Source organism: Rhinolophus sinicus, linkage group LG02, assembly GCF_036562045.2.
Source record: "Rhinolophus sinicus isolate RSC01 linkage group LG02, ASM3656204v1, whole genome shotgun sequence".
Lineage (NCBI taxonomy): Eukaryota > Metazoa > Chordata > Mammalia > Chiroptera > Rhinolophidae > Rhinolophus > Rhinolophus sinicus.
Window position 1 is genome coordinate 83,341,939 of NC_133752.1, and position 68,715 is coordinate 83,410,653.

The 68,715-nt window shown below is 35.7% G+C and overlaps 1 protein-coding gene and 1 long non-coding RNA gene across 3 annotated transcripts; one reads left to right on the forward strand and one right to left on the reverse strand.

Moving 5' to 3' along the window:
• Nucleotides 1-11,445: 11,445 nt before the first annotated feature.
• Nucleotides 11,446-13,778, reverse strand: LOC109452640 (uncharacterized). The gene is made up of 2 exons (XR_012493747.1): nucleotides 13,136-13,778; nucleotides 11,446-11,764 (listed from the first exon to the last, which is right to left on the reverse strand). It is a non-coding gene; the product is annotated as an uncharacterized LOC109452640 (long non-coding RNA).
• ITGB1 (integrin subunit beta 1) lies at nucleotides 12,620-57,115 on the forward strand. Of its 2 annotated transcripts, XM_019741739.2 has the most exons (17): nucleotides 12,620-12,753; nucleotides 30,189-30,255; nucleotides 32,452-32,537; nucleotides 35,215-35,437; nucleotides 37,238-37,408; nucleotides 38,282-38,520; nucleotides 41,306-41,461; nucleotides 42,223-42,318; nucleotides 43,176-43,265; nucleotides 44,738-44,878; nucleotides 45,023-45,222; nucleotides 46,615-46,853; nucleotides 47,072-47,294; nucleotides 47,941-48,173; nucleotides 49,978-50,144; nucleotides 51,092-51,172; nucleotides 55,892-57,115. In XM_019741739.2, the coding sequence occupies exons 2-16, from the start codon at nucleotides 30,189-30,191 to the stop codon at nucleotides 51,164-51,166; spliced, it is 2,406 nt and encodes an 801-aa protein (XP_019597298.1). In that variant the 5' UTR covers nucleotides 12,620-12,753; the 3' UTR covers nucleotides 51,167-51,172; nucleotides 55,892-57,115. The 2 variants fall into 2 exon arrangements, with proteins under 2 accessions (XP_019597298.1, XP_019597299.1); XM_019741740.2 differs by lacking the exon at nucleotides 51,092-51,172.
• Nucleotides 57,116-68,715: the final 11,600 nt, after the last annotated feature.

Below are 68,715 nucleotides of genomic sequence, written 5' to 3' on the forward strand. Positions count from 1 at the left end.
ATTGCATTGAATCTATAGATGGCTTTTGGTAGTGCGGACATTTCATCAAAATTAATTCTTCCAACCCATGAACATGGAATACCTTTTCATTTATTTATGTCTTCTTCAATTTCTTTCAGTGTCTTGTGGGTTTCATCATACAGATCTTTCACCTCCTTAGTTAAATTTATTCCTAAGTATTTTATTATTTTTGATGTTATCGTAAAGGGGATCCTTTTTTTTTCCAGAAAATTCATTGTTAGTATACAGAAATGCTAATTTTCGAATGTTAATTATGTATCTTACAACATTACTGAATTCATTGATTAGATCTAACAGTTTTTTGGTTGAGTCTTTAGGATTTTCTATATAAAATCATGTCATCTATAGAGATAACTTAACTTCTTTCTTTTCAATTCTGATACTATTTATTTCCTTTTCTTGCCTGATTGTTCTAGCTAGAATTTTGGGGTATTCTGTTGAATAGGAGTGGTGAGAGTTGGCATCCTTTTCTTGTTCTTTATCTTAGAAGAAAAGTTTTCAACCTTTCACCATTGAGTATGATATTAACTGTGGCCTTGTCATATATGGTCTTTATTATGTTGAGATGTGTGCCTTCTATGACTAATTTGTTAAGTTTCTTTTATCATGAATGAATTTTCTGCATCTATTGAGATGATCATATGATCCTTTTCTTTTATTCTATTAATGTGACATTGACTGATTTGTGTATGTTGAGCCATCCTTTCATCCCAGGGATAAATCCCACTTGATCATAGTGAATGATCATTTTAATGTGTGCTGAATTTGGTTTGCCACCTCTAATAGTGACCAAAGAGGATTTTCTTTGTTTCTTTTTTAAACATTATTGTTTTTACATTTTTACCCATTTATGCTTTTTCATTCTTAGAAAGAATGAAATCACAAATTTTTATAAATGCAGTGTATTTGAATCAATCGCAGTCATTTTTCCTCTTTGACACTCAAATTTTCCCATATTGGACAGTTGGAAGAGTTTTTCAAGCTGGATCCTGTGTCTTTTTGATATAACTGAATTAATCCTTGATAGTTTCCTTGGTTTTTGGCACATGTACATGCATGCACACACACATACACACACACATAATCTCAATATATCTTATATATTTCCTATTTCAGGTTCGGAATTAATCATTTTCCAAGCACCTAATTAATGAGGAATTTCCAGTAGGACACAAGAGGTCTAAGGTTGAACACTAGGGATGTTATTGCTGTTAGGTTACTAATTGTTTCTAAGTTTTTTCATTGTATAGAAGGAAGAACTATACATTTTCTTTTAAATTGTGGTAAAATAAACAAAAAATTTACCATCTTAGCCATTTTTAAGTGTACAGATTAGCAGTATTCAGTACATTTACATTGTTGTACAACCAATCTCCAGAACACTCTTTATAATGCAAAAGTGAAACTATATGCCCATTTGTTATTACAAGTCCCCATTTTCACAGCCCCCTAGCTCCTGGGAAACACACCTCTACTTTCTGTCACTATGAATTTAACTATTCTAGGTACCTCATATAAGTGGAATCATTTGTCATTTTTGTGACTGGCTTATTTCAGTTAGCAAAATGTCCTCAGGTTCTTCCATGTGGTATGTAACACATGTCAGAATATATATATATATATATATATATATATATATATATATACATACACATGCATATGCAGTGGGAATATATTCAGTCTTAGAAAGGAAGAAAATATATATAATTTGTTTATCCATTCATCCGTCAATGGACACTTGGATTGCTTCCACCATTTGGTTATGAATAATGCTGCTATGAGCATAGTTACACAAATATCTTTAGAGACTCTGCTTTCAATACTTTTAGGTCTATAATCAGAAGTAGAATTACTGGATTATATGGTAATTCTATCATAAATTTTTTGAGGGACCATCATAATTTTTCTATGCAAATGGCTGTACTATTTTACATTCCTACCAATACTCACAAAGTATCCAGTTTTTCTACATCCTCTCCAATACTTGTGGGTATAAGGTGATATCCCACTGTGAGTTTGATTTGCATTTCCCTAATAACTAGTGATATTGAGCATCTTTTCATATGCTTGTTGACCATTTATATATATCTTATTGGAGAAATGTCTATTAAAATCTTTGCCCATTTTTTAAAAATTGGGTTGTTTTTTGTTGTTGAGTTGTTGAAGTTCTTTATATAGTCTGGCTATTACCCCCTTATAAGATATATGATTTGCAAATATTTCTCCCCAATCCATAGGTTGGTTTTTCATTCTATTGGCTGTGTCCTTTGGTATACAGAAGTTCATATTTTTGATGTGGTCCAATTTGCCTATTTTTACTTTTGTTGTTTGTGCTTTTGTTGTCATATCCTTAAAAACCATTGCAAATCCAATGTCATAAAAAATTTCCCCTATGTTTCTAAGAGTTTTATAGTTTGGGGTCTTATGCTTAGTTCCTTGATGCATATTGAGTTAATTTTTATATGTTATAAGGAAGGATTCAACTTCATTCTTTTGCTTATGGATATCCAGTTTTCCCGATACTATTTGTTGAAGAAACTATTCTTTCACTATTGAATAGTCTTGGCATTTTTGTCAAAAATCCTTTGACCATATATGTAAGGATTTATGGGCTCTCTATTCTATTCCATTGCTCTATATGTCTGTCGTTATGCTAGTAATACACTATTTTTATGACCACAAATATGCAATAAGTTTTAAAGGCAGGAAGTGTGAGACCTCTAATTTTAGTCTTCTTTTTTCAAGATTGCTTTTTCTAGTCCATGTCCCTTGAGATTCAATATGATTTTTGGATGAAGTTTCCTATTTCTGCAAAAAAAAAAAAAAAAAGCCATTGGGTTTTGATATGGATTGCATTGAATCTGTATTTCATTGCAGGTAACTACAGTTACCAATTTTGGGTAACATTAACATCTTAACAATATAAGTTTTCCAACATAAAGTCTTCCAGTTTATGAAGTTGTGATGGTTTTCCATTTATTTGTGTCTTTTTAAATTTCTTTGTAGTTTGTAGGGCAATACTTTGTAGTTTTCAGTGTACAATTATTTCACCTCCTTAAGTTTATATCTAAATATTTTATTCTTCAAGATGAGATTATAAATGGAATTGATTTCTTAATTTCCTTTTTGGATTGTTCATTATTATTGTATATAAACACAACAAATTTTTGTCTATTGATTTTAGTATCCTACTAATAGCTTAATTTGTTTATTGGTCCTAACATTTCTTTCATGTGTGTGTGTGTGTGAAATCTTTAGGGTTTTTTAAAAATAAGATTGTGTCCTCTACAAACAGACATAATTTTACTACTTCCTTTCTAATTTGGATGCCTTTGATTTCTTTATCTTGATTAATTGCTCTGGCAGGGACTTCCAGTACTCCATTGTATAGAAGTGGTGAAAATGGCATCCTTGTTTTATTTGTGATCTTAGAGGAAAAGTTTTCAGTCTTTCACCATTGAGTATGATGTTAGCTGTGGGAGTTTTGTACATAGCTTTTATTATCTTGAAGTAGTTTTCTTCTATCCCTAATTTATTGAGTGTTTTTATCATGAGTTAAATGGAATATTTTTAAGGGCAAAATTAAGAATAAAAGCTACACTAAACAATTGTTTTCTAAGATCTTATTTTAATGTTACTTTGTAATCTTCACAAGATTTTGAAATAACCATCATACCTGCTGTTAAATATAAGGCCTGAAAATTAAGTATGGAAACTCCTCCTAGAAAAAGTGCTACATACCTCATTGCTGAATATCACTACAGTCACCTTCGAAGTGCTCCCTTGGGAAGCTATGTACCAATGCCAGAGCCTAGTCCACCCTTCAAAGCAATTTTGGAATGGCCATCAGAGTTGTTATTGTATTACCCTTCATGTCTTGAATGTCATTAAAATGTCTTCCTTTCAATATTTCCCCTATCTTTGTATAAAGAAAGAAATCATTGGGGGCCAGATCAGGTGAGTAGGGAGGGTGTTCCAATACAGTTATTTGTTTACTGGCTAAAAACTCCCTCACAGACAGTGCCGTGTGAGCGGGTGCATTGTGATGTAAGAGCCATGAATTATTGGCAAAATATTCAGGTAGTTTTCGCCTAACTTTTTCACTTCACCTTTTCAGCACTTCCAAATCGTAAACTTGGTTAACTGTTGTCCAGTTGGTACAGATTCATAATGAATAATCCCTCAGATATCAAAAAAGGTTAGCAACATGATTGCAACAATTTTGCAAACTTGTCAGACCTCGTAAGTAATAAGTACGTATTAATTCATTCAATAACTATTTCTCTGCTCTTTACCTGTGCCAGGAACTTCTGGGAGCTGGGCTAGGCAAACAAAGTAGCTGCTCCCAGGGAGTTTGCATTTTTGTGGAGGAAGAAAGTAATCATAGAAAAAATAAACAGAAAAATCAGATAGTCACTAGTGCCATGCAGAGAATTAAAATATGGCAAATGTGATACAGAGTGTCTGGGGAGGGAGGACATTCTAAATTTGGGGATAGGGAAGACCTTCTAAAGAGGTGATAGTTAAGCTGAGATCTGATTGACAAGAAGGAGATATGTGAAGAGCATTTCAGGCAGAGGAAACCACAAGGACAAAACGTCCAAGATAGGAACATGCTTGATAAAGTTATGGAACAGAAAGAAGGTCAATGTGGCTAAAGTATTGTGGGTAAAGGGAACATGGTTTAAGATGATGTCAAAGAAGAGGGGTGGTGATTTTATTTTAAATGTAAAGTGAAGCAATATAATTGTATATGTAAAGCATTGTTAGACATACAAACACGTATGATATGGTCACTATTCTTAAGAAACATAGACTCTTATAAGGTCTCTAATAAAATTAGGTAACAGACCAACTTTGGAATGATTTGACTGAACAACCATAGCATGCCTGTAGGCTTGTTCACATTGATATGTAACAATGATAATCTCATGTCATCCTTTCCTTTTACATATACATATATACATAAAATACATACAGGTGGTGCTAAAAATGTATACACATATAAAAAAAGGAAAATACTGTATTAAAATTACGCTGATGGTAACCACTTTGAGCACCTCTCGTAATTGCAGAAGTCAAACATGACTTGTATTCGTCTTTTGTTATCAGTATATTTGAGTATTACAATTTTGAGATCATTTTTTCCTTTCTTGTGTATACTTTATATATAGATATAGATATAGATATAGATATATATAGATATAGATATATAGATATGAAAATGCTGGTATTGGAGAACATGACATATCTGCAAAACAATTGACTTTTCATTCTTGAATATCAGAATTACAGACTTCCTGCCTAGTCACAGTGGAGATGGAACAGGATTCACGTCTCTGTAAAATTAGACAAGGAATCAGAGGCAGTAAAGTGCAGTAAATAAACATCTGGACTCTGGATCCAGACTGTATGGGTTCCAGTCTTGGTCCCATACTGTACTAGTTTTTCAATGTAACCTCTCTTGTCTCAGTTTCCTTACCTATAAAATGTGGGTCACTAATACTACTTCATATAAGGGATTACACCATAATGTGTTCTGCAATTTTTTCATTACGCACACATAATATATATCAAATATCTTTCCCTATCAATACATTCAGGTCTAATTCATTCTTTTTTAAGGAGCTGTTTATTTTAGGCCATGGATATATTAGTTTATTTAATCAATTTTGCCTTTTCCTGAATATCATCTAGTTGGAATTGTGTAGATGATTCATAAAAAGGACGTAACGTTTTTAGACTGGCATCTTTCACTTTGTAACATGCATGCAAGTTTCTTCCATGTCCTTTCATGGCTTGATGGCTCATTTCTTTTTCGCACTGAATAATATTCCGTTGTCTGGTTGTACCGCAGTTTATTTAACCGTTCACCTAGTGAAGGATATCTTAGAAGCTTCTATGTTTTGGCAATTGTGAATGTAGCTACTATAAACATCTGTGTGCAGGATTTTGTGTGGATATGTTTTCAACCCCTTTGGGTGGATACCAAGGAGGGTAACTGCTAGGCGTCACAGGGTAACAGTATGTTTAGTTTTGTAAGAAACTGCCAAAATGTTTTCCAAAGTGGCTGGACCATTTTGCATTCCCACAAAGAATTAATGAGAACCTCTGTTGCTCCACATCCTCACCATCATTTGGTATTGTCAGTGTTCTGGATTGTGGCCACTCTAAAAGGTGTGTAATGCTATGTCATTGTTGCTTTAATTTGAAATTCCCTAATGACATATGACATGGAGCATCTTTTCATATACTTATTTGCCCTCTGTATGTCTCCTTTGGTGTGGTATCTGTTAAGGTCTTTGGCTCATTTTTAAACCAGTTTGTTTCCTTATTAAGTTTTAAGAATTCTTTGTATATTTTGGATAACAGTCCTTTATCAGCTATGTAGTTTGCAAATATTTTCTTTCTACTGGTAAATTTTAATTGAAGTGTTTCATTTTCATAGCCAATGTTCTGACTCTAAGAGAAAAACAGTTTAGTTGACATTTTAGGTATGTGACACCCTTTAGCAGTTCTAAATAGGGAATTCTTGTGATCAGAGTAAAAAGCCTATGACATCAGCCTACAACAATGCAGAAATCCTAAAGTAGAAGAGCCACGGGGCTGGTTCTTCTGAGTACTATAAGGAAAATATTCTTAGGAAATATAACTAAAATTTATTCAGAATTGTTCTCAATCTAATTAAAAACTTACAACAGTTTTTAACCTACATGATTTTCAGATGTAATTTGAAGGCATTTATGTCCTAGTTTGTAAGTTGAAAATTTGAAATAAAAAAATTCTAGTTTCTCTTTGAAATTTATTTTACCTTGAAAAGGAAACACAAACATCACACTCTTTAGTTGTGTGGTTTGATCACAGAAGATTATACTTCTGTTCTACCTCCTACATGTTAAATAACACTGCAATGAAAAATCTCATTATAACAACATATTTGGTAGTTTATCTGATATTAAAAAAAATTGTTTTGGATAAAATTAATCAACATACAACTCAAAATTCCGGGGCAACAACAACAAAAATTTTTGTTAGGCTCCTGGTCTATAGAGAGACTAATTATATCTGTGCTTAAAGTAGTTATTCTTAATGTTTTGGGGTAAAGATCCCATTAAAACTAGAAATATCTGCGGAAAAAAACGCAAATCTGTATGTCAAATGAAATTCAACGTCTAGAATTTTAGAGTGTTCATGGATTTGTGGTTTCCCATACATAGGCACACAGCAAGAACTCTATCTTAGATGATATGTTGTTATGGTGATTAATTTGGAAAGAGGAAAGTGCTTTTACTTACCAAACATACTTTTAAAATAACCTCGTCTTCCCACTCCTTAATGAATCTGGCCTAAAATCAAGCTGCTCCTAATTCAAATTTTCTCAGGATACTCAAAAGTAGTTAAATGAGGTAAAAAAAAAAAAAAAAAGAAAAAAAGTGTTGTTTATAGTCACTAGTTATAACCCGTTGGTAGCACCATCATTTCCTGTACTGAGTTACCCTGGTTCCTAAAAATAACTCCAGTGCTATTCAACTGCTTATATTTGGCATATTCTTCATTCTTATTTGGGAAGGCACATTCCCTTCTCCAGCTGAAGAAACTCAGTGACTGAAAAGAGCTGCCTAAAAACACTTTTCCCTCCGGGCTCTTAAAAATGTTCAGCATCTGAATGTTGGCAGGGTGTGCTCACGCCCAGTAGAGGCAATACTCCACCAACTGAGAGGAGGAAAAGGGGGAGGAGAAAAAGGGGCCGCTGTATATGGAGAGCAGGAAGCAGAACCAGTGGAAGCAGTCTCTTGTCTGACCTATATTCAATGCCATAACCCAGCGACTACTATCTAGAAAAGGGAAAGATTTAATGGCTAGCCTAAGCTATAAGGCACACACCTAAAGCAGGGCAGACTGTTCTGACATTTTCCATCTTACTTCTAAAAAGCAAAGAAATAAAGCACTAACTAAAGTCTCTGGACAGGGTAGTCAAATTAACTGACACATACCATAGATACACAGTTGGGTGTTGTCTTGTGTAAAACCATGCATTTTTCCTCTGGTAATTTCATAAGAGGGTATTGAGGAGTGTTCCCTAAATTGAAGCCTCCAAGCCAAAAATGTAAAAGTTGCAAAATAAATAAACTTCCAGTTTCTCTGCATTATGATTATTTGCATGTTATTTATATACATGGAGACAGAGGAAGGAGGAACTCGAAGGATTGTGTCACTATCACCCCTTCTTGTTCTTCAAAATGCCAATAATTTCCAGGGCTGCTTTTTTTTTTTTTTTCCTTTTTAAACCAAGGCACACAGATTCACATTTTAATAGAGAGATTTTAGTTTCTTACGAAAAGGGGGTTACTTATGATTCAGAAGCAGTTCCATATCAGTATGATAGGACATTATCAGAGACTTCTATTCCTTTTATCCACATCCACCTATCTTTTTCTCTTTCTTTTCTTTTTTTTTTTTTTTTATGTTTAAAGAGTTAGGTTCTAAGTAGCTAGAGGTGGCACTTGAGAAAAACATATCTGGTCACTCTGTAGAAACAGTTCTTAGAAAAGTAGCTGAAGACTCATCTAGCCACTGTCAATCAGTTTACTCTGGAAGCTTTCACATACATTGACAATGTCATTTAAAACCAAGTCTTATTAATCAGGTAGGTAACTTTTCAAGGAATTTCCTTAATTAAATCTCTTAGTAGGGAATCTTCATCTCATAGGAACTGCCTAATTCAGCACACTCATTCCCACACAATCTCTTTCCTTATCAAATGTTGGAATTGATCTTCACCTATAAACCTGGGACCTGATTTGAAATGTGTCCTTATGCGTCCCATTTGAATTTATAAAATTACTCTTCTCATTTCTCATTGTCTGGAGGCTCTTATTTATAGGGTGACCATATAACCTATTATCAATATCAGGATGTACTTCTGAGAATAAAGAGGTGCTATTAATAATTATGCTTGGACAACGGACAAACTGGGGCTATCTTGGGCATAGTGGGACACAACGTCACCCTGCTTATTTAAAAATGATCTGGTATGGATTGTGCTAGAATGTGCCAGTCAATGGCCAACACCAAGAAACATTTGGTCTTGGGTATACACTTCTCACAATGCAGGTGTTCATCCTTTGTTCTTGCCCTCTGACGATTACCGCACTTGACAAATGATTTATAAACCACCGTGTACTAAAATATTTGCCCATACAAGTTTATACTATTTAGGGTTGTTTCCACTCTCAAAGACTGAAAAGTCTCCAATTTATCATGAGATGATTTGTCGCTAACTGGACAGGATAATACTTGAAAGGCTAAGTACCAAGAGTGCTCAATCTACAAGAGAAAGACAGCTATCCACTCCTAAAGCCAACACTGACTCACTCTCATTTCCAATCCTGTATCCCACCATCATGAGATTAATACAACCTACTAGATCGAAAAATCAGTAAGCAAAATGTGATCTCACTGTCTGAAAGAGATCATCAGGTTTCTAGAGAAGGCTTTTGCCACTTTTGTACCTAAATATTAGTTCATTTATGTAAGCCTATCCTTTGATTAGAAATAGGGATTAAATACTGATTGAAATGAACCTGAGCATCCAATAAAGTCTTTCCTGGTGAGCACCTCTGAAATTTTACTTTGGAAAACAGTAGGTGAATAAAGATAGATTTTGAAGAGTACATAGCAGTATGGTGCCAAAACTAATGAAAAGGCCAAGTTTAATGATTTGACATGACTTATAAGATGGCAGAAGGCAATTTATAATAATTGGGAGACAGTGTAAAGTATGATTTGTCTTAAATTCAAGGTACTAATAAATGTTCTAGTATGATATAACCTAGCTATGAGACTTGCACTAATCGTACTTACTAGGATTTCCTGTTTAGCCTGGTTAAGACTGACCAATCCTTGTTTGGAGTGTTCAGAAATTTCAGTTAGCTAACTGTCCATTAATAATTTAAAATCACAAGTAGAGTCATACTCCTGACCAAACTGCATTTCTTAGAGAACATGTTTCTTTAATATCTCTTTTCCTAAAAGGTCATAACTTCTGTACATAAATGCTACTCACACTTCAGTTTAGCCAAATGTTCTGGCCTGGTCCCAGGGGAGCAAAAGGACCCATTTATTCATTTATTGAATATTAATTAGCTGAGCCCCTATTATGTGTCCTGGTAGAGTGTTTGACATTGAGATTAAAAAGATGATTAAACTATCCCTAAATTAATTTAGAGTTAATTTAGAGTACAAATGTAAACTTCAAAATTTTTTAAATTTTTAAAAAATTTATGCTCGTCACCATTACCATATTAGTTTCACGTGTACCAAACAACACAGTGATTAGACAACCAAGTGATCACCCCCATAAGTCTACTACCCATTGGACACCACGTATAGTTATTACATTATTGGCTATATTCCCTATGCTGTACTTTACATCCTGTGGCTATTTTGTTTTTCAATTATAGTTGATACCCAATATCATCTTACATTAGTTTCGGTTGTACAGCATAGCGAGTAGACATTTATATAATTTGTGAAGTGATCTCCCCGGTAAGTCTAGTGCCCACCTGACACTAGTTTTTACATCATTGACAATATTCCCCATACTGTACTTTACATTCCTGTGACTATTTTGTAACTACCAATTTGTACTTAATTTCTTCACCTTTTTCACCCAGCCCCCAACCCCCCTCCCATATGGTAATCATCAGTTTGTTCTCTGTATCTATGAGACTGCTTTGTTCGTTTATTTTGTTCTTCCGATTCCACATATAAATGATGTCACATGGTATTTGTCTTTCTCAGTCTGACTTCTTTCACTTAGCACAATACCCTCTAGATCCATCCATGTTGTTGATCTTCATAATGTTCTTGTGGCAAATATTGCCTTCTCACATCACATACAGGGAAGAAAATTCTGGGAAATATAATACAAATCAAGCATGGATCAATTATGCTTTATCTTTTGAACTATAGTCTCCTATGCTGAGATCAGGCCAATTCTGATTAATTTTGAACAGTGATATAACCAATACTTTTAAAATCAAGAATGTTGAGATTTGGTGGTAGCTTTACCATTGGGGATATTACATCTTTTAGACTCTTAAGCGTGGTCATCCCTGAAGTGGGAAAAGTCAAGTTCATTTCTTAGAAGTCTCCATAGATCAGGGGTGTCCAAACTTTTTTCAACGTTTTTTACCAAGGGCCATATGTGGTAAAATACACAAACATCCGGGCCACTCAAGGTGAAGTACGTATTGCCTCACCTGGTTTATTTAAGTAAACTAAATATATTTTTGGAATTTGCTGCGGGCCAAGTAACAATGGATTGCGGACCGCAGTTGGCCGGCAGGCACAGTTTTGACACCCCTGCCATAGATTATCTGACCAACAGATTTGATTTTGCTAATGAGCAACGTGCAAATGTTTTAGAGGTGGGATTACTTTATTTGTTCTTAAGATTGGCAGCCAGTGGGCATCCTAACTTCTAACCTCCCCCAAGTTAACCACTACCTTTCAGTTTAACAAATCTCATAACTTGAGCTCTATACCCAGCACGGTGCTGCAGCTCACCAGGTGGAAACACACATTTCCAGCTTGCCAGCAGCATATTCTGAATTACTGGCTTTCAATATGATGTTGGTTGGTACAGGTTTCACTCCTCTTATCAAAATGTGCCCAGCCATTCTCATAATGAATGTTTCCCTTCTTTTTAAACCGCTCCTTCTCCAGGCCCCATCTCCACCTACTGAAAACAAAAACAAAAAGCAAGAATAGAAACTGTATTTTTAAAGATGAAACTTTTCCTTCTCATCGCTGTTCTCCACAAGTGGACAGCCAGATTAACAACAGCAGCTCCCCAACTCACCAGTTTTTCTCTAAAACTTTCCTCATTTCCATCTTTCTTGGCACCCATCTCCTTCTCAAGTATTTTCTCATACACACAAGTCCAGCAAACTATCACTCCAGAAAAACAATATTGGCTTTAGCTGTTTTCCTTCCGAGAGGAAAACGTTTGGGGGCCCACAACTCTGCAGGGTGGGGGGCTGTCTCCATCTGCCTGGGACTGAAGGGGCTCCGGGGACAGCCTTGGGTAAACTAGATGGTTGGTCAGACAGACATGTGGCTTTGGGGAAGCAGAAGCTAAGACCCGCGGAAGAGTCCAGGACCAGGTTCCCTACATCCCATCCAGTCTCCTCTCATGGGAGGATAGTAAAGCTCGCCAGAGCATTGGTGCACACTCCAATACCCCACCCCTTAGCAGAAAAGGAAACTGAGGCACCTCGCAGGCTTTGGCATAGTCCCGGCCCCTCCCTCCGCTGCCCCGCGGCCCTCCTTCCCCCCGCCCCCACCGCCCTGGACCGCTCCCGCCCAGGCCAGCTCCTTTGTCTCGGGCCTCGAGCTTCCTGCCTCCTCCTCCTCCTCCGCCTCCACCCGCCTAGAGCGCGGCTGACGCGGCCCGGGAGGAATGCGTTTCCGGAGGGAGAGGGCGGCTGAGGCAGCCCGAGGAGCCCGCTGGGCCGGGCCGAGGAGGCGGGGCCGTGGGGTCGTTTCCTGCTGGGAGGCGGCTCCGGGCCCCGAGTCCTCGCTTCCCGCCCCCGAGGGGGAGGAGCCGCCGCCACCAGCCGCGCCCGACACCCCGGAGGCCGCGCCAGCCCGCGGGAGAGGCGGAGCGGGAGCCGCGGAGCAGTAGGCCCGAGCCGATCGCGTGGGGCCGGACGCCGCCCGGAGAAGGTAGGGACCTGGGGTGGGAGGTGCGGGCGTGCCCGAGCCGGCCTCGGGCTCCGGTGTGCGGCCGGACTTCAGGCTGCCAGCCGCGGCCTGGCCGAGACCTTTGTGCGGGACGGCGGGACCGGACCGGGTGGGCCGCTGGCGGCGAGGGGGGGAGGCGGCGGCGGCGGCGGATTCCAGCCCTGGGGCGCCGAGCCCACCCTCACGCCCCCTTTCCTGGTCCTCCACGCCGCACCGCCTCTTCCCCCGCGCGCGCGGCCCCAGGGCGCAGAGCCCGTCGCGCCGCGTTCCGAGGGGAGGGTCACCGGCCTGGGTGCTGTCACTTTGGGGCTAGACGGTTGGTTGCGAATAGCCAGGGCGCCACACCGGCCACTCAGACACTCACCATTCAGAACGACCCTCGCCTGACGCGTGGCCTGGGTTCTGCAGTTGAATGAGGGATCCCAGGCCGATTCCACCCTCCGACTCGGAGCGTGCAGGTGAAGAAGCGAGTGGCCTCAGGACTGGGCGTGTCAGGACTTTGACCGATCTTGCCGGTGTCTCTTTGTCTCTGTTCGGTGGCTGGCTGCTTTTTCTTTGAGCGACATTCAACTTAGCGATTAGCTTCCATGGTAGGAAAATTGTTCATCCTTCCAACTTCCAGAAGTTGGGTGCCAGCTCTCAGCGCCTCTGGCGGGGGATGAGTGTGGGGTGGGCCCAACAAAAGTTGGCACCGCTAGAAGAAGAAGGCGCAGTGATGGCCTGTGGTATTTTTGTTTTGTTTTTTTCACTGAATATTAATACAAGCCGCACTGGAGTGTCGGGTCCCTCAGCGGTCAGTCACCAGAGTCTGCAGAGGCTGCAGGAAGGGCGCCCCTCCCTTCGTCTCCGTACGATTTAATGCCGGTCCTGTTCTGATACCGTTTTCTACGTGTCATTTCTCAGGCTTCATAAAAACAACTTGTATCTTTAACAATACCAGTATTTAATGCCCAAGTAATTTTTTTTAAAATCAATTTTGGTCTTTTGAGTCAAAACCTAGCACTGGTTGGTGTGATAACATACATTACACTCTTTCGGCTTCCATTTCCTTATCTCTAAAATGGGAACCTGAATGCCTACACTAATAATAAAGGTACTAATTAATTATCATAATAACGACAGTGAGGACCATACTTAGCTCTGTGCACTTTGTATGTATTTTCTCATTTATTCCTGGAACCGAGCCAAAGAGGTAGGTGCTGTTTTATCCCCATTTTGCAAATGAAGAAACTGAGGCACAAGATGCATAAGTAATTTTCCTGTGGTCATCCTGCTAGTGAGTGGGGAAACGGTGGGGTCTAGCTCCAGAGCCCATGTCTGAATCACAGGTTACCATCAATCAAGTATAGTTGTGAAAATCAAATGTAAAACACTTGGAGTATATGCTTAATAAAAGTTGACTCCTTTTCATCCCTTGTTGGTATATTAAAAATATATGTTTTTTTATCTCAAAATATAATTGATAACATCATCGGTAAGATTTGTCTTGGTCTGCATTGCACATAGATATTTAGGTGTCTAGAATTACTGAGTTGTTATTTTTGGTTTTGATGGCACAGAAATCACAAATGCTAAATTAATTTTGATTAACCATCTTTCTTAAACTATATATAGCCTTTACAATAGGTTGTACAATAGACCACTTTTAGGAATGATTAAGGAATTTTAGTTGGAAGTTATCTAGTCTACATTTGTGGACATCGAAGTCCAGAAGGGACAAGACTTACCTAAGAGGACCACTATAATCATATTCTTAAATAATTTTGGTTCATTGATCTATATTAAATGAGTGACTGAAGATGATGAAGAGATAAATAGAAAATAGATGAAACAAATTGGTATTGTGGTTACAGGCATTTGAGGAGAAAGCCATTTTACTTATCCTAAAATTCAGTATAAAATGGAATATGTTATTAGAATGCTAGTTTAAAAAACGGGATATGGTTAATACTTTACTTCTGTAAATAGAAAGCAAATAAAATCTAAATTAAGTCATCTGTGTTGACTTCACACAGACTAAAATTTTAAGTTTTTGTAATGCTGATGTTAAAGAATATTAAGTTTTGCATTAAGATTGTTTTCTAACCCCCCTTCAACATTCTGTACATGAAAGTATAGAATCAATAATATTGAAAATCACGATTTAGTAATCTTAACAATCATGTGGCTTCTTAACTTTCTGTTTACTGTAATCAAAATCTGCCTGAATATACTGTCACTGAATAAGTATATAGTTCTGTATTGGTGTCAATCAGTTCCTAACTCCAGAAGCAACTCTGGGAACATCTAGTCACTTTATACAATGAAAATTACTCATATAGTTTAACATGGTGCTAGTTTTCATGGAATGCTTGCCACTGACTATCTTTATTATTTGGCTTCTTGCCAAATAAATTGTGGCTCACGATATGAGGGAATAGTATAATAATCTATCTGAAGAAACTTTTTCTTTAATATTATCTAACTGCACTGGTTTACTTTTAACTACATTGCTAGAATAATGAGCTGAAACATCTAACTGCTAAAAATTTCAGGACTTTTGAGTTCTGAGAATTTAGATTTCTGAATGTGTAAAAAGCTGAACTGATCTGACAGGATTCACATGAAACCTTGTTAAATTTTAGATCTCCCCACTTTACATGGAAAGGTAGGATCTGTCAGGTTGTGGGTAGAATTTTAGAGGATTATGTTGTATAAATATGTAAATATCTTGTATTAGCAGGTCTATTCTGACTGGTTATTTATTGTGGGGTTTGTCCTTTTATAATGTTGGCAGCAGTGGGAGTCTTGGGGTAGGGATGGTGGGTTGACAAGGATAAGGGTAGGGCAGAGTATATTAGTCTTCAGGGTCCTAAATGGTGGCAATATCTATACATGTAGAAAACTGAGAAAAAGGAGGTGCAGTCCATAAGAAACCCAGAACACTAGCAGCCTTAGAATATTTCAGTAGGTAGGTGAAAAAAAACAAAAAAACGTGGTGTCTCTTTTTCAGGAACTGTGTGCAAAAAGGAGCCAAATAATACTTGGTAAATTTCTCATTTTTTTTTTTTTTTTTCAAGTGTGTTTTTCCAGGACCCATCAGCTCCAAAGTCAAGTACAGCAGTTGTTTCAATCTAGTTGTGGAGGGCACAGCTCACAGTGGCCCATACGGGGATCAAACCTACAACCTTGTTAAGAGCACTGTGCTCTAACCAACTGAGCTAACTGGCCGGCCCTCTCATCTTTTTAAAGATGGCTAATCCTAAAACTTTTATAGAATTAAGTTTAATTTATAAAATAATATAATGTGGGTTTTCAGAAGTCAACCCTTTTAAACTTTTATTTTTTGTTTGTGGTTTTAGAAGATAAGGTTACTATATTTAGCAATATGCTAAAGCATGTGTATATCACCTCATCATGAAACATGTGGTTTGAGCAAAAAAAAAAAACTTTCAAATATCCTTACCACTTAATATATAAACAAACGTACACACCTGCATATACCGGGGGTGCCAAAAAAAAATGTATACACATTTTAAGAGATGTTATCTATGCTCAAGCAGTAGTTCGCTGTAATCAGAAGTGTCTGGATGCTGATGGTAACCACTTCGAGGACCTCTTATAATTACAGAAGTCAAACGTGACTTGTATTCATCTTTTGTTATCAGTATATATTGAGTATTATAATTAATACAATTTTTTCCTGTTTTGGCACCCTCTGTATATATTTCTTATAAGACCAATCTCATTATACAGTCTCCAAAATGTAGGTTCCTAAATCCCAGGAATGTATAAATGACTCACTGGAGTGTAGGAAGAAAATATTAGACTTAGCATTATATATATATTTTAAATCTCATTTTAAAGTTTAAAATTTGTATTATGATTTGTAATACCTTACTATATTGCTGTAGACATACATGTATTTTATAAATAAAAATGCATATATTTTGGTGCATGTATGCTCAGATTTTTTCTTAGTAATAAAGGTAAGTGACTAAAAAGCTTTGGAGATCATTGGTATGTATAGGAGATGAATTGCTGGGGTATTTAGGAGGAAAAATTGATAAAATTTGGCGTCTGGGGTAAGAGAGATGAGAGAAATCCAAATGACAGGTTTCTGGGTAGGTGGCGCAATTCACTAAGGTAGGCAGTGTGACCACAAGGAGGTGGTGCTGGTTGGTTGACAGGAGGGAGGGGAAATGATGCATTTATAATGCTGATTTTTTTTTTTAAGGTGACCGTAGGACATAGGTAGAGAGATGTTTAGAGTGCATATTGAAGCTCAAAAAAACCTGTTTGGTAGATTTAGATTTGGGAATTCTTTGTCTGTAAGTGCTAGTTGAAGCTGTGGACTACAGATGAAAATACCAAAGTAGAGTGTGTTGGGTGAAAAGGGGCCAAAGAGAACCTGGGAACACTTAGCAGTCAAGGGCTGGGTGGATGAAAAGGAATCTAGAAAAGCATTTCCCTTCCCCAGTTAATTCTCTGACTTTCTCATCATTCGTTTGTGTGATGGTTTAGTGAGTGACTTGAGTATTTGTGGGGTTTCCCTGTGATTGGCACAGATGAGGTAAAGGCAGAAAGACTTAGTCTTTTGAGACAATTAGAGAAGCAGTTTGATGTACTGAAGGCTTCTTGATTGGGAGGTGGGGAACCTGTTTTCAGTGCAAGCTCTGCCATTGAATTTCTCTGTGTCCTTTGTTGGAATACTTCACCTTTCTGGGCTTTCGTTTCTGCACCTACACCACATAAACAAGTGGTTTCTACTTTCCCTCATCTGTCATTCTGTGAGTTGAAGGATAGCTACTGCTTGACCGGAGCACTGAAGAATGCAGCTCTTCTCTTTCTCCCCTTGAGCAACCATTTTCTTGTATTATCACCAGAGAGGGGAGGAAGTGCTATGCTGAATTATTGCTTTAAGAAAACCTGCCATTGCTGACCAGGCAAAATCTATTCCTGTTCGCTCTTTGTCAGGATGTAGCTCTGTTGTACATTGCATTTTAATCTTTCAGTGTTATTGAGTGCCAGTTACCTGGAAAAGGCTGTGCTGAGTGGGTATAGAGCAATAAATTGACGTGGACCTGCTGGTGAGAATGTTGTCTAGTTGAAACAAGTTGTGTTCAATCTACGGAAACAACTAATACCAAAGACTATTTTACACAATGTACTGTACCGGATAATATTCTGTAATAGATTTTGAGGAAAAGATCAGCATTGGCTTAAGTGGTTTTGAAAGGCTTTGTAGAGGAGCTTGGAATGTATGAGCAAAGATACTAGTGACATATTCAAATGACAGTGTAGTTAGAAAGCAGAATGCAATCTGATTTAGCAAATATTGTTTGACTACTTTGTTTTTATTTACACACACACACACACGCAAATGAAAATTGAAGGCCTGGATTCTTGCCCTCTACTCTAGCTTGGTGAGGTTCACAAACATGACTACAATTATTTATAATACAAGTTTTGTAATAGAATTGAAACAATGCTATATCATTGAGCATCACTGAAGGTTTGTCACCTGCTGTGCTAGACACTATCAAGAATTTGTTTTGGGACTACAAAGAAAGGAGTAGTTAATTCTACTTGTTGGTGAAGAGATGAAGAATCAATGAAAGACCCCCCCCCAAAAAAAAATAAATAAGCTAAAGAGGGAGAAGAAAAATTAGTATTTTGTTGTAGGGAATATAATTTTAGTGGAGTGATGAAAGTTTTTATATGAAAAATTTGCTGGTAATGTACCACTGAAGTATGCAAGTCACATGTCAGTGTATATGTTTATTGAATGAATATGTAAATAACAAGCTTTTATACTCTATGAAATTAGGAATAGTAATTTATTAGCACTCCAGTAATTTACAGTTTATGTATTTATTTCATATTATGATTTCAGTGTTTCTCAAAAGGTGGTGGTTGGTCTGTTTGATTATTAGAGGAGGAGGAGGTTGTATTACAGTTTGAAAAAGTGCATTGAGTGTTAATATTAGGAAAACACAATAAGGAATGGATTTGTGTTTATTAAAGAAGCATGGGTTTAAAAAGATTGAGAACCATTTATTAACACGTTGCGTACGGCGGGGTTTAAATCCCTCGTGAAGATTCTCGTGATCCGTACGCAACGTGTTAAATACTAGTCATTCAGGTTCTTATGTTTGGAAGCCTATGACCAGTGAATGTTTTGGAGAGCAAGAAGAAAATTCGGTAATCAAGTAAACTGTGATCTGTAGATCACTAAAGATATCTAAGAGCTTTCACATTCATGGTCATATTTTATCCTTGCAACAGTTCTGAGGTAGATATTATTCCCAACTTATTGCTGACTAGAATGAGAAATCGATTTCTCCCTACATTTAGTTAGGTTTTAAAACACTTATTATGCATTTAAAATACACCCAGTACTGCTTGTTCTACTCCACTACAGAGCAGGGAGGAGATGTGACAGAAGATTGGTCAAAACTTATTAAAGTTTTAATCAATAAGAATTAACTTTTTTTATTAGCTCCATTCACAATTATTTTTGTAAACTTGCCCCAAAGTAAAATTTTCCTACCAAAATGATTACTAACTTCTTCCTTTCCCCTCAGAGGAGAGGTTACATCTGTAGACATAGCAAGTATAAAGAAGGAACAGCTCACTAGTCTAGATTGGAGAATATAATTTGCTTGATAATGTCTTATTTTTGAGTGGAAGGAGGAGCTGGGAAGAATTACGTTCAGGCAACTTTCATGCTCATTTTGGATCAGCCTTTAATATAGTGGCTTTCTGGCCTTCTGTGATCTTGCAGTTTATTTTGTGCCCCCTCACCATTTTATTTTATTTTATTTAATGCCTTTTTTTTTATTCTCACATAAGGCTATCCTTTTTCAGGGATTGGTGGTGGTATGCCAGTTGTGTATTTATTGGATCATCATTGACTATCAAAGTGTTTCTGATTGGCTTGAATTATTTTGAATCTGTGTGGTTTTTCTTAAGCTTGCTTTCCTGTCATGTTGATTCTGCTCCATATGTTTATGAGTTCTGTAGAGGATTTCAACGTGTATTTCCTTCATTAGTTCTGTACCCTGTTCCTCTAGTTCTGTGGTCTTACTGGTTTTGATTGCTGTAAGCTCAGATCTATTTGAGATTTTCTAAATTCCTCGAAGAACGTAATGAATTCATCTAGATTTTCTCCTATTTTTAGAGAAGATTCTTCACTTTCTTTCACTTTCGTCCTGTAGAAGTTTCTCCTAGTTGTAAGTTCCATGCCCTTTCCTCCCCACACTCCCAACTTATTTATCTTCAAGGCTTTTTATTTGCCAGCATGCAGTATATTCTGTATCACTTCCTTGCACCTGTGGACTGATGATTGATTTTCCACGTTGGGAGAAGGTAGGTAGAGTAGTTACTTGTGATGAATTCTGTCTTCATTCTGTTATTCTGTAATTTTCTTCAAATATCTAGCCCTGTTATGAGCTTTTCTCAGGTTCTATAGCTTTGGAGCGGCCAAACGTTTGTTTTTGGAGCTCATTGCCATTAGGTAAGAAGGGGTAGATGCTCATAAAATAAAAGGCCTTTTTTTCTTCCTTCTAGATGGGAGTAGTGAATTTTAGAAGATTTTCTTCCTTTTTTTTCTCTTTTTTTGAAGATTTTCTGGTTAAGAGTACTGTTCTATTTATCCACAGTGGGTAGAAAAGTATAATACTTCAAATGAGGTATTAGTTCCATCTTTGCCTTGGAATACTTAGCCTCTTGTCTTTCTCATTCTCTAATCTTGCCCCTTCTTCATCCTTTATACTAAGTTTTTGTTAATCATTAATTCTAGCTTATTAGTTGGGCCTGAAACACATCCATGGTCACCACCACACACCTCTTCCTGGAAGACAGAGGGAAAAAAATGTTGAGTTTTAATTGTTCTTTCTTCCTGGAAGGGGAAAGACGCTTTGGCCTTTGAATGAGCTCATCCCAACTCTCCCTCTCATATTTTATGGTATAGAGATCAGTAGGATTTCTCAGAGTTCCTTCCACTTACACTGTCGCATCTGATTGCTCTCTGTGTGTGGGGAGAAGTGGGATGAAAGCAGAGCCTCCAGCCCCAGTCAGGCCTCAGATGACTGAAGCCCCGACTGATGGCTTGACTGCAAAGCAGGCTTGAAGAGATCCTGAGCCAGAACCACTTGGCTAAGCTGCTCCTAGATTCCTGACTCTCAGGATCTGCATGATATAACAAATGTTTGTTGTTTAAGCTGCTGAGTTTGTGGGCAATTTATTATGTAATAGTAGATAACTGGAACAGAAGTATTCTCCACAAAGAAAGGGAAATTAAGTTTCAACTGAAAGTGACAGTTGAGTTATAGGTTAGTGCCCAGGAGTGCCCCTGGCTACTGTGCTCTGGCTGAGGAGAGTTCCTGTTGCTCTGGCTCAGAGAAGAGGAGAAACAAGGGGGAGTAGCATCAGTGCTCCCCAAACCTTCCTCATCAGAAACGTACTTAATATTGAAAGTTTGGCCTCTTGAATCAGACCTGGGTTCATATTCCAGCTTTTCACTTAATATGTCTGGTACGTGATAGATGTGCAATAAATATTTGTTGACATGAATTTAATTAGTTGTATTGAATAAAAATGTGCCCCTGTGCAAAGATTTTATAGGCAGAAATCTTTTGTGGAAGACTCCTTTTTGTACTACTTTGCTTTTGGGCATCTTATTTTAAAACTTGAAATAAACATAACTCACCACATTTTTCTAAAGTAATTTTTCTCTAAAGTGTAATTGTTTAATTTCTACAAATATGGTACGTATAAAGTTTCTAAAGATTTATATCTGTAGATGTAAAAGGAAATGCCAAGTGAGTTATTTGTGGATTGTTAAAAACATTAATAAATAATAAGTGTGTATTTAAAAGTTTGAACAGGACATAAAACCACACTTAACCTTGATGAATACAGATGAGTTTACAGTAGAGATTAAAACAATTAAGTACAATTTTTGACAGTGGGAAGAACTGCACATGTTTGTGGCTGTTAACCACTAAAATGAGATTGTTTGGGGAGATGTTTAAGACTGTTTATTGTTCAAGGAGTGAATTCTGACCCCTTAGATAAAATTGAATATAGTAAAATACAATATTAGGGTGAAATGCCTTTGTAGGAATGAGACACAAAACCTGTGGATATGCTCATGAAATTTGACAATTAAAATAACTTTTGTTGGTCTACATTCAGTTTGAAGGCCTAAGAAATAAACTCATAGGACATTATAGGTCCTTTCTATTTCAGTCTTCTGACTCGGTTCTAACCCTGGAAGGATGTTCTTTCCTTTAAAATAGCGACTAAGTAGGCCTTCAGACAGAGTTTAATAAAGCAACAAGGTCAGGTCACAGCTTTTGGATTCAGATGGTCTGGTTTCAATTTCACCTGGGTGACTTTGGAGAAGTTATTTAACCTCTCTGTGGTTTGGTTTCCTCATCTGTAAAACAAAGATAATGTCCTTCCAACCTCAGAGTTACTAGGAGGAAATACGTAGCTGTTATTATTTTCATCGTTATTGTCATTATTATAGTCATTTGAAGGTATTGAAATAAAAGTGAGATCACTTTTTGTTGCAAATTACCATCGTTCATCCAAACTCAGCATATGGTATTATTCTTGCCCACACGCTTGGTGTGTGCCTCGCCTGTCCCTCTAATGAATGAACAAATAGATCTTCCTAGTTTGGGAGCCCTCGGGGCAGCAGTCCCTGAATGACACCAACGGCACCCAGCATTCTGATTCAAGTTCCTGCTAGTAAGATGTCTTCAGGGCAGTTCCCTTAATTTTTGTAGCCTCCCCTAGGTTTGCTTCCCTTTGACAGAAGCCTCAAGTCATTCTTCCTTATTTCTGTTTGCATTAGGTATGTTATCCTTACCCGGATCCTTTTTTTTTTTTCCTAAGGTGGCCTATGATACTAACATTCAGAAATACTTGTATTTTGTTTAATGTAGTAACAAAACACTGAGGTGTTGCTGCTTTTATTATTTTACATACAAATTGTTAGGAATCTAATTGTTAGAAAGTACATTAAGTAGAATAATCCTACTTGGAATTGGAATCTAAAATAAGTATCTAATTATACTTATTCATATAATAATTAGTATCTAATGTAATAATTAGCATCTGACTAAACATTATTATGCAGTATCATAAGGTTGTGACAGTGCATCAAAATAAGTACCATACAAATGACAATAATTGTCTACATTAATCTATTATTTGCAGTTGGGTTATTTCTAACTTTTATACATTATCCTTTCTTCCATATCTTGTGCCTGTCTTCACGTAGATCAATCCAAACTTTTTTGGTTATAATTATGATTTAAAAAAATGTAAACATGCAAGCATAGTGATTTTATTCAGTCAAGTTGTTGAACTCCAGCTGTAATGAGTATTAATGATGATAACAGGTAGTACTTAGGTGGTGCTTCCAATGTGCTAGAAGGTGTTTTATCAACTTATTTAAACTTCACCTGTAAAGTAAATACTGTGGCCTCAGTTTTAAAGATGAGGAAACTGAGGCACAGATTACATAACTTGCTAGTGTCACCTGCCTATTCAGTGGTCGATTTGAAAGTGGAATCCCGGCATCTGGCTCCACAGTCCGTGCTCTTAACTCTGTGCCAGGCCTCATACAGCGGTGGGCACGACACATTGCTGTCCTTCTTAAGCTTAACTGGGTTTTTTGGGGGCCTTAGAATATCTCAATTATCTTTAGACTATTTATTATTAAGATACTGTGCTAGATAAAGGGGACATGAAGAAATGACTTCTAGATGACAATTCATAAGGCACGTCAACTGTACACATGTAGAGTAGATGGGTAAGATTTACATGTCTTAAATACGAAATCTTTTAAATGAAAATTGTTTATATTTGTTTAAATACATGTATGTGTCTATATGTGAATCACCTGGCTTAAATCACCCCTCTGAGTCTTCTCATCATTAGGGAGCCTCAAAAGTTTATGCAGATGATACTTCTCACACTCTGATCTAGCAGTTTTCTCAACCCTTTCAGTTCCAGTGGCGTCTGAGTTCTGTGTTAGAAACCTCTTCAGTCCTTTTCACTTCCTCTTGGCCTCCCCTCTCGTTCCCGCCCGGGACTTACTCGGGCTGACTGCATCTTGCCTCAAGTGCCTCTGTCATTGCAACCCCTGGGACTTCTCCAGTAAGTCCTCTTGTCTGGGGTGTGACCGCTGTAGTTCTTGGAAGTGTAGGGGAGTTAATGCCCCTTGGGACAAACTTTTACCTGTGGGGACTGGAATTGATAAAACATACCTCGAAAGTCCCAGTAAGAGCAAGCCCCCAGGCACCCACTATGGTAAATCAAGTATCCTGGGATTGGCTTTTTTCTCTTTTTCTTGGTTCACCTCTCTTGGGGTCACCTTCCCAATACACTGCCTGCCTGGACTCCTATGCTTGTCTCAGGCTGTGCTTTGTGGACAAGTACCCATATCAATATCCTCCCTTAGACCTTTTGACCCAGGACTACCTGCTTCTGACATTTTTTTTTTTTTTTTTTTTTTTAAAGATTTTATTGGGGAAGGGGAACAGGACTTTATTGGGGAACAGTGTGTACTTCAGGACCTTTTTCAAAGTCAAGTTGTTGTCCTTTCAGTCTTAGTTGTGGAGGGTGCAGCTCAGCTCCAGGTCCAGTTGCTGTTGCTAGTTGCAGGGGGCACAGCCCACCATCCCTTGCGGGAGTCGAGGAATTGAACTGGCAACCTTGTGGTTGAGAGCCCACTGGCCCATGTGGGAATCGAACCGGCAGCCTTCAGAGTTAGGAGCATGGAGCGCTAACCGCCTGCGCCACCGGGCCGGCCCTGCTTCTGACATTTTAAACCCACTGGCTTACTTCTCAGCGTTTCCCCTGTGTTTAGGGGAGCCCTTTTCTCTTGCCTGCTCCGTGTGGTCTCTAGTCCTTTGACTTGGTCTTCTTTGTTGGTAACATTTTGTCAGCACGGCTTCTTGGTGTATCTTGCCTCTCCTGCACTTGCTCTGTAAATCAGTAGATTAATGCAGTGACTTCAGATTGGCATCTGAGGATCCATAGGAGGTAGTCTCAGTGATTGGAGCATTTCTACCAGATTTTTAAAAATAATTTTGTGCTAATAATTATAATAATGAACAACCAACATCTGGATTACAACAGTAATTATTTCAGTGCCTATATTTATATTTGCTTGTATGTGTAAATCAATTTTGGCTCATAATGTATAAGAGCCAGGAGCATAAGACATTTTATATCTAGCTTTAAGTTGGCTTGTATATACTTAAATGAATTGAAAATTGTTATCACTAGGGTATCCACAGTCGCTGTTTTCTGTTAAGAGGGGATCTGCACGTTCACTAATCTGAGAAACTCTGTTTTCCTAAGCTTCTGAGTAATGTCGGAGAAAAATGTCATATAGTTGAATAGAGTTAGCAAAAATATTGCACATTGCCTTCGTGCCACGTACTTCTAGATGCTATAAGTGAATACGACACACCAAGGCCCTGTCTTCTTGGAGCCTAGAACCCATCGGGGAAGACAGATATTAACAGGTAGTTTCAAGTGAAATGAGTGTTACAAATGTGCCTTTATAAATTAGGATGGGCCCTCAGCATTGCTCTATAATCCTATCACACCTTCCTAATTTTCTTCAACCCCTGCCCCACCTTCCTATTTCAGAAAACCTGTAGGCTGTCATGTGTGAATGGTCTCAGCTTCTCCTGCCCTGACTTGCAGAAAAGATGCTGCACCCCTTGTGCCCTGGATGCCGTCCTTCTTTGCTCCAAGGAGGCTTGGCTCCATCCGGGACTTTTACTCTCTCTTTCCGGTGTCTTCACCTTTTAAGTCTGCCCTCAGCTCTGTTTCTAAGAATTCTTCTCTTCACAATTGCACCGATCTTCCTAATTTCATGTGCTGCAGTGACAGCTTCCTGGTATGTGTCTCTAATCCTGAGGTATGTCTCCTGAGATCCAGACCTCGGAGTCTTAATTTACCAGTTGGTATCTTCCTAGATTCATACTGGCATTTCACAGTCCACATTTTCTCCCCTAACTTCATTCTTCTTTGTCTTCTTTATTTGAAAGTGATGGTTCTTTCTCTCACCCTTATCTAAGCAACCATCAGAACCTACTGTGGCTACCTCCTAATCGCTAATTTGTTTTCTTGTCCTTTGTTACTATGAATTCAGGCGTTTGTCACCTAATTTGAACCTTGGCACTAAATTTTGGACATGTCTTGTGGCTCCCTATCTAGCCACGCATCCTCTTCCCACTAATTTTTTGCCGTGTATACGAGTATGTTGTCATGTTACTACTGTGCCCCGATTTTTTTCCGTTTCCTTGTTACATGGAGAATAGAATCTAAACTCAGCGTGGCATTGAAGGCTCTGTGTAACCTAACTCTTCCTCCCTTGCTGGTCTTGGTTTCTGTTTTTTTCTAACTTATAATTTAAGCCTCAGAAATACTTGAGTACTTTAAGATTCTTTTTCGCCTTTATGATATTTTAAGATTTTAATGTAATTTATACTTACTGTAGAAAATTACAGGGATAAAAATAATCATTCTCTCACTGACCAGATTTAACTATAAGTACCATATAAATATATTTTTTTCTAGCCTTTTCCCTTTAAAGGTAGAAAGAGTAAGACAGTTCCATTTGGGGGGGAATAGTCACTGAAACATATATGTTTAGAAATAAGATTGAAAAGAAGTAATTATTATTCTTCTCAGGACTCCATGGCTTTGCATGTGCAAACCTTTTTGCCTGGAATATTTTTTTCCATTTGCCAACCTGTTTCCTACTTGTCTGCAATTCTGGCTGAAACATTGCCACCTTCATGCAGCCTCTGAACTTGCTCAGGCAGATTTTAGTGTCTTCAGTGCATTTTGACTCCATTATAGAAACCATCACAGCACACTGTAATTAATTATTTGTATTTTTGTCTTTGAACTGAAAATTCCTTGAAATACCTTTGTATCTTCAGAGAGGGCACAAAAACCTGACATAGTTGGCTGAGGAAGAACTCCCAGAGAAACTAATGAAGTCCAGGGGAAGAGTGTTTCAGGAAAGAATGGTGAAATGTGTTGAATGTTGCTTTGTGCAAATTCTGCGGGTGGTATACTGCTGCCTCTCCCCAAGTTTTGTAGGCAGTCAAGGAATTTTTGAATGAATGGATGCAGACGATAAGTTAAGGCCTGGAAAGTTTTCTTTTGCAAGAGCAGTTTCACATGCATGGTAGCAAGTGGACACCAATTATAGTAGGATGAGGAGGGCGTAGGAGGTTACAAAACGGAGACCTGTGTAGATAACTGTTTCTAGACCTTTGATTATGAAGAGAAGACAAAAGATAGGATTAGGACAATACCTGAAGGCATCTCTCCTTGTTGGCCCCTCATATAAACTGTTCTACGTGCAGTGGTATTGGTAGAAATCTCCTTAGGGCACCTTTTTCACCGCAAGAACTCCTGGAGTATGTAGAAATCCTTCAGCTCCCAAGATTGTGGTTTTTAGGCCTGGGATGGGCACCCGTCATTCCCTAGACCACATTTTGGAAAGTGCTGCCTTTGAAGTCCAGGAAGCTGTTGGTATGTCCTCTTACCCCCACGCGTGCAGGAGGAGATCCCGTCCCTCTAAAGACTGTCAGGAGGGAGTGGGTAAGGGAGGGTGTTGAGTCTTCTCTGCCACTTCCTCTTCACTGTCTGTCTATGCTGCTGACTGTCCTGGTGGCCACTTCTGACCATGCTCCTTTCTAAGCCTTGATGTCCTCATAGCTCTTCTTTATTCTCAATTGGTGTCTTTTTCTGTCTCTTGTGGCTTCTCTGTTTCCGACAGAAAGCCTGGCCTTTTACAGGCGTCAGCAGCCAATGACAGTGCCTCTGTTTTTGCCAGTACACTGACCGGTCACAGGAGAGCTGACATCTGTCCTTGAGCTGTTCCCAGCTGTTGTCCTCATTCTCTCAGCTGTTCTTCAACACGAAAGCCTTGATTTGCCTGCTTCTGGATTTGGAGCTCTTCCAGAGGCCTGAGGGTTTCAGAAGGCTGATCTTTGGCTTGTCAAAGTTTCTAGAAGGAACGGATGATGGCATTTAAAGTCATAGTTTAAAGCTATGTAACTTAAGAATGTTGAGAAACATTTTCTGTTACCTAATAACAATTGTAGCGACGATTCTCTGAATTGTGTAGTATTGTAAGAGGTTTCTTAAGGACGTCTAATGGTCCTTAAAGCAGCCTGACTAGTAAGCATCCTGAGGAAACACGCACCACTCCATATATGGCCTTCGTGCACAAACGGCCCTGATGCTCCATCCTTCATAGTCATGCATTTCCTCGGGAGACTTAACGTTCCAGGTCCTTTTACTCATGGCTTTGGAATTGATAACATTATTTAAACTGCTTAGAATTACGGTCCACGTGGATTTATTACACCTTTCAGGCAGGCCTTAAAAGGTGAACTGCTAGGCATTTCACACTTCTGTGGCAGCTTTTGCTGGTCTTTGGATGCAATCACAAGGGATATGTAAACAAAGCTGGAATCTCCTGGCATAACAGAACGTGCTGGTAGGTCTGAGCACAGTGGCAAAGTGGATGACTATACAAGTTATTGTTACCATATTTTTCTGGAAAGCCACCAGAGGAAGGTGAACAGCATTTAACAGCAGAGCACAATTGAGTATCCCAGGGTGCTCTGAGACAATTTTGAAGCACTCTTCTCTGAGCTATAGGAATTGCTTCCTGGAATGTGAGCTCATGAAGATGGAGATTTTTAAAAGAAATGCTTTTTCTAAATGAAGGAAATTTACCGAGAAAAAAATTCCACAGTTACCCTCACTTAATTGTTTTTTATTAAGAAAGCCAAAAGAAGAAAAAAATAAACCCATTGTCTTTATATTATGCTTATAACTCTTTGTCATCTCCAGATCTCTTTGGTTACTTTATATACTGTTATTTTTACATACCTGTCATCTTAATGTGTACTTTGCATCCAAAATTATTCTATAAACCTTTTGATGTTACTTTTTATTATGACTGTAATAGGTCCATCAAATTGATGCAGTTGGCCATTTCCCTGTTATTGGGTAGAGGATGTTTGCATTTTTACCTATTGTAAAGATACTAAAGTTCTATACTGAACGTGTATGTGCATGTGTGTATTTTTATATTTTTAACTTTTTAATTATTATAAATTATTTTTAAATTATTTCCTTAAAATGAATTTCCAGTAGCTAGATTACTAAGCCAGAGGGTAGAAACATTTTTTATGGTTTTTGATATATGTTCTTAAATTATTTCCCCCCTAATTATACTAGTTCATAGAGCCCTATTTGGTTTCTCTCAGCCTTCTGCAGTTTTTTTTTTTTTTGGTTAAAAACCTTTTCTTTTTGCTTGCTAACCTTATATTGCTTTAATTTCTATTTATTTGATAGCTAGTAAAACTAACCTTTCTTTTTGGGTCTATATTTGGTTTTCTTCCTTCCTTCCTTCCATCCTTCCTTTCTTTCTGTATTTGGGAGAGGCAGATATTTATACATAATTATTAGACTGGCTGTTAGTCCAAGAGCAGTAAGTAGTTATGGGATAGAGTCAGTGACCTGTGGCTGTAGCCATCTTTGATCAACTCTGGAAAGGCATAGATTAATAATCTGAAAACTTTGATTCACAGAAAAGAGCTACATATTAATGGCTGGATTTGGGGTATTCTGCTCAATATACAGAATATTACTTAATTTTTCTTTACATATTCTGGAAGACACTCAAGCCTCTTTCAGGTCTTCTTATGCCCCCCATCTTCCGCCCTGCCGCCCCCCACACACTTTTTTGGTCGAGTTTATAGATCTTGAAATTATAGGGAATTGAACTGAGTTAAAAAAAAGGAATAATTATAGGAGAGCAAACTCAAACATGAGTCAGGGCCTTGTACAGGATATTGGGCTTAGCCTGTACAAGTAAAAACTATTGAAAAGTTGTAAGGAGATGATGCAATCTGGATTTTGACAAATTCACTCAAATTAACATTCAGTATTGATGTGACTGAGGTATCTGGTTATGCCTCTTTGGCCCCCTGGGAGTCAGGAGATACTAGAGAGAGACATTCCATGGGACAAGACTGTTAATAGCTTCTATGGCGTTAGGTAATACTTGACTCTGTTATTCTTTTTTGAAGCACTGTTAATTAGATGTTAAAATATATTTGATTTGGAGAAAAGCAAGACTGGATTCTGGGGAGCTGTTACGGAAGTTATTTTAGTTAATGTAGGTAGGTGAAAGATGGGGTAACTCTGGAGGAAAGGTAGATGACGGGTGTGGAGAAGGGCTGGAGAAGAAATGGTTTGAGAGGTATTATGTTTATAAAGTCAACAAGATAATATGAGTGGGAATGTTTTATATTGAATGTATTTTCTTACTTTTTTGTTATAATGTTGTACATTTTATATTTCAGATGAATTTACAACTGATTTTCTGGATTGGACTGATCAGTTCAATTTGCTATGTATTTGGCCAAGCAGGTAAAAAAAAAAACTTCCTAGTTGTCTTTTCATGTCAGTATCTTGTATTGGTTTTTGACCAGTTAGATCCTGAGCAGGCTCCTCCTTCTGAAAGCCCTGCAGTAGCCCCATCCCACTCAGAGTAAAGTGCAAGGTCCTTACAGAGTCCTGTAAGGCCCTTCCTCACGCGCCCCTCGCCTCTGCCCCCAGGAGGCTGATAGGCAGGCAGGTTGGCCAGTGAAATGCTAAAATACAAGATAGAATACATTACAGAAAGACCTTTTGGGAATGTAATAGAGTGTTTGACCATAGAGAAAGCAAAGACATGTAATATATTTAAAAGAAAGTAAAGTAAAAGTGTAGAATGGTAGATTATGAACTGTCTACCCATTACTGTCTAAAAACATGAAACCAGGAACAATTGCCTTTCTAGATGTTCCTGCTCTTTGATCAAAAAGTCTTGCAAAATGTTGTTCATTAGATGAGGAATGAAAAAATAAAGGCGAAAATGTATTTAATTGTCTTCTAAACCATGGTGCATCCACATCTGAAGTAATGGAATGTGCGGTTCTATTCTCCAAATCTCAAAAAAATACACTGTATAGAACAATTATTTGATCTCAGGATAAGAAGGACTCACTACACAGAAAAATAAAGGAACCGTAAAGGAAATATTGATAAATTTCAATTACATAAAACCAACATAAATACTCCAAAATATCTGTATGTCAAAATACCACCAACAATGAGAAACTAAACAAAGGTTTAATTTTACTAGTATCCTGTTTCCCCGAAAATAAGACCTAGCCAGACAATCAGCTCTACCGGGTCTTATAGTAAAATTAGAGCTGATTGTCTGGCTAGGTCTTATTTTCGGGGAAACACGGTATGTGTAGAGATCCAATAAAAACAGATGAACTGATAATAGAAAAATTTGCAAAAGACTAAACAAAATTTGCAAAAGAAATGGTCCTTAGGTAACTGACAATTGAGTTGATATTCTAATTTATACCTGTTAAATGAGTAAAAAAAAATTTTTTTTAAAACATACTTAGTGCTGTTGAAGGTGTGGTGAAACGGTATTTATACTGCTTGTGGGAGTATACATTTGAATATTAATGTGTGTAGAGAATTTAAAAACTATTAACACTCTTCAACTTAGTATTTTTTTGAATTTATGATAAGGAAATAATCAGTTTTACATTATAAGAATGGTCATCGGAGTGGGTGCATATATGTGTGTATATGTATATATGTGTTTGGAGGGCTTGTGTGTGCATGACAGCAAGCATGTGTGAACTGTGCACACATGCAATTGAAAACAAATTTGTCCAACATTAAATAAAGTATAATATGAAATATGTAATTATTAAAAGCCATATTTTTGAAGAATTTGTAATGAAACACTTAGGATAAAATATAAAAAGTAGTATACAAAATGCATATCCTCAATTTCATTTAAATGTCTATGTATATACATGCTTCCTGACTATTTTTTGATCTGTATAAAAAAAAAAAAGACTGGAAAGAAATATATAAAATTTTTAATAGTAGTTATCTCTTAGTGAGCAGATTATGGTGATTTTTACTTTCGTCTTTCATGTATTTTCTAATTTTCTATAATGAGCATAATTAGAAAAGACACATGGGAGACATTACTTATCAGCACTTACCACATGAAAGACATGCTGATACTTAAAGTAGATTCAAATAAATGTAAGACTTACTTTGAACATAGAGGCTGAAAAATCATGGGATTGTAGATTGGATGAATGTGGACTTTTCAAGTATTAAACATTATGAAAATGAAGGGAAAACTACTGAAGATTCTTATGGGTGTGGTAGTATGAGTTAAATAAAAAGAAATAATACTTTACCTAGTTAAAAGAAAACTGGCAATTATGACCATCCAACATGATAGAGCCTGAAATTATGCCTCTGAAAAAAGGATAAATGTATGTATAATTAACGGTACCTAGTCTTCGCTATAGAAGAAAGATAACTATATCTTTTTATGGCCTTGTGTCAAGGTGACTCAAAATCACCTCCCTTTGGGGCCTTTTTGGGGTAGGTCTGGATCAGCTTAGTGACAAGGTTCATAGTATCCATATTTAATGTTCACATATATTATATTGTTTGTCCTCGTGATCCTCATTTTTCATTTTTTCTCTCTTGAAACTGCAAGTAAAGTGGTCTATTTTTTTTTTCTCCTGACAGATGAAAATAGATGTTTAAAAGCAAATGCCAAATCATGTGGAGAATGTATACAAGCAGGGCCAAATTGTGGATGGTGTACAAATTCAGTAAGTAAGATTGCAGACGTCCTTTCTATTTATTCCCTAGTCATTTAGTGTTGCACAAAACTATATCCTTGGGAGGTGCTCAGTACGAATTTTCACTTAAGTCCGTGTTCATCGGATAAGCATCAACTCTGTATAATACTGTGCGATGGTCTAGAACTGTGCTGTTCAACACAGTAGCTTCTGGGCACATGTGGCTCAAGCACTTGAAATATGGCTGGTCCAGATTCAGAATTGCTGTAAGCCTCAAATAAATACCAAAGTTTGAAGATTTAATGGTTAAAACAATTGTTAATAATATTGTTAAAATTAATTTCCCATATTTGTTTTATTTGTTTTAGTGTAGCTGCAAGACAATTTGTGCTCATCTTTGTGGAACATATTATATTTCTATTGGACAGGTTCCCCCACAGCCCTATCCATTTAATTTGACTGTTTTAGATTTTTCCCTTCTTTTGATGGGAGAGGTATAATTAACCTTCCTAATTATATTTGAGTTAAACTAATATAGAATTGATTTCCATCCTAATAAAAGCCCATTTAAGGTTAGGGTTTAAATTTTATTTACTTTTGTCATCTCTAACATGGTACCTTCCACAGAGCTTAACATGGTACCTTCCACAAAGCTTACTAAATGTTGAATGGCTGAATGAATGAGAACAGGAGGTAAAGGGAAGTCATTTTGAAGATACATAATTTATGTACAGAGTGAATAATGTTAGAAAGTCAAAAGCTTACTTGTTTTTACTCAGGCATTTGACCACACATTTCAAGTGGCTATTGTGTAGGCAAAACTGATCAAATGTCATTTGACTATGTGAAAGACAAAATGAGAGGTTTTTGTTACTTGCTTTGTTATTTCAAAATTTTTCTAATGGCAAAATTTTGGAATACTTTCTATTCTAAAAGTAGTATTCTGGAGTTAAATTGCAGACTATGGAGGAACTAGGAAGTGCTGTGAGTTTGTCTCCAGAAAGGCTTTCTTAACTCAACTCTTGGTTTTTATGTCTGGAAAATGAGCAAGGTAATGCCTGCTTAATGTTGTTCCAAGAATTAGAATTGATTGAACTTAATGCAGTTTCACTTAGAAGGTTCTAAATGAGTGGTAGCTGCTATTATCAACATGTATCTGATGAGGGTTATAGTTTATCTGGGGTTGAGGGTTATCCTAGCCAAACTATTCTTTAAATAGTTTCACCTATGATCTTTGTGGCATAATTCTTAAATTATTAAAGGCTGTTTTGGAATACGTTTAGTGAAATTTTACTTGCACTTTACGATTTTAAAGTTTCCTGGATCAGCTAATACTTGGAAAGTAATAATGCACTAGGCTCCTGTATTTTAGGTTTGATGATACATAAAAGCAGGGTAGCTTTGAACCATTTGACCCATGGCATTGCCTTCCAGTGGTTTCTTTAATTTCATAAAGGCTCTCCTTTAAGGTTATGTTTCCTTTGAAAAATAACTGAGCAAAACCATTATGTATTCTTTGTATTTAAGTATTCTCATTCACTATATACAGCACCATGAAATTGGTAGATAATAAACAAATATATAAAAGTAAACATAAAGTGACCCCAAATAAAAGGCATTCTCTCATTTTCCCAGTGTCAAGGTTAAAAAAAAATTGGGCCAACTAAATATAAAATTTTTAGGGATATATGTGAAATAGTCAAATGTCTATTATAATAATTGATTTAGTTATATGTACACATTTTTAAATGATAACACGCATACATGCATGTATAGTCATTTTTTTTCTCCCACTCTCATTTCATGAAAAACTTTTATTCATAATCTTTACATACATCTTAAAAGTGGTGTTTTTGTTTTCAGTAAAGTGTTTTTTCGATCATCTGAGAAAATTTTATAGCCACCTAAGTTGTTTAAGGGATGACACATTTTGAAATTGTGTTGCTACTGGAAATTTTATTCCAAGCCACAAGTACCATTTAGATACCACTAGGACCTTTTTTATTTTTAAAATTCACCCTATGTAAATAATATTCATGACCTTTATCATATAATCATTATTGTACTGTTTTAAAAATACGTTTTAAAAGGCTTGTTTACAGTAATAGCCAATACTTGAAATTTTTTCAAACTTCCAGGAATAGTAAATCTGTGCCAAACTTCTTGGTCTTTTTAAAAATAGCATCATTAATGAAGATGCTTTTAGGATAACATGTTTTCTGTAAACATTGAGTTTTTAAAGATATTGTAATGTTGAATGCTACATAATATGAGAGGCTTTTAAGGAGTTGTCTAAGGGAAATTTTGGGGAAAAAATATCTGCCCGACATTATTAGTGGCTGTTAACCATGCTGAATAAGTGATTTCACTGAAGAAGTTTCTTTGATTAGATACTCTGAATTTAAAGCTGGGACAGTTGAAATATACACTTAGATCAGTTCTAAGTACTCCTAAAATAATAAGTTACTCGTAATATGTTAGTGAAAAGGTATTACTTTCAAGGAAAAGGTTTTGTTTTGTTTATAAACAAGAGCACTTACTTTGAACACAGGGAGCATTTTGTTTAAAAACCAGAAATTCTGTATGTTAGATGTGTCACTTGGTTTTTACAGTTTTTGTGTATTTGCATTTATGATTATGTAAAAGGTTTGACCATTATGCTTTTTAAAAATATTTTTTATTTATACCTATATTTTATGTCATTTAGACATTTTTACAAGAAGGAATGCCTACTTCTGCACGATGTGATGACTTAGAAGCCTTAAAAAAGAAGGGTTGCCATCCAGATGACATAGAAAATCCCAGAGGCTCCAAAGATATAAAGAAAAATAAGAATGTAACCAACCGTAGCAAAGGAACAGCAGAGAAGCTCCAGCCAGAAGATATCACTCAGATCCAACCACAACAGTTGGTTTTGCAATTACGATCAGGTACAGAAATCTAATTCAGTGTTTCTAATACCTAATACCTGAATCTAATACTTTCGTTTCTACTTGAGCTTTTTGACAACTTTATATAAGCCTCTACCAGTTTCTGTTGAGGGTTCATTTTCATATATGGATGGGCACACAAATAAAAATGTGTAATATGTTAGATTTTATAGTTTTTTTTCAGACATAATTTATAAGGCACATACTTGAAATAATAATAAATGTTGCCCGATATCCAAAGTAAATTCTGTTAAAGATTCAGAAAGTATTAGATTTAATAGGTTTCAAAAATAAATTGTCCATTAGCCGGTATAATTACATAATATAAAGACATTTTAACCTATGTTTTCTTTTTATTTGTTTAGTATTCTTAAAATAATTAAGGTTTTTGTAAGATTATGTGGCAATTTCTCATCAAAAAGAAAAGAAAATACAAGCCCTCTTCCTATTCCTTCCAGCTTCCATCCCCTTTCTCTCAAAAGAATGGTGCACATTCCCTGTGTCTGACTTTTCCCCTCCATCCACTCGTCTACCTGATGCAGGTAGACTTCTGCTCCGGAACCTCTTCTGGCACAGCTCTACCATCACCTCGAACCACCAAGCCTAGAGGACACTTGTCAGACCTTTGTTTTCTTTTAACTTTTCTGTACCAAGTGACACCTTTGAGCTGCTTGAAACGCTCTTCCTCTTGGCTTCTACAATAATACTCCTAGTTTTTCTTTTCTCTTAACATTGCTATCTGATCTCCTCTTTGTGTCTTTTTTCTTTCTTTCCCTTTGCAGTCCACTTGATTGTTGGTTTTCCTCTCAGGGCTTTAAAACCATTTGTATACTGTAAGAGACTTTTCTCTTAAGCTTCAAACCCATTTATCAAACTAACTACTAGAAATCTATATAGAGAAAATCTACAAGTTAAAAATTAACGATTTTTTACCCAAACCTTCTTTCTCCTATATTTCTTAAGTGAATTATACCTAACACCTCTTGTACAGCTTGCCTCTTCTTCATTGTTTCTGTTCAGATCTTCATTGTTTTTCTCTTAGATTTTTGTTATAGTTTCTTAACACGTCTCTTTGACTCTAAGTCATTATTAAAACTTTTTGCCAGGTTTTCTACAGTAAAAATCAGATTATTTATTTGCATGTATTGGGATCCCATTAAACCAGGGGTGTCCAAACTTTTTTCAACATTTTTCACCAAGGACCATATGCGGTAAAATACATAAACAGCTGGGCCACTCACTCGAGGTGAAGTACGTATTGCCTCACCTGGTTTATTTAAGTAAACTAAATATATTTTTGGAATTTGCTGCGGGCCAATAAAAAATGGATTGCGGGCCGCAGTTGGCCTGCGGGCCGCAGTTTGGACACCCCTGCATTAAACAGAACAATCTTGACTTAGAAGGTCAATCTCTAAAAAGTCAGGTGTACCCTATAATATGCCCTCCCTACTCACTGCAGTCTCATCAAGTAGATGACACAGTTTATTTGGTTTGTTGTTCCACCTACTTGTTTTCCTCTGTCCTAGTTTTAAATTGACTGTTTGTCTTGTCTACCGTGGATTGGGGATGTTGTCTTTTTCACCTGGCATCCCCAGGGCCTGGCATTTTAAGTATTTGTGAATGAAATTGAGTGCACACCCATTGAGTTACCTATGGAATTCCCATAGGTTTTTGTGAAAATTATGGCTATTATACATTTCATTTTATGGTTTTTACCTAGTAAATACAGTTTGTTTGGTTTTTCTCATTGCTTTTTATTGCTGGCTAGCTAATGTCACTTTCTAATATCTGTTTAATTAGGAGAGCCACAGACGTTTGCATTAAAATTCAAGAGAGCTGAGGACTATCCCATCGATCTCTACTACCTAATGGACCTTTCTTACTCAATGAAGGATGACTTGGAGAATGTAAAGAGTCTTGGAACAGATTTGATGAATGAAATGAAGAGGATTACTTCAGACTTCCGAATTGGTAGGAATATTGAGAAAATTAATCATTGTCATTTGTATAAGTCTTGGCAGTTTTGTTCTTCACCCCGTACTTGTGAAATAAATAGACCAATTTTTAGCCATTTCTTTCTTACAGGACTGATATTTTGTCACACATCTAATAATATTTCTATCTCCTCTGCCTCTGCTACATATACTACCGTATCATTTAACACAGATCCATCATCCCTCGGTATACACTGAGGGGATTGGTTCTAGGACCCCCTGCAATACTAAAATCCGTGGATGCTCAAATCCCTTCTATAAAATGGTGTAGTATTTGCATGTAGGCAACAGCAAGGTATGCCTACACATTACTTCATTCGTGTGGATTCATCATAGAGCTTGGTGCATGGCAAATTAAATTTTGCTATTTGGAACTACCAGGATTTTTAAAAAATATTTTTGATCTGTGGTTGGTTGAATATGTGGATGTGAAATCCACAGATGTGGAGGGCTGACAGTCTACCACAGATAATGAAATGCATGCTTATTTTTATAGGAATTCATTCATTTGTTGATTTATTTTATAAACATGTTGAGTACTCAGATTCTATTTCATTACTAATTAATATGACTACATCTGCCATTGCAGCCTAATCTCACTTGAGAACTGGATTTTTTATATTATAATGATGTCCTTTCTAAGCCTTATTAATAAAACCTTATGTTACTTATTAAATAGATTGACTAGATTGACTTAACATGTGGTTACATTCTTGTTGTGTTGTTTTTTTTTAATTTATTGGGGTGACAATTGTTAGTAAAATTACATAGATTTCAGGTGTACAATTTATGTTTGTTTGTTTTTTAATGCAAGCTTATCCATCTCTCTTTATGCCTTTTTACTGAACAGGGTTTGGCTCATTTGTGGAGAAAACTGTGATGCCATACATTAGTACAACACCAGCTAAGCTCAGGAACCCTTGCACAAGTGAACAGAACTGTACCAGCCCATTTAGCTACAAAAATGTGCTCAGTCTTACTGATAAAGGGGAAGTATTTAATGAACTTGTTGGTAAACAGCGTATATCTGGAAATTTGGATTCTCCAGAAGGTGGCTTTGATGCAATCATGCAAGTTGCAGTTTGTGGGGTAAGTGCATTCATCTTCTACAAAAGGATGTTGTATGAATTTTAAGTGATTTTACTATCAGTTAGTGGAAAACAAATTACCTTTATTACCATATCATACTCTGTTATTCCAGAGAAGTACAGAATTTAATCCGTTAAATTCCTTCCAAGTACAAGTGCTTTATAAAAGAATATGTAATCATAAGTCCCTATTTAAACCAGGCAGTGCACTTATACAGGGTTTTAAGAACCAGAATGCTTGCCATTTGAAACAGTGGGCAATTCAGCTGTATTTTAACTGGTGGTCTAAGTTTTTAGAAAGGCCCAGATGTCCTGACTCTGGCTTCGTGCCAGAGGTGGAATTGAGGTCACCTGAAGTGTCTCAGGAGCATTAAAAGTGCTTAGATGGAACAGTGTCTCAGATTTCATTTTCCTTTGGTCAGTTTTCTTCTGCTCACCAGCTTTAAAAGATGCCTTTTCTGTGTCTTAGTAATTAAAAAAAAACAAAAAAAAAACGTTTTAAGGTTAGTTTATAAGCTGAGAACATGTATTTTGAAAAGTCATAATTGTAATTTTAATTGTAAGACTTTCAGTAGTAGCAAGCTCATCTCCATTGGACTAGTGAGTGATTAGAATTTTATGACCCGTTTACCAGCTGAACATTTTAAGATGACCTTATAATGACATAGCTAAAGCTGAAACTAGAAAAAATTGTGAGGTAGATAAAGTTTATCTTAAGTATCTACTACTGTATCATTTCCCTTTTTTTTCTTAATAGTACTCCTATTCCCTAGAAGTCCTTCCTTGATTTTAAATTCTTCTTAATGGTTATTTTTCAACCAATTTTTGCTAAGGTGCTAACTGATAGCCAAGATAATAACATGGTATAGTGTTTAAGAGCACAGGTTTCAAATGTTCCATCACCACTGACTTTAGGCAGTTTACTTAGCTATTCAAGAGGGCTGTTTCCTTCTCCTTAAGAAGGGATAATAATAGATAGACTTCATAGGGCTGTTTCGAGGTTTAAATACAGTAATCCATATAAAGTGCCATTAAGCATTCAGCAAATAATTAGTATTAGGTTGGTGCAAAAGTAACTGTGGTTCTTGCCATTAAAAATAATGGCAAAGTGATTTTACTATCAGTTAGTGGGAAAAAATTACCTTTATTACCATATCATATTATATTATTCCAGAGAAGTACAGAATTTAATCAGTTAAATTCCTTCCAACTACAAGTGCTTTATAAAAGAATATGTAATCATTATGTCCCTATTTAAACCAGGCAGTGCACTTATACAGGGTTTTAAGAACCACAATTAGTTTTGCATCAACCCAATACTATATTATCATTACTTTGACTTCTCATTGGGTAGTTGTAATTTAAAGATCTCTGCTTTTAAAGGGGAAGAAGGAGTAATATTCCAGGTAGTGCCTAGCCTGACACCTCTTTGCTCTCCAGCCATTCATTTGTGATCCCATCAGCAGCTCACTGTTGAGAGAGCATTCTCTGGGCTGCCTCTAACTATGCGTCAGTCTGTGGCCACTACTATATTTCTGATTGTTACACTGACTGAGCATAACTTTTCCACCTACTTCTCTAGATGTAAAAGAGACACATTCTACTGATTGCCAACATTAATAAACTTAATTCCTGCCTTCAAGGAATTGAGTCTTATGAGGATATAAATGAATGTACTGAGTTAATTTAGATAAATGTAATTACAAAATTACCATAGAGAGAAGAGGATTTTGCTGCTACTTTAAATTATTTGTTGGATAAGGTGGAGAATAAAATAAGTGAAAAATAAACAGTACTAATGAGTTAAAATGGTGGAATTAAGCAGGACAAATCTTTGGAGAAGATAATTTTTTTCTGTAATTAAAAAAGGAGGGTGGGGGGTGGGAGATGAAGGTAAGGGGGATCAAATATATGGTGATGGAAGGAGAACTGACTCTGGGTGATGAACACACAATGGGATTTATAGATGATGTAATACAGAATTGTACACCTGAAATCTATGTAATTTTACTAACAATTGTCACCCCAATAAATTTAATTTATAAATAAATAAATAAATAAATAAATAAATAAATAAATAAATAAATAAAAAGGAAGGCCTAATATGGAGGGCTGATAATGGAAGTATATGCTATAGAACAGGGGTGTCCAAACTGCGGCCCAGTGGGCCAACTGCAGCCCCCAATCCACTTTTAATTGGCCTTCAGCAAATTCCAAAAATATGTTGTTTAAACCAGGTAAGGCAATACGTACTTCACCTCGAGTGAGTGGCCCAGCTGTTTGTGTATTTTACCGCATATGGCCCTTGGTAAAAAACGTTGAAAAAAGTTTGGACACCCCTGCTATAGAAGATAGAACAAGGATGGAAGAATGGATGAGAACAAGATAGCATCAGGGGGGTAATGTAAGGCATGGGCTGAGACATTTTTATTTACTTAGCAAATACGCATGAAGCACCTACTATGTGCCACCTACTGTGTGCCAAGCACTGTGCTAGCTGCTGTAGATATGATGGGCAAAACCAGATGTGGTCCTTGCCCCACATGGAGTTAGCTTACTTTCTAGGGGGTAGAGAGACATTGATTTTAAAAGATAGTTTTTTTAAAAACTGAGAGAAATGGACAACCAGGAAAGATGTAGTTTTACAGTGGGGTGGAGGAGCTTTATTCAGTAGGCTTTATGTGTTTATCAGCAAGAATACTGGCATTATGAAAAGAGAAGATGCAGAATTGAAATTATTTTGACTAGTATTTTAAAATTACAATCTTTTCTTTTTTTCCCCCAAGTCATTAATTGGCTGGAGGAATGTTACACGGCTGCTGGTGTTTTCCACGGATGCTGGGTTTCACTTTGCTGGAGATGGGAAACTTGGGGGCATTGTTTTACCAAATGATGGACAGTGTCACCTGGAAAATGATGTATACACAATGAGCCATTATTATGTAAGTGCTTAATTCCTTACATATTGAATGAGTTTATGTTGAGTTTTAGCATTTAATACTGAGAATATTCTGGGTGACTGGCTTGTGGGTTTTTCAGGGTTTGGAGTTTTGTTATATTTGTAAATATAGGCCCTGACCTAATGTGCTGGAAAGCTAATACTGCTTTTTCTCAAAATGTGGTTTTGTGCTTGCTTCCTTCCCCGTAGACAGGGGCCTCAGTGGAGTAAAAGGAACAGCTCAGGCACTTGTACTCCATGCCTCAACCCATAGCTATGTCTCCTCTCACTTGCATGCATCATTTGGTAGCAAATTTGATAGTATTTCCAAACAAATAACTTGTATAGACATAACACTCATTTTATTTATGTGTGAGTATTAAAAAGAGGCACCCTGCCTCTACTAAAAATAAAGATTGGCAAATTATTCAGGTTCTGGAAGAAATCGTTGTTTTTCTTAAGTGATAGATAATGTAACCTTTAATTGCTGGTAATTCTTTAATTTCATTGTTCTGACACTTAATATATATAATCTTGCTTTATAAAACCTTTTTATTATGTAAATTTTTATACATACATAATGATCTATGAGGATTAGAAACCCACATGTATATACCTCCCATTTCAGCAATTATTTGTGTTATTTCAAGCAGTCTTGTGTAAGTAATCCAGTTATGTAGTCAAATTATGATTTTCAAAAAGGACTGTAAAACTGGAATTGTTTGGATGTAATTACATACTAAATTTCATTACATAATTTCTTAGGATTATCCTTCTATTGCTCACCTTGTCCAGAAACTAAGCGAAAATAACATTCAGACGATTTTTGCAGTTACCGAAGAATTTCAGCCTGTCTACAAGGTAAATATAAAAAGAGGATACAAATTTCTGGACCCTTTTTCTTCAGTCGTTAGAGGTAAAATCATGTCTAAATTGAAATGTGGGAGAATGACATTGGCTAGATATGTGAGATTTTACAAAAGTGCTTTATATTCATTTTTAATACATATTATACGAGGTGTGATAAAAAAAAACATGGTGAATGTTTAAATTAAAAAATTTATTACAGTAAAGACACATTGCTATTAACCCCCCTCAGAATACTCTCCCTCAATTCAAACACACTTATCCCATTGTTCTTACCCCTTTCTGAAGCAGTTCTGGAAGTCCTGTTTCATGAGTATCTGTAGTTGAACTGTTGTGGCTGTCTCCATGGCCTGAATCAATTCAAAATGTTTTCCTTTCATGGTCATTTTGACTTTGGGGAAGAGCCAGAAGTTTCATAGTGCCAGATCCAGTGACTAAGGTGGATAAAGACACACCATAATGTTTTTATTTGACAGAAATTGCCATATCAGAAGTGACATGTGACACAGAGCTTTGTCATGATGGAGGATGAAGTAAAGACAGTCATGAAAGAGGACTTCCAAAACAGCTTCAGAAAGTGGCAAGAACGATGGGATAAGTGTGTTCAAAGCAAGGGACAGTATTTTGAGGGGGTTAATGGCAATGTGCCTTTTACTGTAATAATTTTTTTTTATTTAAACTTTTACCGTATCTTTTCATCACACCTCATAAAACTAGTTTTTTCCAGCTCTGATGCTTAAGTTATTTAGGAAATGTATAGGGAATTGGTATTTAAAAATAAGTATTTGGTTGTAGATGCTTATTGGTTGAATGAATATATTTGTATTTTATATGTTTTATCTTAATTGCAGGAACTAAAAAACTTGATCCCTAAGTCAGCAGTAGGAACGTTATCTGCAAATTCCAGCAATGTAATTCAGTTGATCATTGATGCATACAACGTGAGTATATTTTAGATAAACTGTTTTGAACAGTACCCTGTTAGGAATGCTTTGCTCAAAGAAAGTAAAATTCCCTTCATACACAATTTAGCAAAACCCAGAGGACAACATAAAATTTAAATTCTGTATATCTGGAGGAAAAACTCATATTCTCTTACAAGAGCATAATTATATAATCTAAACAAAGCAAAAATATGATAAAGTCAAGTGGCAAAAATTTCTAAATATCTGCTTGAATGTCATTAAGCAATTAGTCTCTTTGTTGGAAAGCAAATAAGAAACATAACTCACATTTAGATTTATAGGATTGCCTCAATCTTCCTTTTCCTCCCCAAAGCATCTTTTATAGATTCATCTGTTTCAATAAATTGTGGCTGGGAAAGCTTTTTTGCCAATTCTTCTCTTACCGTACATTCAGAGATACAATATTCTCAATAGGCCCACACACACTTATTATACATGTATCATAAAAATATATACAAATATAAATATATATGACTTACCTATTTTAAAAAGGTTTATAAGATTTTTTCTCTCCACACATGGAAGGAAGTTGAAATTAAAGAGGAATTATTTGCTCCATCTAGAGCTCAATTCAGAGTACCTTTAGTAATACTCATTAAGCGTTGGTTAATAATCATTTTAAATAATCTGAAGACATTTGTAACTTTATGGTAACCATTGTGTGCATACACCATCTCCACAACCTGTTGACAGGTTGAATTTTAGATACTTTTTATTTCATGCCAGGGGTTCCCAAAATGTTTTAGGAAGATCACACTCAAAAAGAGAAAGGTTAACATAAAAATTTGTAAGATTCCAGTTGTTCCATGTCTTTCACATAGCTGTTCTCCATTTTAACGACATAAATTCCTATCCATGCGATTGTTTGCTGCTGCAGCCTTTACATTTGTACTGGGATCATATTCTGAAAAAGCACTGGCTTGAATCCTTCTCACTCGGGGCTTTGGTTTGTTTTTTTTCTGTTTTTTTTGTTTGTTTGTTTGTTTGTTTGTTTTGTTTTTTTGCCAGGGCTATACGGGCTTCTAAGCAAATTTTTTTCCAGACTGTACAGTAGACCATTTACGTTAGTCCCTAGTTAGCTGAAGTGATAGGGCCAGGGGACAGTCATATTGCTGATGGGGAAAGAAAACGTTGGTTCTGCGTTCTTAGGACTCCTCATAATTAATATCAGGCCTCTGGGCTGTTTGATCATTAGTATTTTAACTCAGCAATTAAAACACAAACACTCTTTTCAATCTTGTACATTATTTTGAAGAATTGATCCTTATTAATTAAAACCTATTTCTCTAGGTTGTGTTTTCTAGTCACTCAGGATTTGGCTTCAAATATTTTGTTTAAATGATATTGTTTTCTTAATAGTTCACGTTACCCACTGGTTTTATGCATTCAACTTATTTTATAGTAGTATTTCGTTTGCCTTTCCTATGTATAATTAGTCTTTCTTTTAGTCCCTTTCCTCAGAAGTCATTTTGGAAAACGGCAAATTGCCAGAAGGAGTAACAATAAATTACAAATCTTACTGCAAGAATGGGGTTAATGGCACAGGGGAAAATGGAAGAAAATGCTCCAATATTTCCATTGGAGATGAGGTAGGTCGTATAAACATTTTCTGAAGAAAAAAAAATGCTTGTTTATAAGTAATCAAGTTTATAATTTGAGAATAAAATAAATGAATAGCTTTTTGAAATATTTTTAAATAGATTTAAATTAGTTAACTTGTTTTTTCCTTTAAGGTTCAATTTGAAATTAGCATAACTTCAAATAAATGTCCAAATAAGAATTCTGAAACCATTAAAATTAAGCCTCTGGGCTTCACTGAAGAAGTAGAGATTATTCTTCAGTTCATCTGTGAATGTGAATGTCAGAGTGAAGGCATCCCTAGCAGCCCAAAGTGTCACGAAGGAAATGGCACATTTGAATGTGGAGCTTGCAGGTAAGCTGAAGGTGGTTGGAGAAGGACAGAGAGAGTACATTGGTTTAGAAAGTTCTAGCAGGGTATGTTTTGGGACATCGAGAGAAAATCTCTATTTGGAGCGAATAAAATATTTATTCCAACCACTATTGCTCACCACACATCAATTTGATGAGCTTACATGTGATATTTACAGAAAGTTCTTCCTTACCTTTTTTTTCCTTAAGAAGACAGCTCTTTAAAATAAAAGTTTTTGTAACCATCCAAGACGTATTATTTAACAGACTGTTAAGGTAGCATTTGTGTTTTTCGCTCATATAATAGCAATCTGAATATTCTAGAGCTAAACAAACATATAAAATATGTTTATAGAGAAATGTTTTGGAAAGGTATCTCAAACTTATACTGGTGATTTTTATCTGGGAAATGGAATTAGGAAGCAATAAATGATGTATACTTTTTACTACATGTACTTCTGCATTAAATTTTATTTTCAATTAAAACTTTATTTTAATTAAAAATCAAAATTGAATATACTCTGAATGCAGCTTTCTCCTTAAAAGAATAGGGGAAAGGGAGAGTATTTTGATTAAATGTCAGCCCCATATAACTAGGCTTTTAAGGGTTTTAAACGTGAGAAAAATGAGTGCCTATATTTTGCCATCAGTTATTGGCTATCGTAAATATCAGTTAAAATGTTACATTTTTATTTTTCATGCTTATATATCGTGAGTCACGTAGATCCATTTTTAGCAAAATATCATGTAACTGAAAAGATTATCTTAAAAATGTTTTACCTTCCTTCCCTTTATATATTAACCAGATGCAGAATTAGTGTATTCAGTGTCTATAAGCATTAACTGTTCTAAAAATATACAGTGTATCTGAAAAGTCTGGACCTATGGGATAAATTTATTTTAAAACAATATGTTACCTATTTTTCAAATGATGTTCTCTATGTTTTTCTTTAACATCCATGTACTTTTGAGGTGTGTTTATTGTACTTTTTTAGATTAACAATTGGACTGTTGCTTTAAATTTAGAGATACTTCACCAATAATAGCAAATGCAATAACATATCATTAGAAAACATAACTAACATACTGTTTAAAAGTTTATCCTTTGTTTCCAAATGTTTTGTTCACCATTTCATTGCTAGATTATATTTTCATCTTGATCAAAATGGTTACTCTCCTGAAGAAAGATTTTTTTCCTAGGCCTTGCATGTATTCTGTATAAACCTGAATGGCTGGGGTGTGTGTGTGTGTGTGTGTGTGTGCATGCATGCGTGCACTTTTGTGTACATGAGCACTCCCATGTAAGGTAATTGTAGTTGAAAGATATTCTCCATAGTTTTATTTCCTCTGCCATTCTTGCTCACAGCGTAACTTGAAATTTGGACTCTTTCTTTAGGTGCAATGAGGGACGTGTTGGCAGACATTGTGAATGTAGCACGGATGAAGTTAACAGTGAAGATATGGATGCTTACTGCAGGAAAGAAAACAGTTCAGAAATCTGTAGTAATAATGGAGAGTGTGTCTGTGGACAGTGTGTTTGTAGGAAGAGGGATAATACAGATGAAATTTATTCTGGCAAATTCTGCGAGTGTGATAATTTCAACTGTGATAGATCCAACGGCGTGATTTGTGGAGGTGAGAAAGGGGTCAGAAAATGGTTATAAAATGTGATCCCATCTAATACAATAAAAATGTTCAGTTTGCTTGGTAAATAAATAGAAAAAAGGCAGCACTGAGGGTCAATCCATCCCTTAGATACACTTTCTTCCACATTGCTTATTTTTACTTTTTAACAATGCTATGATTTTTATATGTTTTACCATTGTTATGAGAAATTACATTTTTAATTGCAGGAAATGGTGTATGCAAGTGTCGCGTGTGTGAATGCAACCCCAACTACACGGGCAGTGCGTGTGACTGTTCCCTGGACACGACTCCATGCATGGCCACAAACGGACAGATCTGCAATGGCCGGGGCATCTGTGAGTGCGGTGCCTGTAAGTGCACAGATCCCAAGTTTCAGGGCCCAACTTGTGAGATGTGTCAGACCTGCCTTGGCGTCTGTGCTGAGCATAAGTAAGTATTTCCTAATTGCCTGAAGTGGTTCATATTACTGTCTGTTGCCCTAACTGTGTGTTATCACTGGATCCGGAACAGTGCCTATAAGCTTATACTGTAAATAAAATATCTGCCACACTAAACCCCACTCTTTAAATCTTAAAAGTTCTTTCTTGGTAGCTAGTGTTTGTCACCATATTGAAGCGTGTCATAGGAGAGTGGTACCATTAATTTGATCTGAATGTGCTATATAATTGAATCCATGTGACCTTTGTTAAATTAGCACTACCAGTTGCTTAATTACTATCTTTTGACTAAACTAAGCAAACTTGAAGTTTTTGCCCCTTGAAGAACTATTGTTGTACTAGCAATACATTGTTTAAATTATTTTGGTTTTATGTTATATATTTAATATCTGGTAGGGCTAGTTTTATTTTACTATTTTACTTGGGGGGGATTTTAGTTTGAACTGTAATAATTTATAATTTCACTTGGGAAACTAGCATTTTTATATTGTTTCTCACCGAGGAATGTCATATGCTTCTCCATTTAGTCAAATCTTCTTTCATGGCTCTTGGTTGAATTTGTCAAATTTTGAATCTAGCCCACTAAATAATCTTCAAGCAAACATTGACTTTAAATGTTATAATTTGTGTTTTAACAGAGAATGTGTTCAGTGTAGAGCCTTCAATAAAGGAGAAAAGAAAGACACATGCGCACAGGAATGTTCCCGTTTCAACATTACCAAGGTTGAAAATCGGGACAAATTGCCCCAGCCGGGCCAGGTAGATCCCCTGTCCCACTGTAAGGAGAAGGACGTTGACGACTGCTGGTTCTATTTCACATATTCAGTGAATGCGAACGGTGATGCCATTGTTCATGTTGTAGAGACTCCAGGTAAAAATCTGATCATTTCAAAATGGTTTTCATTTTCTTCTCTGTCTTGTTTCTACTACTTAGCCCTGTTTCCCTAATACTCAGGAATGGCCTCCAGCTGGATTCTTTTAGGTTCAAGTTAGGACATTTTAATCTTAAAAGTCTAAAATAGTATTTAATTAACTATATAAGAAGTGAGGAAAAAAGAAAACAAGTTTTATGAGTGGAGAGTTTGATGCTTAAATGTGATAATCCACACAAAGCACTTAGCACAATGCCTGACACCTAGCAGGTACTTGGTAAGAGTTATATCATTATTGGTGATATCTAAATTGGAGCTTGATTTAGGTTTGAACACTGGAAAAGATAATTTGTTAAGGGCTATTATAAAGTGTGAATTTCTTCAGCTTCTCAGAAGATAAAACATTTTTTATCTTGGCTTTTTTATGTACTTTTTGTATATTCTTTGAAATTTTATACTTTTGGGTACCAGTTTTTTGGGAATGTACATTTTCATTTCTCCTGGATAAATACTAAGAATGGATTTGGGGGCATATGGTATGCATATGTTTCTAAGGAACAGCCAAACTGGTTATTAAAGTCACTGTACTCTTTTGCCTTTTCAGATACATGTTTGGCAATAGTGTCTCCCAATCGGTGCCTCCTTGTCTTTTCATTTTCTTAGCAGGGTTTTTTTGAAGAACAGAAGCTTTAATCTTGATGAGCTACAGTTTACCAAGTTTTTCTTTTTATGTATCTTGCTTTCACCATTTTATCTGAGACTGCCTAACTGAAGTTGATAAGGATTTTTCCCTTTTTTTTCCTTCTAGAAGTTTTATAGTTTTTGGTTTTCCGTTTAGGTTTATAACCCATTCTGAGTTAATCTTAGTATATGGAGTGAGGTTCAGTTTTTTGCATATGGATGTCCAGTAGTTCTAGCACCATTTGTTTGAAAAGACTGACTTTTCCCCACCTTTGTTGAAAATGAGATGGCTTTATATGTGCAGGCCTGTTTCTGACTCTATATTCTATTCCATTGGTGTATGCAACTGTCTTTTAGCCATTGAATACCACACTGTCTCTCAATTACTGTCACTTTATATTAGGTTGGTGCAAAAGTAATTGCGGTTTTTGCAATTTTTTTTTTTTTTAACCTTTTAAACCACAATTACTTTTGTATCAACCTAAAAGCTGGTCTTGGAGTCTGGTAATACCAGTTGTTGAACTGTGTTCTTTTCCAAAAGTATTTTTGAAACACTTTCCTAGTTCTCTGCCTTCCTAGTAAATTTTAGAGTTAACTTGCTGATATCTACAAAAATCCTGCCAGGATTTTGATTGGGATTGCATTGATCAAATTGGAGGAGAATTTATATTTTAATAATATTGAGTCTTCCAATCTATGAACATGGGATAGCTCTCCATTTATTCAGGGTTTTGATTCCTTTCATCAATATTTAGTAATTCTTAGCATGCAAATCTTACACATATTTTGTTGGATTTATACATAAGTATTTCATGACCTTCTAAGCTATTGTGGAGGATACTATTCTAAAATTCAATTTCCAATATGCAGAAATAAATTTCTATGTAATATATAAAAATACATATAATTTTTGTTTATTGATCATGTATCCTATGGCCTTGTAAACTCACTTGTTGGTTCTAGTGTCTTTTTTATAGATTCTTTGGGATAGTGTCCATTTACTTATCTTGGATTTTTATTCTTTAAGTGTTTTTATAGGAGACTGCCCAGTGCTTTGTGGTTGACTGTAACTCTGTGCACATTAATCCCTTGCGTGCTCAGTCTTTCCTTCATACTTTACAGAGTGCCCCACTGGTCCAGACATCATTCCAATTGTAGCTGGTGTGGTTGCTGGGATTGTTCTGATTGGCCTTGCATTGCTGCTAATTTGGAAGCTTCTAATGATAATTCATGACAGAAGGGAATTTGCCAAATTTGAAAAGGAAAAAATGAATGCCAAATGGGACACGGTAAGTTGCAAAACATCTAAAAAGTAAGGTGGATGTCATAAAGAAATATAATACTTCTAAGACTTATTAACTCTAAAACTGATTATTAGTCCTCATTAAGTGCTTTATTCCTCTATAAGTTCATTATTCAGAAAACTTGCATTTAGTGAAAAACCGAAATGCATCTTAAATACATCCCATGAAAACAAAATACTGTGAGAAGGTACCTTCTGGTTACTGTGGTCAGTATTTTTATTTCCTTAATTTGATCTTAAATCTGCTCTTCTGCCTTTTTGTCATGTAAAGTAGAATCTTAGATATTGTTATCTGTGTAGCAAGCTAGTCCATGGAAAGCTTCCCCCCACCCTCCTTCAACAAAGAACCTTAAGTGGAAAGCAGCCAGACCCAGAAAGCTATATACTGTATGGTTCCATTTATATGACATTCTGGAAAAGGCAGAACTATAGGGACAGAAATCAGATCTGTGGTTTCCAGGGGCTGGAATGTAGTGGTTAGGGCACAAGGGATCTTGGGATGACCTTGATTGTGGATGTGTTTATGCATTGCAGATTCATGAAACTCTGTACTTAAAAAGGATATATTTTACTCTCTGGAAATTATAACTTAATAAATCTTGCTTTAAAAAAATTTTTAAGGCTATTAGTGACTGAAAGTTTATGCTAGCATTTAGTGCTATGAAATATGGAGTCAGTGGGGAGGCCAGATGTCGTTCCTTGTGTAATCATCTTTTGATACAAGAAGACTAACAATCTTCAGTACGTTTACATTGTAAATGAATTTTAATCATTTGCATTTTACTATTATTTGCTTGGGTTTTTGAAAACTAATCCAGAAGTGTAAAAATAGTATAAATTAGTAAAATAGTAAAAATTCTCTATAGTGTTTAAGCACTATACATGTCAATTTTGTTACGATGAAGTCATTAGAAACTATTTCTTTTACTTTAGCAAGAAAATCCGATTTACAAGAGTCCTATTAATAATTTCAAGAATCCAAACTATGGACGTAAAGCTGGTCTCTAAGTTGCCGTTCGTATTTTCTTTCATTTTCTGTCTTTGCATGTGAACCTTTATCCTTTTTTACTGCACTGTGTGTCCTTTATCACTATTGCTGTTTTTCAAACGTCTGGCTATATTACAGCTTTTCTTTTTGTGTGTTAATTTAGAGTTAGTGTTTAGAAGGGCTTTAAAATAATGGTGTAGAAGCAGCAGCTGTGTTGTGGTGAAAAGCAAATGTGCTTTTTGGTCAGACCTAGGGTGAAATCCCAGCTCTTCCACTTAGTAGGTAGAATAGCATTGAATCACTCACTTCCCAGCGCTTTAGTTTTTCATATCTTTAACAAGGAGTCAGTAATAATATCTGTTGTGTGCTGTGGTTGTTTTTGGCTAATGAACTACAGTGTATGATACCAGCCTGTCGGTTGTAAGCCACACTATAGCCCAATGCTCTAGATGGTGTTATCCTTATAGGAAACATTACCTAAGTAAGTTTTAGGGTGATATCGTGAAAAGTGAATGTGAAATCTAAACTGCAAAATACAAAAGTAAATGTAACCTGATAGAACATTTGTATAATATACAACTACAATATCATTGCTACTGTTTTCTAGAAATTTTGAAATTCTTTATTCTTGATTATAACTTGAAATTCCATTAAAAACCAGGGTGGTGGTGGTGGTGGAATATATATATATAGATTTATTTATTTCTTGTTCGATGTTGAATGAGTCTAATATTCAAATCTAACATTGAACTTTTTAAAAAAGCTAACAAAGACTTCTAAAAATCCTATTATAGTTTTAAATAAAAACTTAGTTGAAAATTTCATAGTTGTCACTAAGGCTTGCTTATCATCTTGTCTAAGCTAGGGTAAGTTATTTTGGTGAGTGTGTGCTCTACCTGGATGACAAATTTATCATTTTCTATTATCAGTAGTGCACAGGATTCTTCCTTATATCTGAATTTTCATGAAGTGGTTCTAGCATACTTTGGCATAAGCCCCTGAAACTTTCTGATAAAAAGGTTGTGATTAGAACAGATTTTCCTGATTGGTGATCCAGAATTCTTCTTTCCTTTCCCAACTATTTTATTTTTATTTCACACATGATAACTGAGGCACAGAAGGATTAGGTAACTTGACCCAAGTTCACATGTCTGGTTAGTGGAAGAGCTGAGATTCAAACCCAGGCAGCTGGACTCCAGGATCCCTGTTCTTACCCACTGTGTTGTATTGATGGCAATCACATATCTTCAGGAAACTGTTAGCTGGTCAGGAAGAGGTAGATCGCTCTTTATAGAGAATTATAGCATTTGCCATTTGTTGTAACTTAGAGTAACACTACTGCGTTGAGCAAACATTGTAACAGGAAATTATTACATAGAAACCAACACTGTAGTTTTGCTTATTTACTAGGAGTGTACTTATAAAATAATAACAAATAAGATCTTAATACAGGAATGTTTAATATTTTTAGAGATATAGAAAGTGCCAATAATATTAGAAACCTTTACTGGTCAGATTTTTCTTTTATTTCTAAGCAGATTTTAAAATAGCAAAGTGAAATCTAATGACATAAAGTTATCGTCAGATTCATATATGGGCAGGCTGATACATTTTCTTATTAGAGACTTGCCATATTCTTTTTGTTACTTAATACTTGCCAGAAAGTCATTTTTAGAAGGAAATTGATTGGTTTCGTTCTCTCTTTTGGTAGGTCAAAAACAGTCAAATATTGACAATTTCACATGGTTACTTCTCATACAAGAAAAAATTCTTTATGTCTACTAAAAGGTGAAATTTTCACCTTTACTGTACATTAAACTGTATTTTGAAGGAAATTATCAATAATAGTGAAACTTAATGTTCGTATTGTTAAATTAATTTTTGGCTAAAATGTTCCTTTTCAGCCAAAATAAGCATTTGGGATAATTCAAGAAGCAAAAGTAAAACTCTTTATTTATTAGTGAAATCTTGCCAGACTAACAGCTACAGGTTATTCTGAGATGTTTTCTCAAGAAAAATTAAAGAAGACATAAAAAATATAAATTCATAAATGAACATCAAAAAATTAAAACAAATCTGCTTGTAAAGCACTTTTCTGATATGGGAACAAAGTTTATCAATCAATTATATCACTAACATATTTCAGATAATGGGCAAGCACTGTAATTATTTCAGCACATAAGACTCATGTAGGTACATTAAAAAAATACATCAATTTTGTAATTGTTAAAGTGCATTGAAAAAATTGTCTAGTCTATCCTCCCCTGCTGTTATGTAAAAAATAAGTGGATTCCTCATCTTCCACAGTTGTTCATCGTATATTTTATAGAGACGATTCTGTAGCCACCATTGTCAGCCATTCCAGAGTAAATACAAGGATGACATTTTACTGAGTACAGAGGATTTCATTTCTGATTGTAAACCTGTTCCCTTGATTTAAATAGGCTTTGCTTTTTGTTGGGATAGGGGTGGGGTTGCACTCTAAACAATGAAAACTAATCTGAATTATTTTAGTTTACCTTCATTTAAAATGATGCCTAACGCATATAGTTTAATTTTACCTCTAACATTGCATGTTGAATTTTTGTTTGGATGGACTTTGAAATAATAAATATAAATGTTTGCATATATGAAAAGGTAAACTTTTCTCCAGAGGTAAGTTTCTGCCGTATAAATTGTACTTTGGACTCATCAATAATTTGTGTTTTTTCTCCTTTTGTTTTTCTGTTTTGTTTTATTTTGTACCGCACAATTCTTAACTATTAAACGTTAGATTTATCTAATGCATTATTTTAAAGAAACTTAATTAAATGGTAATTTCTTTTCCCAGCATATTTGAAAGAATTGGGCAGTACTAGCCTCATATGCAGATAGGAAGTTGGAAATAATAAGTGTAACTTATTTGTACTACGTAACTTGTTAATAATGTAGTCGCTAGGATCCAGTTTCCTGTCTCCATTATGAAATGTCTGCTGTAATGTGTGTATGGTAATGTATTAGCTCCAATTAGGATTAGAGCTTAGAATTTGATATCCTACGTATGATTTTTATCATACAGATTATATAGTGTTTGTCTCTGAGGGATTCTGAGTTTTCTCCAGGCTTCTAAAAAAATGACCAGTCAAGTTGTATTTTACATGATGGGGGTGCATGGGTGTGGGGGTAAGGTTTATTGTCATGTTTTAATTGGTATCCAGACTAACTACTGAGCTGAAATCATAGTGATTTATTTGGTGTCTCTCAGGACATAACCCACACATGCTATACCCTCCATCAATGATTTCCTATCTACAGGATAAAATTCAATCTTCTTACATAGCATGGCATACAGGACCTTTCCTGATTTGGCACCGTCTTTCTTATTTCCTCTCCCTTCCTCACACCTCAAAATACACACATGCACCCTTAAAAACTTCTGAACTATAGATATTTTTACTAAATGTGCTAGTCTTTTCCCTACAACTTGACTTTGCATATGAACTTTGATTTTGCATATGTTTCTATTTACCTTTCAATATTTTATCTGTAGTCAAGTTCACTGACAGTATCTCTAATCTTCTCAAAGTCGATCCCTTTTTCTTATACTATTCCCTTATTATGTATATAATTCTATTTTCTATTATATCAAACTGACTTAGTTTCATGTTTACCATCCACTAAACTGTATCCTCCTTTAGAGGACAGAAATTGTGGCAATAAAAGCCAGATTCAGATGTAATCTACAGTGAAGTGTAAATAAAATTTAAAAGCAAAAATTACTGTTTAGATGATTTCTATAAATATTTCTTAAATTACTGCAAATGGTTCTGTAGTGAGATATAAAACTAAACAGCACTACAAAATCTTAATTTTTGTCTAAAAACAATGCTTTAATAAGTTACTTAATATTTATTTGATTTGATGTTTACTCTCTAATTTCCTACGATAAAGGATTATTTCGCTGTATTTCTCACATGGCTTTCAAGCCCACTTTCAGTTTATGAGAACAGGAGAAAAAAGAATGCTATAGCAAGTATTTAAGTGTACCAATTAGCATAACACTTTTTAAAGAAAATGGTAGTGTGGGATTGTTATTTTCCTGCTTAAAACATCACTGTCAATATATTTTTGGATCTTGAAAGATCTCTTGTGTTTATGACTTGGAGCCATTTACTGGACTTGATTTCAGTACTCTATTAAAGTATACTATTGTAATAAAAAGAAAACATTTTACCAATACAATACTGATAAATAACAATTTCGTGAAGAATGGTAATTATATTTGTTAACATAATCAGTCACTTTTGTGGAAGCACTTCATGGGACACCACCCTCACAGACATGAAAGCCAAGGATTCCCATTAATTATCAGGCACCTTCTGGGTACACTAAAGAGTAAAGAATCAGGCAGTTGATGGCAAAAGAGTTCTTTCTTTCTTAAGACAGATATTCAAAACTAGTTAAAGGAGAGAAACCATAACAGCACATTCTGTGCTATGGAGGACATTTTTGAATCAGCCTTCCAATGGAGGAAGGACTCAAGAATGAAATAATGCTAGATGACAGGGGCAGCCTTAGACCTGTAGAGCAAAACTTTAATTTTTCACATTTGTATAAACTTGTTTTAAAAATTAAGTGTGTTATTTGGACAGATAAAATGGAAACTTCTGAAAATGACTGTAGTTTTCAATATTGTTTCATAAAATAATATTACATGATTTTAGTAGACTAATTGATCATTTTTCTCACTATTTTTTTTTTTTTAGGGTGAAAATCCTATTTATAAGAGTGCCGTGACAACTGTTGTCAATCCGAAGTATGAGGGAAAATGAGCACTACCTGTGCAAATAATCACAACACTGAACGCAAATTAGTGATTTTCATAGTCACTGAGTAAGGTAGCTTTAGGGCAATATCACCATGAGTTTTACTCATGTGCAGGTTTTAAAAATGTACAATATGTATAATTAAAAAATTTTTTTTATTGTTTTGAAAATAATGTTATAATCAATGCCAGGGACTGACAAAAGACTTGAGACAGGATGGTATTCCTTGTCAGTTAAGGTCACGTTGTGCCTTTTTCTCCTGGACTATTGAAATCAAGCTCTTATTGGATTAAGTGATATTTCTAGAGTGATTGAAAGGGTAGTAGTTAAAGTAATGAGTATGATGAGAGTTTCTATTAATCAAGGATTAAAGCTGATTTTTAGCTTTACAGATATGTCAGTTCTCAGTTATAAAAAATCCAAAGTAAATGTCTTACTTGCTAGTTTACAATTGTTTGAAATTTATTTTTTTGCTATTTGCCTATTAAACGTGACTGATGACATATCTGAAAGATGAGTATGTTGGGAGTTACTTGTGTAAAATAGTTTTGATATATTTGATCTACAAATGCCATGGGAAAAAGTCAGAATTAGGAAGAAAAAACAGCTTTAAAATCTGTGCCATTTCAAGAGTTACTTAATCTTCGTAACTTTTATGCCTTCTCTTTATAAATTCAAGCCTTGGATAAAAGTGTTGAGAAATTTTATGCAAAAAAAGTCCTTACTTTAGCATTATTTACATAAAAGCCTTAATTTACATGGTATTTGCTGAATTGGGGACCTTTGGGTGAATTATTTTATTCATTTTATTTTGTTTAAAGCTGGTGCTTTTTATCACCACTTCTAATCATTTAATGTATTTGCAATTTTAGGGTAAGACTTTTTTTTATCAGTACCTTTTCTTTGATGTTTTAGCTGTAAATTTGCCTTTTTAATGAACATCTGAAGTTGTACTGTGGCTTATGCAACAGCTATCACTTACGTAAGTCTTAGTTAGTGCTGTAACAGACCACTGTATATTTAGTTCTCACTGTTTGAGTTGCCCATTTTGTTTCATACTAGTCACATTCTTGTTTTTAAGTGCCTTTTAATTTTAACAGTTCACTTTTTACAATGCTATTTACTGAAGTTATTTATTAAATAAAAATGCCTAAAATACTTAAATTGGAATGTTTTCACTCTGTATTGATTTGTCAGTTTGCGTGAAATTTTTATAGCTTAAAGAGATTGACAAAAACCATTTCTGATTGATGGGTATTCACTTAAGAAGCTAAAACATTTTTTTATTTAAAAAAAATAAGAAAAGAAAAGATGTGCCAGGGACATAAGGAAAAAGTGGTATGCTAAAACAGAGTTTCAGACTAACTTTGAGATCCCTAAATAATATTGGATAAATCTTCATCTCCTCTCCCCATAAACCTATCTACACTAGGTTTCATCCCTACACTAAGCAGAATTAACTCTTTATGAAGATCATCTTAGAGCTGTTAATTAGATGCTGGAAATTATATCATTTTATTTAATATAGAAACAAGGGATTGTTACTTTTCTGATTCAGAAAAAATTATTTTCATTTGGCTTTGGTTTATGTGAGAAAGTATATAAATCCATAAAAATACTTGTATAAAGCTTATTTAAAAAATTATATATATGTTATTATAGGACAGCGTACCACAAATGTCAGAAAGATTTGGGGGAGAGGACTATTAAAAGTTTCAACTCTACCAACCTCTCACATTTACAGTGCTCTTCCCATTTTTTTAAAACTTGGTGTCCTTTTTACTAAACTGTTTCCTTAGCTTAGATTAAATCATATTTCATCTGAGAATTATACATTTTTACTAGTTTGTAAGTTCCGTGACAAAAATCATCTTGTTCATTTATCACTCTATTTTACCCTGCTTCGTTTTCCACTTCCCACCACCACCTACACTTCCCCTTCGCTGCTTTCCTTACGCCTTAGGAATAATCAGTTGAATTGAACTACATATTTCTGCTCCAGAAGTTTGCTTCTATAATGAATTTTTGTTTGTTTGTTTTTACAAATATAGTCTTTTTATATAGATACATGACTTTTTTTTCCTGACGTGTCTTTGAAGCTGAAATACGAGCTTTTAGATTTTTATATATGATTCATAAACAAATTTTCTAACTATAGAAATCCTTTTATTTGGAAGCTAAAGGAATTGTATAGTTTACTTCTTAAACTAACTATAAGAGTATTGACATTTGAATAATTTCAGGTTTGAAACTGTTTCAAAATCCGGTCTGAGACTGATAGTTAGCTTTGATTGAAGCCACACAGAACTTTGCCACTAAAATTTATTTTCTTAGCGACAGTACATTTTGACTTCCAATGGAATGCTTTCCAAAAACTAAGTGTCCTGAAAGTAAAATAACAGTTATACATTTTTTTTCATTCAAACTCTATATTACGAATATTTACAAAATGTTAGGTATCCTGCATATATTATTTGATCAGCGTCAAGTGTCAATAGTGGCATATTTTGCAGTAATTTCCTGACATTTTACAGATTTTTCTTTTCCCAAGAATAACTTTATGAATTTCTTTGATAAAGATGTCCAGATAAGACCTACAAAATGATCAACTTTTTATTTAACCTGGAATTGGCATTTCCCCCCCTGTGTTGCCTACTAGAGTTTGAGGGGTAACCTTGAATAGACGTCATTTGTCTTTAGTTTATTGCCTGTCCCTCTGAAGACTTAGATATTTCTGACCTAATATACTCAAAGGAGTTCAGAAACAGAGTGTCTTCAGGACTCTTCTTGAGTTTCTAAAGAGACTTCACCGGCTCTCACGTCCCAGGATTCTTTGGAGAATTTAGGGATAAGTAGAACTAGCTTCTGAGTGATCAGTGGAAGCAAGTTATTCGGGCTGGATTATATCAAGATTAAATAGCCCATTATTTGAGGATGATACAGTATCTAAACTAGAACCCTTGCAGGTACAAAAATGCTAGGATGAAGCATGAGACAAATACTTCTCTCTTACGTCCGCTGATAATGACAATCCTACTCATTTCCTTCTACAATCTCTCTGAGCCTTCACTTGGTTTGAACTGTATTAAGATATATGAATTTTTCAAGGTTAGAAAGTTTGCATGAAAGGTTATTAGTGATATTTCATTTAATTTTACATGACTTTCATTCTACTTTGGATTTATGGGCTCATTAGGACCAATTCTAAAATAAACTGCTATATTAAACAAGAGTTAAATATGGATCACTGTGAGTGGAAAAAACTATGCAGAATATTTAAATCCCATAATTGAATCTATTACTTTATTATAATAGTTTATAGAAAATAGAGTTGTTTTCAATTTTATATGCAGTATTTGATGTATTATTGACTTATTGATAGCAATGTTAATATTGTTTACTGACCAAAATTATTCTTGGGAGATAAATCAACATTCAGGTCTCCTTTAATAGCTACCTAACTGGTCCCTCAGCAGCCATTTAAAACATGAATTTGATCATATTGTCTAAACACCCCCATTCCAGCTCCACTTTCAAATCCTCAGGTCTATCATGAGTCCTTTCAATTTCATGTTTCTGTCTTATCCCTAGATTTGATAGCCCCAGGAGGACAGGAACCTGTGTGTTTTGATTGATCATTGTATCCTTACAACAATGTCTGGCACAGAGTGAGTAGGTGACCAATAAGTATGTGTTGAATAAATGTATTTGCTTCCAGAAGTTACCACCACCATGTCCACCTACCTAGCCGCATCTGCAGTGATATACTCTGCCTTCCTGCCAGTTCCTATAGATGAGCTCTGCACTCCCAAAGCCAGTCCTTCCACTTACATCTTAACTACTACTCCCTCTTGACTACTAAGACAAGCAGTTCACCCCTTCCCAGCATCATTGATTTTCCTCTCTCTTCTAGATCATTCCCATCATTAACAAACATGCTATACCATGTTTCTCCGAAAATAAGACCTAGCCAGACAGTCAACCCTAATGCGTCTTTTGGAGCAAAAATTAATAAGACCCTGTCTTATTTTACTATAGTCTAAGACCCGGTATAATATAATATAATATAACATACCAGATCTTATATTAATTTTTGCTCCAAAAGACGCATTAGAGCTGATTGTCTGGCTAGGTCTTATTTTCTGGGAAACAGGGTAGTTACCTACCATGTTTCTCTATTCCCTTTTATAATTCAAGAGTTGTCTAACCCATACACCGATGGCCAATTGATTTTTAACAAAGGTGCCAGGTCTATCCAATGGGGAAAGAAAAGACTTTTAAACACATGGTGCTGGATAACTGGATTTCCACATGCAAAATAATGAAATTGGGCCCTTACCTAACACCACATATAAAAATTACCTCAAAGTGAATTAATGACCTAAGACCTAAAACCATAAAATTCTTAAAATATGGTAAAACTTCATGTGTTTGGGTTTGGCCATGGATTCTTAGACATGACACCAAGAACATGAGCAACAAAAGACAAAAAGGTATGAATTGGACTTCACCCAATTTAAAAACATGCACATTAAAGGACATTATCAAGAAAATGAAAAAAACCTATGGAATGGGAGAAAGTATTTATAAATTAATATTTGATAAGGGATTAATATGTAAAATATAAAGAACTACAACTAAACAACTAAAATAAATGAGGCAACCAAATTAAAAATGAGTAAAGGACTTGACTACATTTCTCCAAAGGAGACATATAAATGGTTAACAAACACATGAAAAGAAGCTCAATATCGTTAGCCATCAGGGAAATACAAATTAAAACCACAGTGAAATGCCATTTCACACCTAAGGTGGCAATAATAAAAAAAAGTGGGAAATAAAAGTGTTGGTGAGGTTGTGGAAATTTAAAGACCTCATACATTGCTGGTGGAAATGTAAAATGGTGCATTGGCTATGAGAAACAAATTAGTGGTTTCTGAAAAAGCTAAATATAAAGTGACCATATGACCCAGCAATTCTAGGTATATACCCAAAAGAATCAAAAGCAATGACTTGAACAGATACTTGTACGTCAGTATTCATTGCAGCATTATTCATAATACCCAAAAGGTAGAAACAACCCAAGTATCCATCAACAGATAAATGGATACACAAAATGTGGTGTATGAGTATTCAACCAATGGAATGCTATTTAGTCATAAAAAGGAAGTTACTTCTGATACATGCTGTGATGCATGAACCCTGAAACATGCTAAGTAAGCTACACATAAAAGGACAAATATTATATGACTCCAGTAATACAGAATATCTTAAGTAGTCAAATTCATAGAGACAAAATTGATGAAAGGTTACGAGGGGCTGGGAAGAAATGGAAATAGTATTGCTGATGGTTAGTCTGTTTTGGGGGATGAAAATTTTTGGAAGTGGTGATGGCTGTACAACATCATGAATGAAATTTTTTCCTTTATAACTTAAAAATATTTTTTTTGCATCTTTATTGAGATAAATATGACAAGACATTGTGTAAGTTTAAGGTACACAACAGTGACGGCCACAATAAGGTTTGTTAACATACCCATCACCTCACATAGTTAAAAAAAATTTTTTTAATGTAGTGAGAACTTTTAAAATCTCTCTTAGCAACTGTCAAATATACAATACAGTATTAACTAGTCACCAGGATGTACATTAGAAATTCAGAAATTATTCATCTTATAAATGGAAGTTTGTAGCCTTTGACCCTCTTCCCTCATTTCCTGCACCACTGGTAATCACAAACTCATGTCTATGAGTTCACTGTTTTGTTGTTGTTTTTAGATTTCACATATAAGTGAGATTCTACAGTCTGGTATTTGTCTTTCTCTGACTTACTTCATTTAGCATAATGCCCTCAGGTTTATCCGGTTGTTGGAAATGGCAAGGTTTCCTATTTTATGGCTGAATTATATTTCCCGTGTGTGTGTGTGTGTGTGTGTGTGTGTGTGTGTGTGTGTGTGTGTGTCTACACATTTTCTTAATCCATTTATCTTCCAGTGGACAGTTAGGTTGCTTCCATGTCTTTGCTATTTGTAAATGCTGCTGCAATGAAAACAGGGGAGCACATTTATTTTTTTCTTTTGTTTCAATTGCCCTAAGAGATATATCAATAAAAATACTACTAAGGGTAATGTCTGAGAGTTTACTGCCTTTGATCTAGGAGTTTTATGGGTTTGGGTCTTCTGTTTAAGTCTTTAATCCATTTTTTGAGTTTATTCTTTTATATGGTGTAAGAAGGTGGTCCAGTTTCATTTTTTTTTGCATGTATTCAGTTTTCCCAGCACCGTTTATTGAATACGCTGTCTTTCTCCCGATGTATATTCTTGCTTTCTTTGTCAGATTAAGTGACCATATAGGCATGGATTTATTTCTGGGCTCTCTATTCCATTGATCTATGTGTCTGTTTTTATGCCAATACCATGCTGTTTTGATTACTACATCCTTGTAGTATAGTTTGAGATCAGTAGCATGATACCTCCAGCTTTGTTCTTCTTTCTGAAGATGCTGTGGCTATTTGGGGTCTTTTTTGGTTCATGTAAATTTTAGGATTATTTGTTCTAGTTCTGTGAAAAAGGACATTGGTGTTTTGATAGGGAATGCATTGAATCTATAGATTGCTTTGGGTAGTACCGTGTTTCCCTGAAAATAGGACCGGGTCTTATATTAATTTTTGCTCCATTTGGGCTTATTTTCAGAGGATGTCTTATTTTTTCATGTACAACAGTCTACATTTATTCAATTACAGTCATATCTTCTTCTGGAACATCATCATAACGTACTAAATGCATCCATCTGGCTGAGATCTTAACTGGGGCTTATGTACGCAGTACATATTTTTGGGGAAACATGGTCTTATTTTTGGGGAAACATGGTCTTATTTTTGGGGAAACATGGTATAGACATTTTAACGATGTTGATTCTTCCTATCCTTGAGCATGAGATATGCTTCCATTTATTTGTATCTTCTTTAATTTCTCTTCAATGTCTTTTTTAATCAGATTTATTTGGGTGACATTGATAAGTAAAATTATGTAGGTTTCAAATGTTCAATTCTGTAATGTTCAATTCAGAAAATTGTTGTCACTTGTCTTCAAGAAACAAATGTTCATACATCATCTATATATTGCATTGTGTGTTCACCATCCAGAGTTAGTTCTCCTTCCATCACCATATATTTCACCCCTTTTACCCTTTTTACCACCCTCTCTCCCTTCCCCCGGTAATCACTAAACTGTTTTCTGTGTCTATGAGTTTTTGTTTGTTTGTATTGTTTGTTTGTTGCTTTCAGTTTTATAGCCCACAAATGAGTGAAATCATATGGTTCTCAACTTTTTCTGTCTGACTTATTTTGCTTAGAATGATAATCTCAAGATCCATCCATGTTGTTGCAAATGGCAGTATTTCATCTTTTCTTATGGCTGAGTAGTATTATATATATATATATTCCACATCTTCTGTATCCAAACATCTATCAAAGGACACTTTGGTTGTTTCCATGACTTGTCTTTATAATTTTCTGAGTAGAGCTAATTTACTTCCTTGGTTAAATTCATTCCTAGGTATTTTATTTATTTGATGCAATTGTAAATGGGATTGTTTTCTTAATTTCTCTTTCTGATAGTTTGTTATTGGTATAAAAAAATGCAACCAATTTCTGAATATTAATTTTGTATCCTGCTACTTTACTAAATTCATTTATCAGTTCTACTTTTTGGTGGACTCTTTGGGGTTCTCTATAATATCATGTCATCTGCAAATAATGACAGTTTTCTTCCCTTCCAATTTGCATGTCTGTTTATTTCTTTGTCTTGTCTGATTGCTGTGGCTAGGACTTCCAGTACTATGTTGAGTAAAAGTGGTGAAAGTGGGCATCCTTGTCTTGTTCCTGATCTTAAGGAAAATGCTTTTAGCTTTTCCCATTGAATATGATGCTAGCTGTGAGTCTGTCATATGTGGCTTTTATTATGTTGAGCAATGTTCCGTCTATTCCCACTTTGCTGAGAGTTTTTATCATAAATGGATGCTGGATTTTGTCAAACACTTTTTCTGCATTTATTGATATGATCATATGGTTTTTATCTTTTCTTTATGTGGTGTATCACATTAATTGATTTGCAGATATTGAAGCAACCATGCATCCCAGGAATAAATCCAACTTGGTTGAACTGTGTGATCTTTTTAATGTATTGCTAAATTCAGTTTGCTAGTATTCTTTTGAGGATTTTTGCATCTATGTTCATCAGGGATATCAGCCTATAGTTTTCATTTTTTGCAGTGTCTTGTCAGGTTTTGGAATCGGTAATGGTGGCTTTCTAGAATGAGCTTGGGAGCCTTCCTTCCTCTTGAATTTTTTGGAATAGTTTGAGAAAATAGGTTTTAATTATTTGAATGTTGGGTAAAATTCACCTGTGAAGCCATCTGGTCCAGGACTTTTGTTTGTTGGGATCTTGTTGATCACTGATTCACTTTCATTAGAAATAATAGGTCAGTTCATATTTTCTGTTTCTTCTTTATTCAGCCTGGAAGATTGTGTGCTTCCATTTCTTCCAGATTGTCCAATTTGTTGGTGTATAATTGCTCATAGTATTTTCTTAAAATTTTTTGTATTTCCCTGGTGTCCCTTGTCACTTTTCTTCATTTCTGATTTTATTTATTTAGATCTTCTCTTTTTCTTGACGAGTCTGATTAAAGGTTTATCAATTTTGTTTATCTTTTCCAAGAACCAGTTCTTGGTTTAACTGATCTTTTGGATTGCTTTTTAAGACTTATTTCATTTGGCATTTTAATTATGATGTGTCTTGGTGTGGGCCTGTTTGGGTTCATTTTGTTTGGGACTCTGCGCTTCCTGGCCTTATATCTCTATTTCCTTCATCAAGTTACAGACGTTTTCAGTCATTATTTCTTCAAATATGTTCTCGATCTCTTGTTCCCTGTCTTCTCCTTCTGGTAGTCCTGTGTTGCAATTGTTGTTACATGATGTTGTCCCAGAACAGCATATAAGCTGCTGTGTGGGGACTGACCCCTCAGAAGACACTGCTCACCAGTGGGCTCTTGTGCCTATTGAGACCCCTGCTTTGGGTGTTCCACTTGTGGGGCTAACCAGGCAGTGCTCTGGTGTGGTCTGAGGTTGGCCTCTGGGTGTGTTGTTTCTGGTGTTTCTTGGGGGGCGCTCCTGTCAGGCCAGTTTCAGCTTTGCCTGTGACCAGTCTGGAAGCCCTGCAGTTTTCAAAGCCAGATATTATGGGGGCTCCTCTTCCCATTGTAGGTCCCCCAGGCTGGGGCTCCAACCCCTCACTCTTCGGGGGGAACCTCCACGGTTGTGATATCCTTCCTCCTTGTGGGTCACCCCATGAGGAGTGGGAGGTAGGGTAGGTCCTGAGTAAACTGAGTCTCTGCCTCTCCTGTCCATCTCAATGTGACTTTTTCTTTATGTTCATAGTTGTAGAAAATATGTTCTGCTAGTTTTCAGGTCATTCTCAGAGATCGCTGTTCTATATGTAGTTGTAGTTTGGTGGCAATGAGAGGAGATGAACTCAGGATCTTCCTACTCTGCCATCTTGAACTCGAAGCCAGGAGACTTTCTCAAATGCCAGTTTAGTGTGTCCATGAAATGTCGTGCCTTGCAGTTGGTGCACTGTCCATGCAACAAACATGTCTCCAGATCACCATGGCACGCTTAACCACTTTAAAATGTGTAATTCTGTGGCATGAAGTGCATTGACAATGTTGTGCAAGCATCACCACCATTCATTTCCAGAATCTTTTCACTTTTCCAAATTGAAACTCTTGTTCTCATTAAAACAATAACTGCTTATTCACCTCTTCCCTAGCACCTGGCAAGCATCCTCACTTGTGTCTCTATGAACTTGACTATAGGTACCTCATATATGTGGTATTGTACAGTATTTGTTCATTTGAGACTAGCTTATTTATTTCACTTAGCATAATGTCTTCAAAGTTCATCCATGTAACTCATGTGTCAGAATTTCCTTTCTTGTCAAGGCTGAATAAATATTCCATTGTATGTATATATCGTGTTTTCTTTATCCATTTATCCATTATCAAACACTTGGATTGCTTCTTCCTTTTGGCCATTGTGAAAAACATTGCTATAAACATGGGTGTACAAATATCTGCTCCACGCTCTGCTTTTAATTATTTTGGGTATGTACCTGGAAGTGAGTTTGCTGGATTATACGAAGTCTGACAATTAAGTTCATGAACTCATCCTAGAAAAAGTGCTACCGTGTTTCCCCGAAAATAAGACCTAGCTGGACCTTCAGCTCTAATGAGTCTTTTGGAGCAAAAAATTAATATAAGACCCTTCAATTTCTGCTTTCAACAAGTTTCTGTAGTCACACTTGTGTGGTGGATTCTTCCCTTGCCAGCCAAGCATTAAATTCATTTTGTTTTCAAACTTCTATTCGACCATCCTTGTTTATTTCCCTTCTTACATACCTCATATCTCCGTAGTACTTTCATTGCTACTATCCTACTTGATCCTTACGGTAATTGGTTATAAAGTTTTATTCAAAGTGTTTAAGGCCAATCAGTTTATCCTTTCCCTTGAGGCAAATATGATGCATTCGACACGCTTTGGAAATAGGAATCATAACCTTGCAGTATAATGGTTAAATTATGAAAGCCAACATATATTATTAAAACAAAACTTGTTTTTCTGTCCAATTCTTAAATTGAGGGTTTCCTGTTCTTCTCATTTGATTATACAAATATTCTCTGGGTGATTACTTAAAAAATTGTTTTATTTTTAAATAATTTTAGGCTTACAGACAAGATTCAAAAATAGTAAAAAACAGTCTTCCCATATACCCATTACCATGGAGTTCGTTCTAGGTTCTCCTTCTTGTTTACATATAACTCCTCTCTCCAATAGTGAGAAACCTAGCTCCCACTCTCCATCATCCCTGTATTTATTTGTTTAATCCCAGTGTATATGTAAAGTATATTCAGAATTGTTAACCTGTACTTCTGTAAGAAACAAATTTATTGATAGAGTTCAGGGTTTGTATACATTATTTTTGTCTTGAATCTGTTTCCAGTGTGATTTGATTTTTTTCAATCAATAATTATGTTCTTAAAACATTTAAGGATTATTCTTAAGAAGAGTGTTATATAATACCATACATATTGAGTTCTGTCTCTTCATTCAAGTCTAAAACTTTCCCTAATAATCCCAGTGAGTAATGTCACTTTCAAATATATTAAATATATCATCTTATTTAATCTCCACACTCACGGAGACAATTCTTACAAAGCATTTTCAATGGTTCTGATGATAATTATTAGGTAACATTTTTGGTTTCAGGCACTGGCCCAGAACTCTCCTTTTATTATCTCATTTAATCTCCTTTAGAAAAAATTTTTTTTCAGTTTCATTCTAGCTTCATCAATAGAAATAACTTATATGCAAAGGTAGGATTTGACTCAATATTAAGAACAATTTCTGACACGGAGAGATTTCATACAATTGAAAGAGTCAGATCACTGGAATGAGATGTACTTAAGGAGAGGCCAAATGGTCATCTTTTGAATAACAAGTAAAAGGAATTCTACATAGAGTAAAATTTTATGTTGTATGTGATTTGTTACAACTCATGCTGTGAACTCTAGGGTTGTTGAAAGAAATATATTCCATAGAATGAAGGTAGATAACATGGGATAAAATGTTATCCTTCACCTACATCTCACATTTTTAAAAAACGAATTACTTTGCTGATGGAGTATATACATGTATGGATTTGGATTTAAACTTTGTCCCTGTATTACTGAGAGACACCAAGGATGTGTCAAAGAAATCACTTTGAATTTATCTCTGGGATCCACAATGACTGTATGTTATATGCTGAGCTCATATATGCTGAGCTATATGAAAGATTAAATTCTTAAATGTAGAAACTTCAATAACTTGATATTTTTTCACAAAAGCAAAAGACTATCAATATAAACATTTTGAAGTAGTACAATATTTTGAATTGGGAAAAATCTAATTAAGTACATAAAAGCATTATTTCACTTTTCATTTGGGTTTTCAAGTAGATACGGAGCTAAAATATTACTTAATAATATAAATATTAAAGCCTGATAAAATATCCTAAAAATAATTTTTAAAATCTTCATATAAAAAGAGACCTGTGATTAGATTATAGCGGTAATGAAAATCCATCAATCTCAGGTTCAAAAGAGACATGACAATATAAAAATATCGGACTACTGGGGTGGACAGGTGGCTCAGTGGTTAGAGTGCGAGCACTAGGCAACAGGGCTGCCGGTTCGATTCCCACATGGGCCAATGAGCTGCACCCTCCGCAGCTAGAATGAAGTCAGTGAGCTTCCGCTCAGCTCCCCGGTGGCCAGATGGCTCAGTTGGTTGGAGCACCGGGTTCTCAACCACAGGGTTGCCGGTTCAATGTCTCGACTTCTGTAAGGGATGGTGGGCTACTCCCCCTGCAACTAACAATGGCAACTGGACCTGGAGCTGAGCCGTGCCCTCCACAACTAAGATTGAAAGGATGACAACTTGACTTGGAAAAGTCCTGGAAGTACACACTGTTCCCCAATAAAGTCCTGTTCCCCTTCCCTAATAAAATCTTAAAAAAAAAAAAAGATACAAACTACTAACTCATTCAATATTTATGTTTCTTCCTCTTTTTCTTTTCAATGTCCCTTTTAAACCTAGTATCAATGAAAGTTTACATTAATAACATTCTCACACAGGATAAGTTATTTGAGTATAAATATCTTTCATA

What these genes read in the sequence shown, in the direction of transcription:
- ITGB1 (XM_019741739.2), top strand. Translation starts at nt 30,189, where the DNA reads ATGAATTTACAACTGATTTTCTGGATTGGACTGATCAGTTCAATTTGC. An exon ending in CTATGTATTTGGCCAAGCAG is followed by an intron (nt 30,256 to 32,451) that starts GTAAAAAAAAAA and finishes TTCTCCTGACAG; the next exon opens with ATGAAAATAGATGTTTAAAA. An exon ending in TTTGAATGTGGAGCTTGCAG is followed by an intron (nt 45,223 to 46,614) that starts GTAAGCTGAAGG and finishes CTCTTTCTTTAG; the next exon opens with GTGCAATGAGGGACGTGTTG.